Raw genomic sequence first — 72089 nt, 5'->3', positions numbered from 1 at the left:
TACAATGATATCCCTTGCGTTTGTCTTCATCTTGACCTAGGTAATTTCACTTTCATTTTACAGCTTGTTTAAATTGAGGGTGTGTATTGCTGGATATCTGATCTTTGAGTACAAATTACTATTGTGAAATTGTTGATGTAGTCAATTACTTTCACTTTATCTACAATACATGCATCCAAAGTGTTCTCAATCTCATGAACTAAGCGTTTCCTTTCATGAATAAAAACCAAAAACTTAAGTAAGTCAAGGTTGATAGCATGTCTTAGGGAGCATGATATGGCATACATAAGTTCCTTTGTAAGGTCACATACCTGGGGTAGCTAGGTAAGGTCATCAAGCAAGATGATGCATTTGTCATTGAAAGGATTTAGCAACATGTTGCCTTGACAATTTGCCTTACAACAAGATCAAAAGTCATTTATGTGAGCATGGATAACTTATCAATGATTATCAATTTTTCTCTCTTTTATATCCATACATCTATTATCAATCTCGTGAATGGACAAGAGATATTATTAATTTATGGTTGGTGGCTTGAATCGGTGATGAATTGTGGATGCTATGGTACTAAGTCTTATTGTTGCCACTATAGTCAATGCAAGAAGTATGACACTCTTCTCTTGGTTAATGTATTTTTATACCAAATATCTAATCAAATGTGTTTTTCCACTTCATGAAATTCCTGTTAGAATGTGCAAACCATTCCTAGTACTTAGCAATTGGTCATATATATCCATATGTTCATTTGTGAGTTCTAAATTGATAACATTTGCAAATTCTTTTAGTATAGCCAACAACTTTAGGCGTGGTGCTCTGTTGCGATCGAGTCATTGTTGTCAAAGTTTTCATTGTTTCATTTGCTCTACATAATGCAACCTCATGAATGATTAGATTAACAAGTCAATAAGTCTAGTAAGAGACTATCATATTCCATTGTGTGCACTCTATAATGTACATCTGCAAGTTCTTGCTGCTTTGAATCACATTCCTTGCTTGGCATTCCAGGAAGTAGTGGCCTGATGTATTTCCATGGGATAGCAGTTCGGCTTCTCTATGAAAGTATGTGTAGCAAAGCAAGATGTAGGCCTCTCTGAGGTGTCTTGGGTGGTATTATTTAAATATGATGAGCCTTTTTTAATGCTTAACAATAGCCCTTAGGTGTAGGGTGGATCTTTTTTGTTTGATGATGATCATTTTTTAATAATGCGGGTTTTGTGGTACTCAAAGAACGTCAAAATTTCAAGGGTGATAGTCTAGCATAATACAAGCCAACAAGGTGCATGATAACACTATTTATTATGGAAAAGATGGGCTGTCATAGTGTAGGAGATGAGGAATATGTAGTAAATAGCCTCACTATTTGATATAACAAGACTTTGTGCAAGCAATTTAGTGTAGCCTTCATTGCTGAAATTGGCTTCAATAGGAGTGTGCCTCGCTATTTGATATAACGAGACTTTGTGCAAGAAATTCAATGTAGCTTTCATCACTGAAATTGGCTTCAGTGTAGCAAACATTACTTATAGTTTAATCTTGTCAAGTCCTTCCAAGTTCAATTTCTTGTGGCCCTTTTGTAGATATGTTGAATGCTTCAATTGTTTCACTCTTCATTGTGTATCTAAGTAAATGATATGATATTGATGATTGTGTGATGTCTTGGATATTCATATGAGCTCCCCAAAGGAGAATAAATTTTGTTTGGTATGGCACAACATTTCAAAACTCATAACTTGTCTAGTAGTACATCCACTTAGTAATGCAATGAGGATATGGATGAGGGTCTTGTTGGGTATCATACAAAATCGATAGCTACACTTTTTATTGCGTGTGCAACGTGCATCGTGCTAGACGTGCATTTGCATCTTGAGGACAAGTTTGCAAAGTGTCTCTGCATGTTTATCCCCGACAATTGCTATAGGGATACAAGCAATAATCTATGATGTTGTTTTCTTGTGGTTGGCTTCCTCCAACAACAAGGTAACATAGGCATGGATATATCCCCTATTTTGAATCTCATACCGCACAAGGTGGGGCTGAGCGCGACTTGGAATTGGACTTCCATTGTCAAATAATTAGGCTTATAGTAATGGAATAACTTGATTACTTATGAGTAATACTATGATATACTTGCATGGATGTAGGTTCATTTCCAACACATGCATCACCTAGATCTACACACAAATACAGATGCATTGATCAAAGAACAAGAGAGATAATTGACACTAGTTGAGGGCCGGGATTTTGGAGCCGATTCCCCCATCGAAATAATTGTATTAGTTACCTTTGCAAGGAGAGTCGTTTGATCAATACAACTTATTTATACACACCATAGACATAAAGAGAGAGTAAACTCTATGATCCGTTAGTGTAATGTGTGTTTCATAACACATCATAATATATTTGAGACCTCAATTCAAGCTCTTCAAATGCTCAATGAGCCAAGAGAACTGTGGGGACAGAGGGAGATCAAGAGGAAGAAGAAATATGTATGAGAATAAGACATAGCACTCTTCTTGATTATGCAAGTTATTTTAGCATGATAAAGCATAATAGCTTTGGTAATTTGAGAGAGAGAGAGAGAGAGAGAGAGAAGAGAGTAATCCTTTTGAGAGTAGGTAGCCTTGCTCTGCCCTTGCACACCAGTTTTCTTTATTGCAAAAATCTACGTTTTTGAGCCCCTTTCGGTCCTCTAATGAAAAAACTCTCAACAAAAAAATTATAGATAAGGTACAAGGGTTGACTCTAGGTATCACATCATTTTTTGAGTTAATAGGTCTCTCTTAGGTAGTTCAACCCATTCTAAACCTTTTGTTAGTTCTTTACTCCTTCTTCTTGCATGTTGAAGCTCCATCTCTCCTTTCAAAGAGTTGTGTGTGTGGATAAGAGAGGGTTCTCAAGCCACATTGTTCTAAGAAATTTTTATCCCGTAAAAACACATTTTATTTCCATAGGAATTCCCTTGGCACTTCTAAAGGTTGCATCTTCTCTCTCTTTATAATGAACAATTCTAAAGAGTGAAAATCATTTAGGTAGACCAAAATTCATTTTCATGACATTACCTTGCCCTTGAAATCATAGTCTTGCCCGACACTACTTATTACAAGGAGAGATTAGCTAAGTCCATTGGGATTTAGCATAGGATCCAGTGTAGCATATCAAGACCATTTGTAGTAGATGACCAATCTACTTGGTGCTTGAGAGACCAAAAATCCACATTCCCCTTCACATTAGAATATTCCATGAATGGACATAAGGCACAAGGTGTAACAATATCTAGCAAAGTTTTGCTAATCTTTAGGGATGCCTTTGCACCATGCCTTGCCTATGTGATGTTGTCATAAATCATAGATGGACAAAACCTCACAATTCTTGTCAAGCCAACACTTGAGACATTCCATCCTATCTAGTGGAAATTGTCCGAGAGTGGTGCACACTTAAGAAGATGTACATATTATTGTTAATAATTCATTAGTAGGATTCCAACAATATGTCTACAAAACTATTTTATTTCTTCCATGACTTTGTCTTGTAGTAATACCCATAACTTTTAAAACAAATGCAAAGCAATGTTTGTGGGACTAATTAATTTTATTCAAGGTATACATATGTTCTACTCTTTCCACTCCCTTTCGGTATCGATTTCTAAACAATATAATCTCGTCACCATTGTAGAGCGACGTGCATTCTCAACAAAATGAACAACCACAAGGTATACTAGTTTATTAAACAAACTACCTGATGTGCCTTCCATGCATGGCACCATACATACTAAGGATCATATAATATGTTTGAAGAGACTTTTTGTTACCATATACATGTGGTAGTGATGTGTGTGAACACACTTAGGACCGCCGAGGCATTTTTTCCCTCTTTAGGAGGCTTTTTCCCCCGTGCATTGTATATACGCCCATTCATTCCAGGGCTATCTATCTTTCCATTGCACGCTAAGTAATATACTCTTTGTTGTGTGCCTTGAGCTTCCTTCGTCTTCTCCAAGCTGTGTGTGTTTTTCCCTGCAACCCTAATTCCAATAATTGGTATTAGAGCAGGTTGCGTCCTCTCGGGCTTAGCCGCCAGCAACTCCAACACACTCCTACTCACTTTCTCCAATTTCAGTGAGCCTTGGCGAGCGTTCACAGGTTGACAAAAATATTGGGAGTGCTCGTAGAGCTTAGTCTGCTTAGATTTCGGGCTCATTTCAGCCTCCATTTCCACTACAAGTAGTGTTGCACAGGCTAGTTTGTCATTTTGTGCAAAATTTTTGTTAGTGTCGTTTTCTGCATAACAGGTCCCTTACATTGTTCTATGGTTTGTGCTATATATCATGTGTTGTTCCCTCTTCATTTCTCCTCTTTCCGGGCAGTTTTCACATCAAGTGCAGACATTTGGAATGGCCGACAACAACACAAATGAGTTCAAGATGTTTGCTCCTGAGGACAGATTGTATGGGGACAATTACCCTATGTGGGCTTACATAATGCAACATGTTCTCGTGTCAAAGGGCGTCTGGAATATTGTGCAGGGCATTGATGTACGTCCTGGTTCTGAGGATGTAGGCGATGTTGAGGATGTTGCAGGTCTTGCTGCAAGGATTGCTGATGTTAGAGTTGTTTTGCCTACGACAGAACAAGGTCATTGGGATGTAAAGGATGTGCAGCTCATGCATTGATTGCATTTTTTGTGAAGCGCACCATTCCTCCTCACATTCATTCAACAAAATCTGCAAAACAGGCTTGGGATATTCTGCCTGGTCTTTATGCAAACCGCAATGAGGCAAAATATGCATTGCTGTGTAAAGAGCTGGAGTCGAAGATTATGCATGAGGAAGATGATATGGGCACTTTACTTGCTGGTGTCAAGGATATCAATGAGCAACTTATTTCTATAGGTGAAGTCATTTCAGACAGTTCCTTTGTGCAGACTGTTCTTAATGCCTTACAGGATTCTTCCCAGACTTTTGCTAGTACTTGGAGACTTATGACCCAACGAAATCCTGCAGTTGTCAAGTTTGATGCATTATGCACATTGTTGTTGCAAGAGTCACTTTCCAGAAAGAATAGGACTAGACAACGTGTAGTTGAGTAGGCTTTTAATGCTGCTCAAAGAAAGGGTGGTAACAACAATGCAACCACTTCTTATGGTTCTTCTGCGAGTGGAAAATCACTTGCTCTTAAAGCTTCTACGGGCAACAATTCGTTTGGAAATTTTGGTGATAAGGGCAAAAAGAAGATGCGTTGCCATTATTGCAAAGCTAATGATCACTTGATCAAGCAGTGTTCTAAGTTGAAGGCCAAAGAGTCTAAGAAGAAAGAGGGTGGTTCCACTGCAAATGCTGGTTTCACTACAAATGCAACCATTTTTTAGTCTTATGTGAAAGGAGACTGTGATGCTGATGTTGATGCAAAATGGGTTTTTAGTGCAGAGTGCACTTACAATTTTGTTGTCCATGATGCATGCATGTCAGTTGCTGTAGATTCATATGTGTGGTATTTCAATAGTGGTGCTACAAAGCACATTACCTCACATCGTGAATTGTTTACCTCTCTCAAGTTAGTCCCTCATGGCAATTCAGTCACTTGTGCCAACAATGCCTCTTATCCTGTTTAGGGAGTTGGAAAGATTGTGCTTACTACTGCAAATGGCAGTTCTTTCACACTTGTTGATGCACTTTATGTACCTGGGATCAAAAAGAATCATTAGGTCAATGCAGTTGTCCACTACTTTGCAAAACTGGGTGGCTCGTGCCCCTTGCCCAGCTTCACTCATCTGTAGACTTGCCAAAGCCTCTCACGCGAGAGTCTTTGATAGGTCTTGAGCCCGTGAGAGCCCGTAAGAAATGAAACCATCGAGCATCTGGCTCGATCTAGTTTGCTTAAGATTTCTTCAAAATTAAAGCCCATATCATCGTGGGATGCCACACCAATGATGTTTTTGTTGTTGCTCAAGTTGAAAAGGAACTTATAGAGCCAAGAATGAGCTCATTTGGGCATATAAGCAAGGAGATACATCCATTACAATCCAGGGTGCTAGTGTAGTCCCATGCTGCTTGCACTACATGTTCGAGGTTGTGAGGCCTCTAGTTAGGGTTTCCCCTCCTCAAATAACTACTTAGGCTTCTCCAATGAGGCTTTGAATTTTCCATGAAATGGTCACAATGAAGAATCAAAGCGTCAATTTAGGGTTTTTAACAGGTCGAAAGAGCACTACATTTGTGCAATTGGGAGCGAGCTACACCTAATCTTCAGAGATCCATCACGCGAGGGGGGAGGTGAGGGAGCCATTGGAATCAAAAGACCACTCTTAATGGTAAAAAAAAGTAACCTTCAAAACTCCTCATTATTTGGCCATGCTAGGCTTTCAAAGTCGATGTCCTCTTGCATTGTACCAAAAATAGTAGATTCTTTAGATCCATCCATAGTAACGATTTCAGAGAATTTTCTAGACCACCAACCTAATTTTTCCCACAAACTTTATTGAATTCTTCCCACAAATTTATGGTTGTTGAAGCCTCATAATCTTTATTCTAGACATAGAATTTGGTACAAAAATACCGCATTTCTCTCATATTGCTGACATAACATCGATGTTTCTATGGCTACACTCATTTTTTCCCCACTGGGTATATACTTTTGTAGTATGCTTTTGTCTTTTGCATTCATGAATACCCATATAAAGTGTGAAATCCTATGATAATCTTGGATAGAAGTAGTACAACTACATGTATGACAAAATTGGCTTCCTTAATGTGGCCTTTATAAACCCTCGGATGCATAAGAGGCATGGCGAGAACTTGAATGGGTACAACTAGACAAAGGTGCATCCAATTTACTATCATGCAATGTATGCACCAGCTGTTTTGGCATACCTCTAGCCTGCTAATTTTCAGCCCTTTCCTCATCATGTAAATCTACATCAGTAATAGGCTGATCTGTAACATTTTCAGAAACCCCCATAGGTTGTACATTTGCCTCATTGGAATTTACATTCGTACTTCCACCATTGAAAAGAGTCAACAAAGTGTCATAAATGTCTTGTGAGGTTACATTACTGTCTCTAGTACATGACAGCAAGGGCTGAACAAAATCTTCCACAAACACCACATCCCGTGAAACCAGAATACACTTTGTTTGTGGATGATACAACCTGTAACCTTTGCTTTCAGCACTATAACCAACAAAAATACATTTGACAACCTTATCATCCAATTTTTTGCGTTGTGTTTGTGGCACCAAAGCATATGCCAAACAACCAAAAACACGCATGTGCTCTATAGAAGGCTTTCTATCATGCCATGCTTCATATGGAGTAATAGACTGCAAAGCTTTTGTAGGACGCCTGTTTAGTACATAAGTGGCACACATGATGGCCTCAAGCCAAAAAGAATGCGGCAAAGCTTGACTTTTGACCATGGCTGCCACCTAGGCTGCACACACTTTCGGGACACATGTGTGACAGGGGCGTAAAGTGGAAAACAACCTTAGGCAGGGTTCATATCAATGGCCCATGGAGCTGAATTTTAGCATACATCCTATTTAGGCTTGTCAGTGGCTACAAATAGGGGAGCTGGTGTGGTGAGCCAATAATTCAGACCAATGTCGGAGTTGTGGGCTAGACCATCAAAAGCAGGGACGTGAGGCAAGAGAGAGAGAGAGAGAGAGAGAGAGAGAGAGAGAGAGAGAGAGAGAGAGAGAGAGAGAGGCCATTGCTTTAAGAAAGACACTATCATGCCCTACACAGATGAGCGGGGTCTACAAGCATCTGACAGTGGGATAAAATGCAAGCAGATTCACGCAGAAGCATTGGCCAACAATGGCACTACAAGCCCTTTATACTCTCTTTTTCTCTTTAACTAACGTAAGAGTGGGATAAAATGAAAGCAGATTTAGGTAGAAGCATTGGCCAACAATGGCGCTACAAGCCCTTTATACTCTCTTGTTCTCTTTAACTAACGTTAAGATTTAATCTCTTAAGTCAGTTAAAGAGTTTAATTGAGATTAACTCTTATTTGACGTTAAGAGTTAATCATCTCTACTTCTTGCAACACCCATCATTTAAGTGGCTCAAGTCTTGTCCTCTCTCTCTCTCTCTCTCTCTCTCTCTCTCTCTCTCTCTCTCTCTCTCTCTCTCTCTCTCTCTCTCTCTCTCTCTCTCTCTCTCTCTCTCTCTCTCTCTCTCTCTCTCTCTCTCTCTCTCTCTCTCTCTCTCCCCTCAATCCATCTATATTTGACCTTTACAAAGCTAGTATTAGAGCTTGGATGGAGAGCGACAATTGTGGAACCACACAACCCGGCTATTCCCTATTCTTAAGCTCACTGCAAACCTATTTTCTTGGGAACACCAGAAGCAACATGTAAATTTACAAAAATGTCTCTTTTGTGTGCATCTTTGTTAAATGGACGTAGTTGTGAGGGCAAGAGGAACTTGAGAAGCTCAAGCAAGCTACAAGAGCCCCATGTGTCTTGCCAAAGGTGAATTGATGAAAAAGAAGGGCACAAAAATGTAACAATTGACAAGGTTGTGAAGGCATTGCGAAGTGAGAGTCGTCATCCACCATTTGAGTGCACACTGTGAAGATGTCTCTTTGCTATGTTAGCTGAAAGAGCTTCAACAATTATGCACCACAAAGAGACTACCTTGGCCCAAGTTAAGAATGGCAAAGCTTGGAATCTGTAGGGCCATTGCTCCAACCAAAGGAAAATCTCAGAATGAGGTCAACGCAACGATAGGAATCAGAGAGGCCGATGTCATAGGTGAGATCGTGACAGAGTGGAAAGAGGAGGCGGGTTGTTCCGATAGAAGCCACACTAGGAGCTCTCATAGGGTTGATAAAGGGAGTTGCTTTCACAACAAGTCTTCAATAAAGATGGAGAATGGTTATAGTGAAGCCATTGTCATGGTTTTAGGTAGAAATGTTACTTCAAGCAACATAATTCCTTAGAGAGCAAGTTGTTGCCATGGCCACTAATATCATCATAAATCAGCATCCTTCTAGCTAAACTTTAGCCTTCTTCTTATTTGATGAATATGACTTGGAATGAGAGCAATCGCAATATAAAAGTTTTTATAACAACTTGGATGAATAGGACTTGGAATGAGAGCAATCACAATAGTGCGCCAGATAAATTTTTTTATAACAACTTGGAAAACCTGCACATGGAAAAATTTCCAGGTAAATTTGCTGTATTTGAAGGTTTTTACATTGAATTTCTTTCAATTTTGTATGCCTTTTTACCTTCAAATTTAAAATTTACAGGTAAATTACACTCAACCCAAGATTTCCCTAAGCATTTTGTTGCCCTCAATCAGGGCATAACTATATTGTACCTAATTCACTACTTGTCATTACCTAGAGAGAGGTGACATAAAAATGACACAAGTTATATACATATGCATAAGAGATGAGAAGTTGAAGAGCCGCCGTATCTGACGAGGTTTTTTTTTGGGGGGGCGGGGGGATGGGGCACGCAAAGAGGTAGTCAACGGGCTGTGTTTGGAGGTGAAGAGGCACTCCTAGAGAGAGAGAGAGAGAGAGAGAGAGAGAGAGAGAGAGAGAGAGAGAGAGAGAGAGAGAGAGAGAGAGAGAGAGAGAGAGAGAGAGAGAGAGAGAGAGAGAGAGAGAGGAGTCCTTGCCTGACTAGAGCAAGGGACTAACTGCAGAAGCCTCTTGTGGCTTTGAGCTGCTGCAAGAATTAGTTGGCAGCCTACACCGAGGTTTTTTCCTTTCTCTCTCTCTCTATGCACAGTTGGGTGTGGGTTTTCTCACTACAATTAATGAGATGCCTGGCTTGCTCTGCCTCCCCCATGCACACAAGCCTTTGCCTACTATTGTGATTCTCTATACCCTTAACCCTACCATTGCTACCAAATTTTTTATGCTGCTTTGTATTATCTAATAGAACTTGCCCACCAACCCTTGCTCAACTTTTGTTGCCATCTGCCCCTTCTGTGTTGCTGATAATTGCTTGTAGCATTGCATTTGACATTGTGTGCCCTTGGCAACACTAGCACACTTGTCACCATGTGCATCTCCCCCCCCCCCCCGTCGATCATGAGTGCCCTTCACGGCCTCGACTGCCTCCACTTCATGGCTCGCTACCCACAAGCCCCGATATTGGTCGGAGAGCACCTCTAAAATAGCTTGGTTGATGCTTGCTACCTTCACCACACAATTGATCCATGCCGTCGTGAATTACACCTCTCTATCTAAAGCTATAATTGAGTGCATGCCCTATTGATGATAGTTCTCTTTCCCTTGAGTCATATTCCAATCTTGAGCTAGATTGTAGCAACTGCTGCTTTTAATGTATAAGAATGCCACATACAATGACAACAACGATTGTGGTGAGCTTTTTGGTTGCACCTTCTACATGGCAGTCGTTTGCTGCTCTTCTTGGTCGATAAGCAAACAGCCATGGGGCCCTCTAGGAATGATCGTCATGATAAGCAGCCATTGTCTGAACAGTTCTTGATGTGGAGTATATATCCTTATAAGCAGAAGCTGTTGTGCCAAATGAGAGGGGTGAAGTTTCTTAGGCCCTACACCACCATGCAAATGAGCTATCATGAGAAATATGTAGTCTTTTCAATGGATGCAACAAAACTAGGGCCTTAGTCTAGATGCTATCGTTTTTAACTAACCTCATCCATGCGTTTAGTCACTCACATCTACTCAATGAAGACCAAAAGTTTGTTGATGGCATGAGGGGGAACTATACAATTGCACCAAATTTAATAACAACACACTTGCATGGTTGTTCTTTTTATGGTTGGAAATGTTGTCTCCTATAATGTGCTCATTGTTGCAAGGCACGTATCAGCACGGGGTAGGGCATAAAAACTCTAGGGTTTCTACATGGGATACAAAGCAAAGGCTTCTCTCCAAATGCAATCACCTATGCTTGCATCTTGAAGGCATATGGCGTATGTAAGAAGTTGATGTGGGAAAACTAATTGATAATGTGATTGCAATCTAGGGTTCTTGGAAAACAGTTTTTGCTTAGCAATGCTTTGGTTGACATGTCTACCTATGGTGCATTCACAAAAGCATATTGATGATCTTTATGTTTAGGATGTTATCTGTTGGAATGCGTTTATTGCAGGATATGCCCGACATGGACGAGGTTGTGTTAAGAGGAGGCAAAGTGAGTGCTCCAATGTAATTGCCATGTGCTTGCATCTCAAAGACATTTGCAAGAAAATTCATGTTGCAATGGTGTGTCCAAGGCTAATTTCCTATTGCAAAGATGCTCACTATCTTGCAAGTTGATGTAAATCTCTCTCTCTCTCTCTCTCTCTCTCTCTCTCTCTCTCTCTCTCTCTCTCTCTCTCTCTCTCTCTCCCCACCTGAAAGTTAACATATAGATTATGACTACATAGCCAATACTCTCTCCATGGTTGACATGTCCTTCTATTTGAAGTGTTGATATTTTAATGAGAAGAGTTATCATTAAGCATCCTAAATAAAGAGTATGGGGGTCGTTAATGAGAGATAGAGTCAACATCCCTCCCCCCCCCCCCCCCCCCCCTCTCTCTCTCTCAATGTGGGTAGAACATTCCACGTCCACGGCTTACCCCTCTACACTTAAACCATTTGCCTTTGACGTCGTACCCAAAATAGACACACACACCTATTATGAGATTGGTAATCATCATTAGAGATCTTTAGAGAAAACCGTTGTGCTTGGCAATGCTTTGGTGGACATGTACCATATATTTGTATTTACATAATCTTTTAAGTATTTGCTATGATGTGCCTACTATTTACAAAGTAGATTCTTGAAATGGGCTTATCATGATATGCCCTGCAAGTGAAGAGTGAGGTTTCAAGCTATTCCTAGATGGGATTTTTCTACGAAGGGGAAGCAAAGGAGGTGGGAAAGTGAGGGATTCCCCCTGCATGTAGTCACTCAAGTCGACTAGATGAGGGCCAAATGTACTTTGATTTAACATGAGCAAAAAGTGTGCCATCACATCAAATGAAGAGTATGGTTGATTTTTTGTGGTCCTTAATGTAGTCTCCAAATACACTTATTGTAGGGTGTATAACCATCATGAGCATTGCGAAGAAGTTTTTTCTACTTTTAGAGAATGTAAAGCGAGGGTTTCTCTCCAAAGACAATAACCTATGCCTGCATTTTGCGGGCATATTGCATTATGTAAGAAGTTTTCTATGGGTGAACATGGATCTTGGAAACAAAGGTTGTGCTTGGCAATGCTTGGTTGACATGTAGATCAAGTGTGGTGTATTAAAGAAAGCACAACAAGCACGTTGATGATCTTCATGTTTGGAATTTTGTTTCCTGAAATGAGCTTATTATTGGGGGAATATGTCCAAAAGGGGAAGGACTGGGCTATTTTTAGAGGGGATGAAGCATATTCATGATGAGGTGCTTAGTTCAAGGATCTTAAAACAAAACATGACCCTTGGTAATATTCTGGGTGGTATGTTCAATGTGATACATTTTTTAAACTAGAAGAATTCGTCCCTGAGCTTCCTGTTCAGAATGTTGTCTCTTGGATTGCATTGTTTGTAGAATATGGTCAAGAAGGGCATGTCTCACAGCTTCAAAGAGTATGGAGCGAGAGTGTTGAGCTAGAGTTTGTTGGCATGCACTTACAAGTTGATATGTCCATGAAGCTTAAGTTAAGGAAGCTATAGAATAATTTCAATAGATGCAATTGAAGGGCATTGTGCGAGGTGCGATGAATGTTTTTAACGTACTCCTTGCATGTAGTCACTCATATCTACTAGACGCGGGCCAAATAGACTTCAATAAGATGATATAAAGAAATGTCATTGCACTGGAAAAAAAACTATACACTTGCATGGCTGATTTTTGTGAACTTCATTAGTGAGCTTCAGAAAGTCTATAGGATTGGCCATTTGAAACCATTTGTAAGAGCGAGCTAGACATGCTTGTTTGTTGTAAAAGATAGGCCCAAATTCCAATGGCCTCATACTAGCTGCCACACACATAAATGGTCCGCATTTTCAACGCCGGAAAGAGTATGAGCCCCAATTCTATTGGATATTGCGTTGGACTCGGAACCAGGTCCCGTCGAGGGTCTCTTGGGATAGTTTCCTATGACGTTAAAACAAGGGAAAGTACCCCTCTAATTTGTGGAAATACCCTTCAAATTTCAAAAATTCCCAAAATACCCCTGGTTGTGAGAGTAAATTTATCCAAAAATTAAAAAAATTGTAGCTTTTCATAAGAAGACTGATTGTCTATGAATACAAGATACTAAAACTAGAATTTGAGATGGTTATGTAGGCTTTGGAGATGAATTGCTTCATTATTTTTAGACATAATTGTCTTCTTTTGGGAGGTAATTTGTGACAAATTACATGCTAAAAACTAAAAAATGGATATACATTGTCAAAAAAGAATAAAGATTAGGAAATCGTGAACAATCCAGTTAAAATAGATACAAGGGTATTTTGAGAATTTTTGAAATTTGAGGGGTATTTTGGTAATTTTCCCTTAAAAGAATCTTCTTCTTCTTCTTTTCTCTCTCTCTCTCTCTCACACACACACACTGTAAATCACACGCGCGCTCACACCCCCCCTCGTAAGCCGATGCAGACGGAGGAGAAGGATATCAGAGAGCTGAAGCTAGAGAGCAACAAAGGAAGAACTGCTGAGGTTGATGTTGTGCTGCAGCAGATTCTGAAGCTGGAACGTCGTATCTTCCCCAAGCACGAATCTCTTGCCAGCACCATGCAGCTGGACCTCAAAAAGAAGAATTTGGGCGTCCTCTTTGCTGTTGATCATCATCCTTGCAATGTTGATGAGCAGCATACAGACACAGTTTGCGTGGCGGGCTACGTTATCTATTCCTTCACTTCATCTCTTGCAGCATCCATCGTGAAACTTGCAGGTTAGCTCCTTTCCACAAGTGTAACCCCCCCTCACCCCAAAACCCAAAACAATAACAACAAAACAGACACACACATGCTAGGAGCGACATGGCTTGTCACGAGTTTGAGTATGATAAATGATCTATAGGCACATGCCAGCCACTAGGTAACCGGTCACAAGGTTGGTTGTTCCGGAACGCGAGCACCCTTTTGGGGGGGGGGGGGGGGGCGTGTGACTACTATCTATCCTTTTTGTTGATTTTTTTCTTATTATCTATTTACTTTCACTTTTTGGAAACACCCCTCGGGAAATCTAACTGCCTTGCATTGCATAGCTAGTGTGGAACTGTCCAGAGGGAGTCCAGGCCTGAGGGCAAGAGAGCACTAAGGTTGGACAAGGACTATGGTTAGCCAAAGTGGGGTCATTGACTAGCCAAAGTGGAATCCTTTGCTACAAAGGCTACATTTCAATTCTGGGTGTGGCTGCAGTGTACAAAGGGGGTCGGATGACCTAGAAAGATACAATGGCAGTATCTCCTAAAATTTAGGGAACTGCTATTTTGGGACCCGAAAATGTGTTTGCGTCATTAGCTCCGGAATGACAAGAGGAACATTTTATTGCTCTGCTGTCAAGTCAACTGACGCACCAATTGAGATATTTTTAGCCCAGTTGGCCAAAATCAGAAATTGGGCGAGGTGTCACTCTGTGAGCCTTCTGCTACTTCTGGCTAGAGGAGGGGGCACCTAAAATGAGTGAGGAGACTGATTTTCGGTTTTGTCACAGGTTAAGAGCTATGGAGTGCTTGCTTTTCCTCTTATGCACAGTGCGGTGCCAGGAGTGATGCCCTGCAAGCTACGCACTGCCCTCTCTCTCCTCTATGGCAGTATGTTATGCCCCACTAGTGGGCTTTTCATTTGACCAATGTACAATTGTGTGGGTTCATGCGCAATTGCCGAGGCAAGAGCCTCTTGCACAGGTACTGGATTAGCTAGCGGCTAAACCCCCGCAGGTACAGGTGATTCGGAGAGGTTTCACGCTCGAAATCTCGTCCGATTCAAAGGGCAAGTAGCCCTACAGGTGCGGGAGCTCGAGGACTTGCTACGGATGCGACCGGCATGCGAAACGGAGCCCGAAACAGTAAATTACAGCATGCTGTGTATTTTTGCAAGTTTAGGGTTTTGGCCCTAAACGGACCCTAATACCCCCAGGAGATTCGGGGATGCAAGGGGACCACTGTACAAGCAATCTGGCGCATTTTCAGGGCTGAAAACAGAGAATTCAGCGCGCTGCAGATTCTCGCCAGGTTTTGCAAAGTGCCCGTATGCGTCGGGAAAGTCATTTAATGCGTGGGAATACTGACCGTGAAGGGTTCTAGCATAGTTATGTTGCCGAAATCAAGCCAGAACAGTCAAAATTCAGCCAAGGTTGTGCAGGGCAGCTTGGAAAGAACTAGAGCGTTTATTCCCTCTTTTAAACAATAAAGAAATACCGAAAGGGGCGCCTAAGTTAGGGGCCAATCTGGTGTCGGACTTCTCATACAGGTGCATTCTAGCATCTGTATCCCATTCCCCTCTCTTGTGTCATTATAGCACAGGTAGAATAGACGACTAATAATGGGTGAAAGCTAAATCAAGGTTTAAAGTAAAGTCTACCGCCCTTTTTGGATTGAACAGGCCTGTTCCAGGGAGCAACATGCCGGTTCCAGTGACCCTTTTTTGGGGTCCTTTAGGGCCCTTTTAGACCTTGTTTAGAGGCTCATTTAGGAGGTGTTTCGGAGGCCTTTGCAAGGAGGCCTCCTCAATGTTTTTCTCAAAGCCTCAAGTCTCAAGCTCAAAGCCTCAAGCTCTTGAGTCTTACTTACCATTATGCTTTAGCTTAAGTCTCACTTGCAAGCTCGCTTGGCAAAAAGCTCTCAAGCTCCCTCTACTCTCTCAAGCATCAAGCTCTCAAGGTTCAAGGCTCAAGCCCCTCTACTCTTCCTCAAGCTCCTCTAGAGTCTAGAGTCCATCTATTCTAGTCTCTCGAGTCTCGACTCTCTAGTGATAATCAAGGCTCTCTCTCTCTCTCAAGCTCCCTCTATCTACACTCTATCAAGCGGCAAGCCTCTATCTCCTCTCATGAGGCAAGCACTTCCGGGGTTTGATGTGCCATTGTGGGCTCTCCCCCTCTATAGTTGAGCCCTTGAGGTATGTACTTATCTACTTGTATTCACCGTCACGCCAGTGATGTTTTATTGACGTGTTTAACTATTATGAGTCATGCTTCTTGTCTTTTTTTGGTGGAATCTAAAGCTCAAAGTGTCCTAGCACTATGGTAAATACGTATAGCTCAATTTTTTTTTGAGAAAAAATGATTTCTTTGTTGCTGTTATCCTGTTTCCTACCTTTTGGCGACACCGACCTCAACCTTGACCCCATTGTTACAGGCTTGGGATACTTTAAGCCAAAGATCAATAGCAACACACGAATAGAAATTGCAAATAACTGAACTTGGAGAGAGAGAGAGAGAGAGAGAGAGAGAGAGAGAGAGAGAGAGAGAGAGAGAGAGAGCGGAGTTCCGTCTCCAGATGCATTGGCCCCAAAGTCCGGTGCCCCTTTCGGTATTTCTTTATTATTGCTTCACAAAGATACAACTCTCTAAAGGTCAATCTCTTTGAGACCCTGCATCCAGATGCTCTCTAGAGTGTGGCCCTCAGGACACTTATAAACAATACAAAGGGATGCCCAAAAGGAGAGCCCCAAAAGCTCTAGTCTAAAAGCACTTGGCACCAAGCTTCTGCTCCCAAAAGCATGTGCCAAATCAACCAAAATCAGTCAGCGCAAAACGTGGTTATCCGTATAGCCATGCCACATCACACAGAAACAGACGACAAACAGATACACGAACTCGACTAACAGAAAAACAAAAAGATACACGATCTTGACTGACAGAAGACCAGACATATGTCAACGACATATCGTTGCACGGTGCCCCAACAAGGCACAATAATAAGGATGATTGACAGAATAGGAATACAGCGGGACGAGGAGATACTCGTTCGAGAACATATTTTATTATGGATGAATTAGCATTATTTTGCTGTATAAATTTATGAAATAAGACTTTTTAAAGAAGATTTTGAATGAAACCAATGTTGTATGGAAGAACTTGTTATTTCTAAGCATATAACACCGTACATGATTAGGAATGAAATGATGATGATGGCTTTGGAGCAGTGATAGCTCTCGGATGAACCTGAAATGAAAGACAGCGAGAAGATACTTGTTCTGGAACAGATACTGGCTTTCCAAGACAGGAAAGAGAAAGGTAAAGTGAACGGTGGCTCTTAGTTAGGACCTAGCAGATACTCCTCATATTTGGAACTTTACCTCGACGCGGTTGGTCTAGCTGTGGCTATTCCAAGAGTTCCCACAAATCAGGCGGTTGAATCTAGTGCAAGCGGGACTGCATAAGAGGGGAGTTACTCAACTCCTTTGTCACAGATTACCTGGATGGAATAGAGTCACTGATTTCCCTTTGGGTTTCAGGGATACTGATGTGCTGATAGTGTCACGTGATATATCCAACCCTACGTGTCCGTGGACAAGCTACAGCACGACAAGGGTTCAGTCAGTCCAGTCAGTTTAGATTTAGAAGTGATCTGACACTTTTATGAGTCTGTTCGCAGACCGTGCATGTCGAGACACTTAATTTAGATGCATATCCTTTGGTTGCACAACATAATCATAAGCATTCCCATTAGAATCCATTAGAATCCTTCATGGGAATTTTCTAGTGCATTTAGCCTATTTTCCCTATTTTTGACATTTTTCACTTATTATTTTTAAGTGACTTTTGTTGGAAAGTAGGTAGGGCAAATTGAGTAAGTTTGTATATAAGGAAACCTAGGCTAGCACTAATTGGCAGAAGAGGCAGCACGAGCACTCGCTCAAGAGGCAACTTCTCAGCAGAACCTCAAGCCCTAGCGTTTTTGGACCAGATCAGCCAGCGTTTTTGCACTTGTAGATCCCTGGCGACAGAAGACTCAACAAGAAGCCTAGTGTTTTGCATTTGCAGGACATCCGGCGACAACAGAACCATTTTCAGCCCTAGCGTTTTTTATTTGCAGATCAGCCCCAGCGTTTTGCAGAGTTACCGCGACGGAACATCAGCGTTTTCAGTTTTCAGCAGTTAGACATCGCAGATCAAGTTCCGAACCTTGCAGATCTCACCTTCCCGCAGCAGTTCCTCGCCGCACGGTCAGTTTCCGCAAGGTTTACAGTTTCAGCCCGGAAAACGCAGATTTCAGCATCTGCGTTTTCAACGCGTCGTCGTCGCATCGTCGTCATCGACATAGTCACTGACATAGAGTCAGAATTCAGCAGATAGAAGATTTGCAGATTTCAGCCCTTAGCAGTTTCAGATTTCAGCCCGTCTCGTCGTCGTTCTCATCGTCGGCAAGTCCAAGCATTGTAGAGATTTGTGCAATCATAAGTAGACCGCTCTCGCCATAGAGAGTGGGGCCTTTGGAGGAGGGTTTTACAACGTCTCTGGTGTCGTATTCTCTTCTCTATCTCTCAATCTCATACACTTTCACGCACAGTGTCCATTCACTTGTTTGTGATCATTGCACTCTCTCATTAAGAACGGAAGGCTCTCTCTTCCATAAGAACAAAAGGAACCTTGAGCACAGTTCGGAGCACTCATCTTGAGCAAAGTTCAAACATTCATTCCACTGCACCTAACATTGGTATCCAAGCTTTGGTAGTGTTTTGTATCACTCAAGGAAAGAACCACAAGAATCACATAATTTTTTTTGCTTGTTGAGGTCGCACGTAACCCAAGACCTCCTGGGCGTGTCGGTTCCTAATTGTGTTTTTGAAGAGTGACAGGAAACCAAAGAAAGAAGGGCTTGTCCAGCCTCCCTTTGTGCCTCTTTTCACTCATTGAGAGCGGCCCGTGCACTTAGCGGCCGGCCAATCAACGTGAGGTGGGAAAAAGCAACCTTGGTGTGAGTGCAAGGCCGCCAAGGGGTGCGCCCGCGGAAAAGAGTAGAACTCTGGTGAAGAGAAGATCCTTCTCGAACACAAGAAGAACCTCAAGACCCTCAAGAAGAACCTCAAGAACTCAAGAACCCAAGAACCAAGACCCCCAAGAACCCAAGTTCCTCGTGAACTTAAGAACCCAAGACCACAAGAACCCACAAGAACCCAAGACTTCAGTGGATGGTCATCACTCGAAGCGGAATGGATACTTCGCTCGAAGGTGATGAGCATGAGAGAGGCGAAGAAGAATTTTCCCCACCAGGAGGTTTTTCCGACCCTCCCCCTTCCCCATCTACGCCAAGGATTGCACTAACTCCTATGAAGGAGTTGACGTAGTTATTTATGGAACGACAGCTAGACCGCGAAGCACGAAAAGCAGAAAGAGAAGCAGACAGAAAGGCCTACGAAGAAGAGATGGCAGACATAGATCGTGAATACGAAGAAAGCATGGCAGTCATAGAGCGTAAGTATGACTTGGAAGACAAAGAACGACAAGCCAAATTGGATCGCGAAAACAAAGAAAGTCAAGTAGAATTTGATCGCGAGTACAAAGCCATAAAAGAAAAGAGCGACCAACACATGAAAGAGTTCTTGCGACTTTTTTTCTCAAGTGCAGGCACAGATGCAAGAGATTCAAAAGACTGAGACTCTCTCACTCTCTACTTCTCCAAACCATGACACACATGATTTGCATGATGATGCTTTCAATGATAATGATGAGCATGATGATTTGGATGACACTAACAAGCATGATGATTTGCATAATCAAGATGTGATTTCTCACAAGCATGATGAGTTGCATGAAGAAGATGTGATTGTTCACAAGAAAGATGATGTGTTAGTTGATACTTTCTCTCGTGAAGCTAACCTCATTGCAGAGACGATTAATCACGAAGACCCGATCTTGGCTATGGAGCTTAGGTCCAAAGAACCCTCACAGGAAGTATTATGTGTTCGCATGATTCATACGCACGCATTGTTCGAGTGTTCCATTCGTGATCGTTTCGTGTATTTTAGTTAGAGTCTTTATGTGATCCCTTTTCCTAGGCATGACATATTGTACGTTGAGCACGTTCCACTCTTGAATGAGCACGAATGTATGCGGATTGTTCATGACAAGCTGGAAAGCATGCATTCAAGGATGTCACATTCCATCTCTCTTCCTTGGAATGACACATTTGTAGAAAGCGCACATGAAAGTATGAGCACCAAGCATGGGCATTTCCATTGTGAATTGCCACAGTTGATTGCTCTAGATCATAAGAGAAAGATTTGATCTCATTGTTTGCGTGTATGTGGTGAACGGTTTAGCACTCCGTCTATTTGTTCATCTACATTGCATGCACAGTCTATTAGGACGACATGATTTTTTTCACTCACTTTACATGGAATAGGTATGTTCATGGTTTTGTGTTGGAAATGGTTTCAGGAATTTTTAGCCATGGAGATTCTTGAAGAAGAAAGAAGCGTGACACTCGACGAAGTTGAAGCATTGAAGAATAGGTATGTTCATGGTTTTGTGTTGGAAATGGTTTCATGAATTTTTAGCCATGGAGATTCTTGAAGAAGAAAGAAGCGTGACACTCGACGAAGTTGAAGCATTGAAGGAGCCACACAAGACTTTGTGTCGTTTTCGGCGCGGCCCAAAGAAGCAAGCGTTGCAGACCTTTATGAAGTTCAAGTACCGCATGACCCACACATCAGAGTGGGCCGGCGAAGAGTCCCTTCCAAGATTCCGGATGCTATTGGCGATCTCTCTCGACGCCATACAGTTTGGTACCAGTACCTCACTTTGAAAAGGAGGGGATGCAACGTGACACATCCAACCCTACGTGTCCGTGGACAAGCTACAGCACGACAAGGGTTCAGTCAGTCTAGATTTAGAAGTGATCTGGTACTTTTGTGAGTCTGTTCGTAGACTGTGCATGTCCAGACACTTAGATTAGATGCATATCCTCTTCTTGCACACAACATAATCATAAGCATTCCCATTAGAATCCATCAGAATCCTTCAGGGGAATTTTCCAATGCATTTAGCATATTTTCCTTATTTTTGACATTTTTCACTTATTATTTTTAAGTGACTTTTGTTGGAAAGTAGGTAGGGCAAATTGAGTAAGTTTGTCTATAAGCAAACCTAGGCTAGCACTAATTGGCAGAAGAGGCAGCAGGAGCACTTGCTCAACAGGCAACTTGCTCAGTAGAACCCAAAGCCCTAGCGTTTTTGCTCCACAGCAACCACCTAGCGTTTTTGGACCAGATCAGCCATCGTTTTTGAACTTGCAGATCCTTGGCGACAGAAGACTCAACAAGAAGCCTAACGTTTTGCATTTGCAGGACATCCGGCGACAACAGAACCATTTTCAGACCTAGCGTTTTTGACTTGCAGATCAGCCCCAGCGTTTTGCAGAGTTACTGCGACGGAACATCAGTATTTTCAGTTTTCAGCAGTTAGACATCGCAGATCAAGTCGCGAACCTCGCAGACCTCAACCTTCCTGCAGCAGTTCCTCGCCGCACGGTCAGTTTCCGCAAGGTTTATAGTTTCAGTCCGGAAAACGCAAATTTCAGCATCTGCGTTTTCAGCGCGTCGTCATCGCATCGTCGTCATCGACGTCGTCACCGACATAGAATCAGAATTCAACAGGTAGAAGATTTGCAGATTTCAGCCCTTAGCAGTTTCAGATTTCAGCCGTCTCGTCGTTGTCCTCATCGTCGGCAAGTCTAAGCATTGTAGAGATTTGTGCAATCATAAGTAGACCGCTCTCGCCATAGAGAGTGGGGCCTTTGGAGGAGGGTTTTACGTCTCTGGTGTCGTATTCTCTTCTCTATCTCTCAGTCTCATACACTTTCACGCACAGTGTCCATTCACTTGTTTGTGATCGTTGCACTCTCTCATTAAGAACGGAAGGCTCTCCCTTCCATAAGAACAAAAGAAACCTTGAGCACAGTTCGGAGCACTCATCTTGAGCAAAGTTCAAACATTCATTCCGTTGTACCTAACAGATAGTATTCTGCTGAATGACTTTTTGAGAGAAGTACTTCGACATGGGATCACTAAAAATGATTAAATCGCACACGACAGTGCTTGAGTGGATGATTGACCAAATGACTGCAGCATTTCGGTCTCAGAATCTATGGATGTGATCGCGATATGGGATTAGTTAAATTGACATTAGTGAGGTCCAGTGCGGATCTAGATGCGATTGCTAAATACGTCGCAAGGAATAACGGTCGTAGATTTTGTCATGTGAATGTGATCTAAATGTGATATGATGTGATGTGATTGTCGTCTTTGTACAAGTACTGGATGTGCGTTGTCTAGTGTGTTGGTACTTAGAGTCAGTGTCTACTGAATTGGTTTATGGCCTTTGTCTGTTTTGCATTCGTAATCAAGGGCGATTACATTTCTTGCAAGAGGGGGGTATGTCACAAACTGATGGCGTGGCGGTACATACACAACAGATTATGTGGCAGGCTGTATGGAAGCTTGCTGACGTGGCAGAACAGTACGAACATCCTTGATTTTGCGTTGGTTGTTGACGCGGCAGGGCTGTACGGATTTATGCAATTTGCATTGATGCTTTTTGAGCCAGCTTTTGAGGACCAACTGCTTTTGGGGAAGTTTGCTTTTGAGTTTATGGTTTTTGGGGCTCTGCTTTTGGCATCCCTTGTAAGAATAAAAAGGGCCCAAGGGCCTCACTCTTCAGAGCATCTGGACGCAGAGTGTGAGAGCAGAGCCTTGCGGGCAGTTGTAATTCTGATCAAGCATTAATATAAAAATAAATACTGAAAGGGGCGCCAGTCTTTGGGGCCAATACCTTTGGGCACGGAACTATGCCGGGCTGTGTCGTCTTCAATTGAATTGTGATTTAAAGTTGAGATATTTTAAGTGAATCTCTCTCTCGTGTCGCGACAGATTCTAGACTTGGGATACCCAAGTTTGTGATAGGCCACCTCCAGCTAAGAGAGCTAGACCCGCTATTGAACTAGTCCCTGATATCTATGGCATACGCCTTGAAAGTACAAATGAATTATATGGCGCCTATGGCAAAGTCAACGACTTGAAAGCCCTTATTTTCTTTAACCATGGAGCTACAGAGAACGTGATCCATCCAAAATTCTTGAAGCATATGCTCTTTGATTATGACCTGTTGATATTGTGCTAATTCTTTCTATCTTTCGTGGTGCATATGCCCTATCAACTACCTCATTTTTGTGCTAATTTTTATGATTTAATGATTCTTTTAGTGCTAGGCTTCATTATGGCTGAGTTTGTCCTCGATCTGCGAAGTCATGACAGAAACTCAGTACGCTGATCTCTGTGTGGATGTATGCTCATGTGTGTGTGCCTGTGGTGTGTGTTATGTTTGGGAGCATATGTTAGTACCTAGTTCTACACTCGCTATTGGGCATTGACGACGTTAGTGGAGATGTCATGGTATTTAGTCAGTGACTACCATGGGTCTATACCTTGCACTTTCCTTTAAGGGTGAATCTGTGCTTATCATGATTCATCTAGGAGTCTATCGTTCCTGGTGCGTATGCCCTATCAACTATCTCATTTTTGTGCTATTTTTTTCGATTTAATGATTCTTTTAGTGCTAGGCTTCATTATGGCTGAGTTTGTCCTTGATTTGCGGAGTCATGACAGAAACTCAGTACGCTGATCTATGTGTTGATGTATGCTCATGTGTGTGTGCCTGTGGTGTGTGTTATGTATGGGAGCATATGTTAGTACCTAGTTCTACACCCGTTGTCAGGCATTTGTTAGGCATTTTTTGGATGAGTATAAAGTCACTAAGTCATGTCAAAAACTTGCCCACTAGCCTCATGTATATATGTGTACATAGCCCTGCAAGTTTTGGAAGTGGCCCTGTAAAAATTCAGGTACAAAGGTGTGATTTTTCTAGGCTTGGGTGTTGATGTTTTGAGTTGTTCGAGTCTCCAAAACATTGTTTTTAATAAGTATTTTCAGCCGTGCTTTATAGCTCGTGAATCGGACTTATACATCATGAGTTATGGGCATTCGAAGAGGGCGGTCTCAACTTAGAAGGTGATTGTGGGTGCATGCGACAAGGGCAACTAGGCCAACTTGACAATTGGAATTATAAATGCTGAGGTTTAAGAATTCTAGATGTAGTCGAGATGATGGGCTTCGAGCCTTGTGTTACGGTGTGTCGTTCGGCGACCGGAGCCTCAAGTTATTCGTTGGGAAAGTTGCTCGAGAAGTGCTCCTACTTTGGGGAAAACCTGGAAATTTTTGGGCATGAGAGAGTTGGGAGGCTTGAGGAGGAAGTGCCATGTGGCAGGGGGATTATCCCACATGGAATGGGAAAAGTGGAGAATGGGGGTATATAGCCTAAAGGGGGAGCCCATTATGGGTGTATCAAGTGAAAGGAGCTCACAAGGCTTGGCTATGGAGGGGCTCGTGGGCTCATGGGGAGGGAGGTAGCGCATTTTTGAGTTCCCGTTAGCCTGGCCAGGCGCCTGGCCAGGCGCCTGGCTCCATTCTTTTGGTCCCCGGCCACTTGCCACCACCCCATAAAGAGTCACCGACACCTCATTTTTTGCCTAAAAAAGGCCTAAAATGAGCCAATTGAAAGATGCCTTGATAGAGAGCCTTGTCGGCTAAGAAGAGAGAGAGAATATTTAGGAGATAAAAGATAAGAAAGCCCCCATTTTAATAGCTGCAACACCTGCACAACTTCCAGAGAGCTCATTTTTTAGCAAGAGAAAGGACACCTCCATATTCGAGTGGTCATAACTTCTTCATTTCTCATCGGTTTTTTGCCTATGGATACTCTACGGACATCTCCACGAGACGAGCTATGTCTTGATGTCCTCTATTTCTCCTGATTTTGAGTGTGTTTTATGCTTGGAGGGTTTTTAATAAATCTCTACAGGTGTTTACCAGAGGTGTTTTCGGCGGTGTGATAGTTCTTTCTTCCGACAGTGTGATTCGTGCAAGGCTATAGAGGCACTCGTTTTTCTTGCCGTTTGCACGCTAACATCGTTTTGGTGCCCCCACTGAGGAGCAAGTGCTCCTATGCTCCAATTCTTGTGAAATATGTCTATTCTGCAGACAGAGAATGTAAAAGGGATGTGGGTCCTTATGGACAACCGCGTATGTATGTGCAAATTGTGGACAACACTTGAGGCGGGGGTTGTATAATTGGATTGCAGCCTTTGGAGGGTCGTTCAGTTTTGTGAAGCCAAGCACTGGGGGCCAAGTTACCCAGTGTGAGGTGGATTAGGTACTGGAGCGATCCATTGACATCCGAGCTTTCGACGTCACATGTAAGTGTTTTTGTGGCAATCAAACATGGCGGACGAATTCCCATAGTTTCATGGATTGCTTAATGAGAATGCACATACTTTTATTGAAAAATTGGAAGTCAATTGCTTACTGCGAAATATACTAGACCAAGCTATATTGTTGCAGCTGCTGCACTACAATTTACAGGATGAGGCAAAAGTTTGGTCACACAATCATGAAGAGTTGGTGCATGCACAAACTCCAGGGGTAGTTTTGGACTACAATCTTGTAAAGCAAGCTTTTCAGGCACATTATAGATCCATTGAAGTGCATGATGAAGTTTGGCATGAAATTTTGGGGTACACTCAGAAGGCTAATCAAAGTGTTGATGATTTTGTCATGCAGTTCACTCGTTAATGGGATAAATGGAGCTTGGGCTCGAGCTTTGGGAAATGAAATCCCTCCATCCATGTTAAAGAAGGACTGTTTTGTGGCCAACTTAAAAGAAAGCTTGAAGTTCAAAGTTGGGCTGAAAAGGCCTGCCACCTTCGAGGAGGCATCCACTATTGCCAGGGAGAAAGAATGGAAGGCTCAAAGACTTAATGAGTATGGGAAAGCGGTCCCTGTGCAAAGTAATGGTGGCCAAAAGGAGGAAAATCAGGTAGAGGTTGGAGCCCAACCTGCTCAAAGGGTTGCTAATACTGAACAGTTACAGAGAAATATGCAAGACATGATGACCATGATGCACGAATTGCGACTCAGTGTTCTTGGAGGTGGAGGTGGTCGTGGTCGTGGACATGGTAGAGGAATGACTCAGGCATGTGAAGCTCAGCCTAATGGTAATGCGAGTCGTGGACAAGGCGTCTTTGAGCCGCAGAGGAGGTTCATCCCTACCTGTTATAATTGTGGTGAACTTGGTCATATCAACACTTATTGTTCAAAGCCAACAAGGATCGGAGGTGATATGTTTCCACTTTCCCAGCAGATTCCTAACAGGGCTAATGATAATGCATTGGATATACGGGGAGATCAAGGTACTAAACAAGAAAATCAGGCCTCAACCTCTGGTGGTTGTGGGTATTATACGGGTTGAGAAGAGAGAAGCAGATATGCTCTCTCCATAGGCAAAAGAGAGAGGAAGGCTATGCCGCTCTAGGTCCCAACAAAAAGAAAGGGAAAGAGAAAGAGGGTGAAGATGCAAAAACCAAGAGGAAGAGAAGACCTCGTAGACGGTTTGAGTAGTAGATTTACCTTTGGGAGAAGGCCAAACAACTTATAGTTTAAAGGAAGACCTGATTGGGAGGAAAGTAGATTGTACTTTTGGACAGTTGATGAATATGGTGCCCAAACTTAAGAGGCAGTGGAAGTCATTAGTGAATCTAGAGAAAGAGCCGAAGCATGGACAAGTTAGAGTATTGGTTGTGGGAGAGCTACCCGACATTTGTCCTGTGGTGAACGCTTGGTAAAAGGTGTGGGCATGGGAGAGGCCTACATTGATGGAGATGCTCAAGTTTGTGTGACCACACAGTCATGTGTCGAGAGACTGTGTCTCATTACATGCGGGAGCTTTGGGTCTCAGATTCGACTAGCAAACCATGTCAAAGTGAAGTGTTGGGAGATGATTAAGAATTTGGAAGTTGAAGTCTTTAATGTGAAGGTTATAGTGAACTTTCATGTTATGTCAGCTGGCCTGGGAGCTTTTTCTCTCATTTTGGGACGACCTTGGTTGAGAGCTATTGGTGCTGTGCAAGATTGGGGCAAGGGCACAATTTGTGTGTATGGCAAGAAGGGTGAAAAGAGGGTGTTTGATATGACTACCAAGCAAGCTATGGCACTAGAAGTTGTGAGTGAGAATAATGAATCCGAAGTTACTATTGAAGATAGTTCTGAACATTCAGAAAGTAGCTCTGCTTCCAATTCTAGTGACGAGGGTGAAGTGTCATTCCTATTGTTGGACGAGGAGAAGGGAGAAGTGGGTGAAATATTGCAAGTGTCAGGGAATATAAATGCGTCGAGCCGTTTAGAGCAACTTGAAGAGTTGATGTAGCCTAAGCAGGAATTGCGAGTGAAGAAAGAGTTGATTCAAAATATGTTGATTACTGATTTGACGTGAGAGTATGTAACAAACTTGGATACTCTAAGTCCAGATTCTATCACGACACAGCAAAGATTCATTTCAAAACAGTTCACAATTGATTCGACACGGCCTGACGGAGTTCCGTGCCTAGAGATATTTGCCCTAAAGATTAGCGTCCCTTTTGGTATTTCTTTTTGTATTAATCTGAGTTCAAAGTACAAGAGAGTGGGAGGGTTCTCACTCTCAGACTCTACGTCCAGATTCTCTGAGTTGTGAGACCTTGCCAACTAATTTAAAGGTTACAAGGGATGCCCAAAAGCAGAGCCCCAAAAGCTTTCAATAGGGTCCGTATGACATGCCACGTCAGCAGCCCGCCGCGCTTCACAGAATCTGCCACGTTAGCCAGTCTCCGTATTTCATGGACGTGTTCCGTGTGTGTGTGTGTGTGTGTGTGTGTGTGGATGCTCTGCTGCCTCCATGTCCAGGCCATACAACATCACCAGTTTGTGACATACCCCCCTCTTGAAAGCATTGTAATCGCCCTCGATTACGCATGCAAAACAAACAGAATCCAGTCTTGTGGGTGACTACCATGGGTCTATACCTTGCACTTTCCTTCAAGGGTGAATCCGGGCTTATTGTGGATTCATTTAGGTATATATATATATATATATATATATGTCTTAGCAGACACTGACTGTTAGTATCGACGCACTAGGAACACACATCTAGCACATGTACCAATCGACAGTCACATCAGAGGACATCACTTGACATCACATGACAAATCACATTCAACAATTATTTTAATCTCAAACCATGATCAATCGGCAATGTATTTAGCAATCGCATCTAGATCCAGTGGGGACCTCTCAGAAACCCGATTGACTAATCCTTATTGCAATCATGTCTAAAGAGATTTATGAGACAGAAATGCTGCAGTCATTTCGTCTATCAGTTCCTGCAATTAAACAAGTCAAGTACAAATCAGTATCGTATTATCGAGAACTCCAGTTCATAAAGTCATACATCATAATATTGTCAGCTCAGCAGTATTCTTAAAACCCAAAGGGACATCAGTGACTCTATATCAAATCAAGGTATCGGGGCAATGTGTCGACAAAGGAGTGGACCCACTGCACTAGATTCTTCCATGCTGAAATCGGGGTTCTATCGGAGTAGTCTATGCTAAACAGAATGCTTCAAGGTAAAGGTTCACAATCTGAGGAGTATCTGCCAGGTCCTCCTCCTCCATCCACTTCGCATCCAATGCGGGATAGTTCTTGAATTTAACCAAGAACCGCCTTATCACTTTACCTTTATCTTTATATCTTTATGTGCCAATATCTGTTCTAGAACGAGTATCTCCTCGTTTTCCTCCACTTCTGGTTGCTCATTAGGCTCCCCATCATCGGGCACATCGCCTTTAAAAGGCTTCAGGAGACTCACATGAAAAGCATTCTGAATCCTCCAAATATCGGGCAGCTTCAGTCTAAAGGAGACATCGTTTATCTTTTCTTTTATCTGGAAAGGTCCATTGTATCTCATACTAAGCTTTGGAAAAAGCCGCTCCTTTCCCTTTTTCTTTCTCAGGTGTGCCTCCTCAAAATATAAGAGCACCCAATCGTTCTCCTTTAATTTCAAGTCGCGACGATGTCGATCTGCTGCCTTTTTGTGTCTTTCTTGAGATTTTTGCAAAGCCTCCCGGACCTTGGCAAAAGCTGTGTCCAAGTCTTGTGTGTACTGGTCGGCTTCAAAAATCTTACCTTTCGTGCTTAAGAAGGGTGGAACCTTCGTAGCACCTTCAATAATCTCAAATGGCACCTTCCTCGTCGAAGAGTGAATGGTGTTATTGTAGGCGAATTCCACCAAAGGCAAATACTTTCCCCATCGAGTCTTCTAATCTGAAATGTAAGACTTCAATAAATCCAGTATGACTGAATTTGCAATCTCCGATTGCCTATCTGTTTGTGGGTGGAAAGATTATGAGAACTGCAACCGCGTGCCAATGTTCTCCCAAATAGCCTTCTAAAACAAACTTGTGAATCCGGGATCTCTGTCAGAGACAATTGTCTCAGACATGCAATGTAATCTGAATATCTGGGCAATGAACAATCTCGCTAAATGATTCGGCTTGACTGTCTTCTTCATTGGAATGAAATGAGATTGCTTGCTAAATCTGTCAATAACAGTCCAGATACCATCGTGCCCACTCTGTGTTTTTGGGAGATCAAAAATGAAATCCATTGCAATACTTTCTTAGAGGCGGTTGGGTATGGGTAAAGGCTGTAGCAATCCCTGTGCTTTATGCCTGTCAAACTTGACCTTTTGGCATACCAAGCATCTGCGTACAAAATCGTCCACCTCCTTCTTGAGTCTCAGCCAAAAGAAGTCTCTCTCCACACCTTTCAAGGTGGTAGCAATGCCGCGGTGACCCGTAAATGATGGACGATGGCATTCGGTTAAAACCTTTTCCCTCAACGATTGTGTAACGCACAACATCGTTTTCTTCATCAAGTAGCCAACCCGAATGGAATATCCCGCTACTACCTCCCCATTCTATATTCAACTGAATACATCTGCAAAATCTGGATCTATGGCATACTGATCGACCATATTCTCGAAGCTTCTAGGGTGTATCGCCGAAATAGCCATAACCAACGGCTTTCGGGACAAAGCATCTGCCACCAAATTCTTCTGTCCCTGCACATGGACAATCTGGAAGTGAAACTGTGACAAGATGTTCGCCCACTACATCTGCTTTTCCGATAGCTGTTTCTGTGACACGAAGTAGCGTAAACTCTAGTGATCGGTGTGAAGACCGTAAAATCGGCTCCAAGTAGGTAATGTCGCCACTGAGTAAGAGCATGGATAATTGCCAAAAGATCTTTCTCATAGCTGTCTTGAATGGACAGGGAACTAGATACCAGGCTATGCATCCAGTTTTTCCACCACCCACGGTACATCCTGGGTATTTCGGGGGTGGATCAGTGTTCCAAAGTCTGGCTGGTTATGCGCTTGGAAGTCAGCCGTACATGCCAGGAACAGTGTTTGGGGGTATGCAAGGCATCTGCCAAACCCCATGTATGGTAGTATCGGCATGCAGCACGATTTTCAGTGCAACTAGGGCCAGTTTGGGGTGCCACAGGGTCATTTTGGCATGGCTGGTTTTTCTGGACAGCAGCTAGATATCGCACCTCTAACGCAAAATGTGAATGGCCAATATGTGCCGATCATGCCTACTACAGTGCCCATGTTGCAGACCATTCCTTATGACAACTGGGGGGCACTGGAGAAGCCGAAAGCTTATAAAGAAGGTGGTGCAGCTGTAAAGTTCAGTACTTTCAGTGGCTTTGAGGATAAAGCAAAGGCTCTCACTTTCCTCCAGGAGTTTGATACAGCTTATGCAGGAGGGAATTTTACAGAGGCCTCTAAAGTAAGGAAAGCTACCACTTTCTTAAAGGACAATGCGCTTACATGGTGGACGACATTGTTAATGCACGGACAGGCACCCGCCACTTGGGTTTACTTCAAGCAAATGTTTGCATCTGCTTGGCTGTCAAATGAATTTGAAGTCGACGTCATGACATATTGGCACCAGCTTACTTCGGCTACATGCAAGAGCTTGCTGGAGTACAATCGGAGGTTTTGTAAAGCGTTACTCTCAGTGACCTATAGATTTGTGCCATTGACATAGCAGATAGAGAAGTACTTTTGTGGGATGCCTAAAGGGCTTCGTGATTACTGTACCAAGAACAGAGTGGCTACCCTCACTCTGCTAGTGGAAGTTGCTAACACTGGTCTTGCCCTGTTGAAAGGAGAGGACAGTGGGTTTCCGAGCAACGAGAAAGGAGGGCAGCAAAAGAAAAATTCAGCGAAGAAGCCCTTTGTGAAAACGGCTCCTGAAGCGTCACAGGGGTCGGCAAAGGCCACCAAAGACAAGGATTCAGTTGGGACTTCTGGATCGCAGGCAAAGAAACAAAAAAGGAAGCCTTTTGTGCGCAAGTCGCTCGAGGAAAAGAAGGTCCTAATGGCTGAAAATAAATGCTTTATTTGCGAGCAACCTGGTCACTTTGCTACCAATTGTCCACAAAGGAAAAGACTAGCTGACTGAGATGATAAAGAAGACCAGAAAGGCAAGAAGCCTAAACACACGGTAGGTTTGGTGCCAGACATGGTGGGTGATAGGCCCAGTACAGATGCCAGTGAGTTATGCAAGACATGGGGTAAAGTTAGTGATCAAACGGCACTCATCTTTTTTGATCCAGGTGCCAAAGCCAACTTTATCTCATCAGAGTTAGCTATGAAGTTGGGCATCAAAGCTGAAGAGATGGGGTACACAGCAGAGGCAGGGTTGGCATGTCCTGGCCACTCAGAGTGTGTTACTCCCATTATTGGAAAGTTGCGTCTGCAGATTCAGTCGTCTGTGGCACTTAAGAGTTCTACATCATGCCACTGGAAGGATGTGACGCCTTGTTGGGGATCCCGTGGACGTTCCGACTGCATGGAGTCTTGGATGCCTACAACAAAAAGATCACTGTACAGCAAAGGGGCAAAACTCACATCTTGGATGTAAAGCTAAAAGGAGAGTCAGTCCCTCTTGTATCTGCTTCTGCTATCACTTCTGTAATAAAGAATCATTTTTTTGTGCACTTGATTTTTGCACGTGATGTCTCAGATAGTGATCAGTCAAATTTATCTCTGTTAGATAAAGAAAGGTCAGCATTTTTGCAAAAGTTTAGTGACTGTTTTTTTGATTCATTACCGTCGCAATTGCCGCCAGATAGACCTGAGGACCATCGGATAGATTTGGTGCCAGGGTGTAGCCCACCAAATAGACCTCACTATAGGGTTAGTGCGGCGCAACAATCAGTGATCGTGATCCTCGTATGGCTAGTTTGTTCTGGAGTGGATTGTTTGAGAACATGGGCACTACGCTCAAGTTCTCGTCTTCGTTTCATCCACAAACTGATGGATAGTCAGAAGAGGCTAATTCTCCTGTCTTAGATCTGCTGAAATGTTATGTGTCAGATAATAAGGGCAAGTGGGAGCAATATTTGCCTATGCTTGAGTATGCGTACAACAATACGGTGCATTCATCCACAGGCAAGGCACCATTTGAGATTGTTGAAGGTGGCAAAAAAGTTCCTCCCATTTTGCATACAAAGGACAAGATCTTTGAGGCAGATCGATATGTTGAGAACATGAATTAGATGTATAAGAAAATTAAAGTTGCCTTGGAGAAGACTCATGCAAAACAGAAAAAAGGCTGTTGATCGTTACTGTCGTGAATTGCTGTTATCACTGGGTGATTGGGTTCTGTTAAGGTTCGAAAAGGCAAGGTTAAAGAAAATGAAGGGCAAGGAACGACTGTTTCCTAAGCTCAGCATGCGTTACTATGGGCCTTTTCAAGTGCTTGATAAGATCAGCGATGTGGCTTACAGGTTGAAATTGCCTAATGCGTGGAAGATTCATAATGTGTTTCATGTGAGTCTTCTAAGACCCTTCGTGGGTGATGTGCGAGAAGATATGCCAGATAAGGATTAGCCAGAAGTTAAGGAACTTGATGAGATCCTGGTACCTGAGCAAGTTTTGGCACATAAGGACAGAAAAGTTAATTTCACGTGACACATCCAACCCTATGTGTCTGTGGACAAGCTACAGCACGATCAGGGTTCAGTTCAGTCCAGCCAATCTAGATTAGAAGTGATCTGACACTTTTGTGAGTCTATTCGTAGACCGTGCATGCCCAATCACTTATTGTAGATACATATCCTCTAGTTGCACACAACATGATCATAAGCATTCCCATCAGAATCCATCAGAATCCTTCAGGGGAATTTTCCAGTGCATTTGTCACGAGGACGTGGCAATTGCTAACCTTAGTTGTTGGTTTCTTTCCAATGATTTTTGTTTTATTTTTGAGACCCTCTTTTTGAAGTTGCAAATGGTCTGACATTGTATGGCCAATGTGAACGGTAGTTTCACCCGCAGACGGGAAGTTGGTCGGCACTGGAATTCGTACAGTAAGAGGATGTCTAGGCTCAGAGCAAGATCATACAGGTCCCCCCGGTCGCACTTAGCAAGTTGGTGGATACTAGGAAGTGAACTCAATAAAGGCATAAAGTCAAGGTGGGATCACCAACAGAAAGTATCCGACAGTTGGGCCACATTGCACTTTTGGATGCGGTCCCAATGAGGATAGATGGTCAGAAGACCAGCGGGAGCCCGACGGAAGCATCTCCTAAAAATTAGGGAACTGCTATTCTGGGCCGTGAAATGTGTTCGCGTCATTACCTTTGGTATGACCAAGGGAACATTTTAGTACTCTGCTGCAAAGTCAACTGATGCACAAGTTAAGAGATTTTTAAGCAGGAAGCCCAATGCGGGGAAATTGTATGTATGAGTGCCAAGTGGCACTTTGTGGTCAATTTACCAAGTTTGGGAGAAGAGAACTCGTAACTTACTTTTGAGAGCAGTTTTGGAGGCTGTTAACTTGGATTTTCAGCCATTTCTCTCCATTTTTGAGCTTCCCATGACTTTGCCTAAGTCCAAGGAGCTCATTTTCAGCATTGGAAGGCATCAGATGCGTGTTTACAGGGCTGTTTTGCTGCGTTTTCAGCGATACGCAGGTTTTGGCAGCCATGGAAATCTTCTCCTTTTTGCATCTATTTGTTCACAGATGCATTACAGGTCAAGGGCAAAAGAGGGGGCGCTCGATTTATGCTGGGAGGATGCTTCATTGAGAACCTGTCACAGGTTAAGAGCTATGGAGTGCTTTCTTTCCCTCTATGTACAGTATGGTGACGGGAGTGATGCCCCGCACGCTACATACTGCTCTCTTTCTCCCCTACGTGCAGTTATGTGATGCCCCACAAGAGGGCTACTCATTTGACTGATGTACAGTTGTGTGGGTTCATGCTTTTGTGCTGAGGCAAGAGCCTCCTTGAGCAGGAACAGGGGTAGCTAAATGCTGCTCCAAAGCAGGCACTGGTGAGGGTCATAACCTCACCGTACAGGTGCAAAATCAGCGCTGTGTATGCGCTGTAAATTCACTGTTTTTCAGCCATACGGACGCCAGGATCATTGGGAATCGTGCCCCACTGGCAAAGGACAGTTAGGGGACTGTTTGGGGCTGAAAACAGGGCAAAAACCAGTAAATACAGCGTGCTGAATTTACTGTTTTTGGACAGGAATCAGAGGGTATACGACAGTGCAAGCGAGTTCCAGCAGGGGAATTGGTTTCGCACAAGTTTTGGGGTTGTTATGCTGCCGAAATTTGGCCAAATCAAATGGTATCTAGGTGGATACACGTGAAGGATTCCCAGGACCTTACCTTGTAATTTACCCTCCTAAAGAATAAAGAAATACCGAAAGGGGCGCCAATTTTGGGGCCTACAGGTTGTCGGCGTCTGCTCGGAGCATTCTAGCTTCCGAGCCGTGTGTGTGTTCAAGTGTTAACTCCCGTCGCAGGTTCTCTTTGCAAAGTGCTCTGTGTGTGTGTTTAAAGTAAAGAATTTCGGGTGAAAGCCAACGCCTACCGCCCTACGGGCCGGTTTCAGCATTTAGCCTATTTTACCTATTTTTGACATTTTTCACTTATTATTTTTAAGTGACTTTTGTTGGAAAGTAGGTAGGGAAATTTTGCTAAGTTTGTATATAAGCAAACCTAGACTAGCACTAAATGGCATTGGCAAGGACCTTCCCTCAGCTAGCGTTTTTGCAACAGGTATTCACCGCAAGCAATCCCTATGCATGGCGTTTTTACTCATGCATAGCGTTTTCAGTTTCAGCATCGCCGGCAAAGCTGCAACACATCAGCGTTTTCAGCCATTGTCATCGCCACAGAACCCCCCATGCCTAGCGTTTTTGGTCATAGAAGATTCAGCCCAAAAGAGTAGCAGATTCAACCCAAAGATCATCAGTTTTCAGCCCAATAGTGGATGCAGTTTTTCAGCCCTAAAGACCAGCAAAATCAGTGTTTTCATTAGCGTTTTCGGCAACAACAGATTTCAGCCCATAGCGTTTTTAGACAGCAGATAAAAAATTGCAGATTTCAGCCCTTAGGTCAGTGTCGTCATCCCCGTCGTCGTCGTCGACATAGCCTAGACTTGCATCAGTCTCATGCATACAGTTTGTACCAGTTTGTGCAATCATAAGTAGACCACTCTCGCCAACGAGAGTGGTGCCTTCGGAGGAGGGTTTTACAACAGTCTCGGGTGTATTATTCTCTTCTCTCTCTATCTCTCAGTCTCATACACTTGCACGCACAGTGTCCATTCACTTTGTTTGTGATCATAGCATTCTCTCATTAAGAACGGAAGGCTCTCCCTGCCATAAGAACAAAAGGAACCTTGATCACACTTCGGAGCACTCATCTTGAGCAAAGCGCAAACATTTATTCCGCTGCACCTTACGTTGGTATCAGAGCTTTGGTAGTGTTGTGTATCTGTGACAAATTGCTGACGTGTCGACCTACTAAAGAACGGAGGTACCGGCCGAGGGGCCTAAACCCTAAGAAGAACAAGCAACAGAGGAAGTGTCACAGAGTGATGACGTGGTTGCCCGAGTGCAGAAAACCCTAACCCTAATTTCTGCCAGAAACCCTAATTGCTGAAACCCTAATTCTGGAAACCCTAACCCTAAAACCTGCAAACCCTAATTTTTGCCAAAAACCCTGATTCTGAAAACCCTAATTTCTACCTAAACCCTAATTGCAGAAACCCTAATTCTGTAAACCCTAACTGTTGAAACCCTAATTCTGGAAATCCTAACCCTAAAACCTGCAAACCCTAATTTATGCCAGAAGCCCTAACCCTAAGGCAGCAGACAAATTCCAAAAATTGCGTTGACATGATGACGTGGCAAGCTGTACGGATTTCCGTGATTTACGCTGGCAGGTTTTGGCATTGCTTCTTGGACCATAAGCTTTTGAGTTTGAAAGTTTTTCATGTAAAGTGCTTTTTAGGCCAAGGGCCTTTAGAGATGAGGCTAGGGCTCATTCTCTGGCATGCTTCAGTACGAAGGTGCAGAGTCTGGAGTACCGGCTTGTACTGTGTTGATGCAATATAAAGAAATACAGAAAGGGGCGCCAAGGTTTGGGGCCAATACTCTCTGGGGTGGAATTCCGCCACTCCGTGTCGCGTGTCGTCTCTCTCTCTCTCTCTCTTTCAGTTCAGTTGTTATTGAAGTGCTAAAAGTCTGTTCAGTCTGTTCTTTTCTATTGGCACGCGGTGCCCGCCTTGTGACGGCTGTATCAAAGCATCAGGCTTGTGCTTTTCTGAAAGCATACCGGTCCTACAAAAGAGCAGACAGAGCTTTATTCGAGGATATCTTCGCCCTCCAACCCGGACTTATTAAAGAGCAGACAGAGCTTTATTCGAGGATATCTGCGCCCTCCAACCCGGACTTATTAGCCACTCCCACCCTTACTTCATCGCGCATCGGGCGCGCTCCCGTCTTCACCGCAGTGTCTTACAGGGCATAAGCCAATTAAGATCACTTGCAAGAGAAGGATCCAGATTTGTTTCAAGTCACTGTTTTTTTTCTCAGAAGCAGTGTCATGCAGATGTTGATGTCTACAGCTACCAAGCAGCATACTCCAAGGACTTGGCAAGCTTTCAAGAAAATATTTGCCCGAAGTTATATGGTTTCTGACATCTTCCTTCGGAGTGCAACTTCTAGCAGAGTGGGGTATCCTGAAATGCTTGCCATGGAAACCCTAGCAGATTATAAGTTGAAGTTTCTCGACATCTCCCAGTAGATGTCTCTTCATGAGCAAATGAACTTGGAGACCGAGTGCGATTGCTATCTTGGGACTACCATCACCGCCAAAGAAACACTGTTTGTTCAAGAGCTGATGGACCATGCTGTGCTCGGCTACGACCTTATGGAAGAAACCTAACCCTAATTTTTGGTGCAGGTTTCAGGATGGAAAGTCAGTCGACTCTTCGAGCTTGACTGATGTCGAGATTGCTTTTTAAGTTTGAGTTCTATTTGAGCTTGTTTGGTGATCTTGTTTGGAATTTGTTTGAAATGGATGGTATCTGTTTTGAACCTGTTTTGGTGCCGATTTGAATTGTTTGACTCTGGTTTGATACTGGTTTCAATGATTGGTGATTTTACTCCCGGGTGGAGAAGTGGTAAATATTGTTTTGGTATTGTTTAAACCTCCGTACGACGCAGGCCGATGCCTGGGGAGCGTTTGGTTGTATGCTTGTAAAATAATTGTTGGTGTGACTCCCGGCCCGGACCTGGATGGTTATGCGGGAGGAGTATTAAGAAGTCTGAGCAGTGGTTACTCTCAGCACCTCCAAACGACGCAGGCTGCGGTCTGGGGGGCGTTTGGTTGTAAAAGGCCTCTATATCTCCCGGCCCGGACCTTCCTAGGTTATGCGGGAGGAGTGATGAGGGAGTCGTTGAATATCTCCCGGCTCGGACCTTGTTAGGTTATGCGGGAGGAGTGATGAGGGAGTCGTTGAATATCTCCCGGCCCGGACCTTGTTAGGTTATGCGGGAGGAGTGTTCATCGGCGGCTTTATGTTTCTATGTCCTGTAACATGCATATGTGAGCATTTGTGTTGCATTGTGATGTGCCAACCACTGAATATTCCTAATTGGATGAGATTGCCTGGGTATGTAATTTTAGTGCATCAAGACACCCGAGGAAGATCAGTACGGTCTGGGTGTGATGGCTAATTTTACTACGCCGGAATATCAAGAGTTCCGATCTGGACGAAAGGAGAAGCTAACTCCTTGATCAAAACAGCCGATAGGAGCAGCTAACTCCTTGATCAAAAGAGCAGAAAGGAGAAGCTAACTCCTTAATAAAAAGAGCAAATTGATTGTCCCTCGGAATGACCCTCGGAAATTTTTGAACTAACTTGAGTTGTTTTGCAGATATGTTGTAATCGCGGATGATTACTCTCTTTCAAGAAGGGGAGATGTGACAAATTGCTGACGTGTCGACCTACTAAAGAACGGAGCTACCGGCCGAGGGGCCTAAACCCTAAGAAGAACAAGCAACAGAGGAAGTGTCACAGAGTGATGACGTGGTTGCCCGAGTGCAGAAAACCCTAACCCTAATTTCTGCCAGAAACCCTAATTCTGGAAACCCTAACCCTAAAACTTGCAAACCCTAATTTCTGCCAGAAACCCTAATTCTGAAAACCCTAATTGCAGAAACCCTAATTTCTGCCTAAACCCTAATTGCAGAAACCCTAATTCTGTAGACCCTAACTGCTGAAACCCTAATTCTGGAAACCCTAACCCTAAAACCTGCAAACCCTAATTTCTGCCAGAAGCCCTAACCCTAAGGCAACAGACAAATTCCGAAAATTGCGCTGACATGATGACGTGGCAGGCTGTACGGATTTCCGTGATCTACGCTGGCAGCTTTTGGCATTGCTTTTTGGACCATAAGCTTTTGAGTTTGAAAGTTTTTCATGTAAACTGCTTTTTAGGCCAAGGGTCTTTAAATATGAGGCTAGGGCTCACTCTCTGGCATGCTTCAGTACGAAGGTGCAGAGTTTGGAGTACCGGCTTGTACTGTGTTGATGCAATATAAAGAAATACCGAAAGGGGCGCCAAGGTTTGGGGCCAATACTCTCTGGGGTGGAATTCCGCCACTCCGTGTCGCGTCGTCTCTCTCTCTCTCTCTCTTTCAGTTCAGTTGTTATTGAAGTGCTAAAAGTCTGTTCAGTCTGTTCTTTTCTATTGGCACGTGGTGCCCGCCTTGTGACAGTATCACTCAAGGAAAGAACCACAAGAACCACATAATTTTTTTCTTGCTCGTTGAGGTCGCATGAACCCAAGTTCGCTTGGGCGTGTCGATTATTAATCGTGTTTTTGAAGAGTGACAGGAAACCCAAGAAAGAAGGGCTTGTCCAGCCTCCCCTTGTGCCTCTTTTCACTCATTGAGAGCGGACCGTGCACTTAGCGGCCGGCCAATCGATGTGAGGTGGGAAAAAGCAACTTTGGTGTGAGCGCAAGGCTGCCAAGGGGTGCGCCCACGGAAAAGAGCAGAACTCGGGTGAAGAGAAGATCTTTCTCTAACACGGATTGCAAGCAAAAGAAGACCCTTAAGAACCCAAGTTCCTCGTGAACTTAAGCACCAAAGATCATAGTGCATGGTCATCACTCGAAGCGGAATGGATACTTCGCTTAAAGGTGATGAGCATGAGAGAGGCGAAGAAGAATTTTCCCCACCAGGAGGTTTTTCCGACTCTCCCTCTTCCCCATCTATGCCAAGGATTTCACTAACTCCTATGGAGGAGTTGGAGCAGATGTTTATGGAAAGGAAGTTAGAACGCGAAGCAAGACACGCAGAAAGAAAAGCAGAAATAGAGCGTGAACACGAAGAAAGAGTGGCAGCCATACATCGCGAAGCCAAAGCAAAACAAGAACAGAGCGACCGACACATGAAGAGATGTTGTGACTCTTTTCTCAAGTTCAGACACAAATGCAAGAGATTTGGGAAAAGGAGACTCTCTCAGTCTCTTCTTCTCCAAAGCATGACACACAGGATTTGCATGATTATGAGAAGCATGATGAATTGAATGATAATGTTGAGCATGATGATTTGAGTGATAATGATGAGCATGATGATTTGGATGACAATGACAAGCATGCTGATTTGCATGATCAAGATGTGATTTCTCACAAGCATGATGATTTGCATGAAGGTGATGTGATTGTTCACAAGGATGATGTGTTAGTTGATACTTTTTCTAGCAAAGCTAACCTAGTTGTAGATTTGATCAATCACGAAGGATCGATCTTGGCTCTCGAGTCGAGGTCCAAAGAACCCCCTCAAGAAGAAGCGATCTTGGCTCCCGAGCCTAGGTCCAAAGAACCCTTACAGAAGCATTTTGTGTTCGCATGTTTCATACGCACGCATTGTACGAGTGTTTCTTTCGTGATCGTTTCCTGTATTTTAGTCAACGTCTTTATGTGATTCCTTTTCCTAGGCATGACATATTGTACGTTGAGCACGTTTCACTCATGAATGAGCATGGATGCATGCGGATTGTTCAAGAAAACCTGAAAAGTATGCATTCACGGAAGTCACATTCCGTGTCTCTTCCTTGGCACGATACATTTGTAGAAAGAGCACATGAAAGTATAAGCACCAAGCATGGGCATTTCCGTTGTGAATTGCCACAATTGATTGCTTTAGATCAGAAAGACAAGATTTGATCTCATTGTTTGCGTGTATGTGGTGAACGGTTTGGCACTCCGTTTATTTGTTCATCTACATTGCATGCACAGTCTTTGAGGAAGACCAGATTTTTTCCACTCACTTTACATGGAATGGATATGTTCATGGTTTTGTGTTGGAAGTGGTTTCAGGAATTTTCAGCCATAGAGATTCTTGAAGAAGAAAGAAGCATGACTCTAGACAAAGTTGAAGCATTGAAGGAGCCACAGAAGACTTTGTGTCGCTTTCGGCGCGGCCCAAAGAAGCAAGCGTTGCAGACCTTTATGAAGTTCAAGTACCGCACAACCCACACATCAGAGTGGTCCGGCGAAGAGTCCTTTCCAGGATTCCGTATGCTATTGGCGATCTCCCTCGACGCCATACAGTTCGGTACCAGTATCTCACTTTGAAAAGGAGGGGATGTCACGTGACACATCTAACCCTATGTGTCCGTGGACAAGCTACAGCACGATCAGGGTTCAGTTCAGTCCAGTCGGTCTAGATTAGAAGTGATCTTGCACTTTTGTGAGTCTATTCGTAGACCATGCATGTCCAATCAGTTAGTGTAGATGCATATCCTTTGGTTGCACACAGCATGATCATAAGCATTCCCATCAGAATCCATCAGAATCCTTCAGGGGAATTTTCCAATGCATTTAGCCTATTTTCCTTATTTTTGACATTTTTCACTTATTATTTTTAAGTGACTTTTGTTGGAAAGTAGGTAGGGGAATTTTGCTAAGTTTGTATATAAGCAAACCTAGACTAGCACTAAATGGCAGAAGAGGCAACAAGAGCCAAGCTCAGCAGGCAACTTCTCAAGCAAGACACTTGGTGGATTTTCCTCCAAGCAAGGACCTTCCCTCAGCTAGCGTTTTTGCAACAGGTATTCACCGCAAGCAATCTCCATGCCTGGGCGTTTTTCCTCATGCATAGCGTTTTCAGTTTCAGCATCGCCGGCAAAGCTGCAACACATCAGCGTTTTTAGCCATCGCCATCGCCATAGAACCCCCCATGCCTAGCGTTTTTGGTCATAGAAGATTCAGCCCAAAAGAGTAGCAGATTCAGCCCAAAGATCATCAGTTTTCAGCCCAATAGTGGATGCAGTTTTTCAGCCCTAAAGACCAGCAAAATCAGCGTTTTCATTAGCGTTTTCGGCAACAACAGATTTCAGCCCATAGCGTTTTTGGACAGCAGATAAAAGATAGCAGATTTCAGCCCTTAGCTCGGTGTCGTCATCCCCGTCGTCGTCGTCGACATAGCCTAGACTTGCATCAATCTCATGCATACAGTTTGTACCAGTTTGTGCAATCATAAGTAGACCAATCTTGCCGACGAGAGTGGGGCCTTCGGAGGAGGGTTTTATAACAGTCTCTGGTGTTGTATTCTCTTCTCTCTCTATCTCTCAGTCTTATACACTTGCACGCACAGTGTCCATTCACTTTGTTTGTGATCATAGCATTCTCTCATTAAGAACGGAAGGCTCTCCCTACCATAAGAACAAAAGGAACCTTTAGCATAGTTCGGAGCACTCATCTTGAACAAAGTGCAAACATTTATTACACTGCACCTTACAGTTAAAGGACAGGTTGCAAGACCCTATTTGGTGAAGTTCAAGAACTATCCGCCTATGGATGCAAAGTGGATAGAAGAGCAAATGTATTGCAACTTTACCTTGAAGCCTTTGGGTGGTTGAAGCCTTTGGGTTACAACCTACCTATGCCCCAACCCAACGTGTGCAAAGGAGGGGTAATGATAGAGCTAGCACATCAAATGTACATATGAATTCAGTGTAATAGATGGAAATGACAAAAGTATGAAGGTCTCATTAAGTCATTTGTATCTATGTGTTACGACCTTTCTTGCGGATACATGCAATGACTGTTGGCTACCACGTCAGCCTGTCGGCGCATTTCACAGGTGTCCTGCCACATCATCAGTTTGTGATATACCCCCTCTTAAATGAATTGTAATCGCCTTCGATTTTGCTTGCAAAACAGACGAGGACGTGACAACTGCTAACTTTAGTTGTTGGTTTCCATTCAATGATTTTTGTTTTATTTTTGAGACCCTCTTTTTGAAGTAGCAAATGGTCGGACATTGTATGGCCAATGTGAATGGTAGTTTCACCCGCAGACGGAAAGTGGTCGGTGTAACAAATTGCTGATATGTCAAAGCCTAAAGAATGGAGCCAACTTACAGATGACGTGGCTGTCCGAGAGCAGAAACCTTAACCCTAATTTTTGCTAGAAACCCTAATTCTAGAAACCCTAACCCTAAAACTTGCAAACCCTAATTTTGGAAACCCTAACCCTACAACTGTAGAAACCCTAACCCTAACCCTAACCCAAGGGCAACAAGCAGATTTTCAAAATTTACGCTGGCTGATGACGTGGCAGGCTATACGGATTCCCGTGATTTACGCTAGCAACGTTTTGGCTTTGCTTTTGGACCAGATGCTTTTAAGTTTAAAGGCTTTTCACTGTAATTGCTTTTTATGCCAAGGGCCTTTAAATATGAGGCTAGGGCTCATTCTCTGGCATGCTTCCTGGAGAAGGTGTAGAGTCTAGAGTACCGGCTTGTTCTATGTTGATGCAATATAAAGAAATACAGTAAGGGGCGCCAAGGTTTGGGGCCAATACTCTCTGGGGTGGAATTCTGCCACTCCATGTCGCGTGTCGTCTCTCCCTCTTTCAGTTAAGTTGTTATTGAAGTGCTAAAAGTGTGTTCAGTCTATACTTTTCTATTGGCACGTGGTGCCCGTCTTGTGACAGTGGTATGAGAGCATCAGGCGTGTGCTTTTCTGAAAGCATACCGGTCCGACAAAAGAGCAGACGGAGCTTTTTGGAATTTTATTTGAGGTATCTTCGCTCTCCAACCCAGCCTCATTAGCCACCCCCACCCTTACTTCATCGCGCATCGGGCGCGCTCCCGTCTTCACCAGGGCATAAGCCAATTAAGAACCCAATACTTGGAATTCATGGATTCAACAGAATATTTGCAGTTTTTGCTCAACGAGCTTCACGACATTCTTTCCCGGCATTCTCAGCAGAATCTTCAAATGCTGCTAAGTTTTCAACAATTTTTGAACTACATGTTACCCTCTTTGACGCCCCAGGTGGTACCTCCTCCGGCACTAGAAAGTACGAGAGCTTCCAACCGGCAACCTTCTCAGCCATCTATTCCGATCGGGGGAGTCTTCAGGAATATGGTGCAACCATCTGACCCTGATCCAATGCAACCGCCATTGCCCCCATCTCCACCACCACCGCCACCAGGCTACAATGTTTGGAGCCCATATGGATACTCTTATTATCCATACCCAGGACATGCGCCTAACCAACCCAAAGATTTCAAAGATGGTGGCACGATAGTCGAATTTTTCACTTTTTTCGGGGTGAAAGATCGCAAGAAAGCATTGCAGTTCCTACAGCAATTCGACAACATCTATGCTTTTGGGAACTATACAGAAGAATCCAAGATTTCTCGAGTAGCGGGATTTCTTAAAGATAATGCTATGCAATGGTGGAGTTCAATCGCGACACAACCGCATGCTCCAAGGACCTGGCAAGCTTTCAAGACTGTTTTTGCACGTAGTTACATGACTTTGATGTTTGAAGTCCCAATTTTGGCAGTGGGGCAACTTGAAAATGCTTGCCACCGAAACCATGGACGACTATAACCAAAGGTTTCTCGACGTGTACCTTTCGGTGTCCTTCTTTAAGTTCATTCCCTTGGAGGACTAGTGCGAGCGCTACACCATTGGACTACAATCACCATTGCAGGAATATTGTCTCTCCAAGCAAGTCTCTACCATGCAAGAGCCTATGGACCATGCTGTGGTCGGCTACAAGCTCATAAAGGAAAGTTGGAATTTACCACAGAAGAACCTCTGGCCACTAACTAGAGCTCCCGGCAACAACAAACAAATTCTCGAGAATCCCGTGAAAACCAACCTTAACAGTTTCGTTTGATACAACGTCAACGAGATGCCGATGCTTCGAATGTTTCCAAATAGGACATACGTTCAATATATGTCTTGAGCGAGCCTCAACGTCCTCAGTGCAACCTTTTGCTCCCATGATAGACAGATCCTCGCGGCCACCTTCGGCCAAGAAGGCTAGACTTGCTATTGGACTAGTACCTGATATTTATGGTATACACCTCGAGAGTTTTAATGAATCATGCAGAGCTTATGGAAAAGTCAACGGCTTGAAAGCCCTTATTTTCTTTGACCCCGGAGCTATGGAGAACTTCATCCATCCAGAATTCTTGAAGCAGATGCAATTTGATTATGATGCAAAGGGTTGAGAAATTGAAGCTGAGCTAGCCACGGGACAAACTCAGAAAGTGGTACCACTCATTGGTGCACTTCCAGTGACTATACAAGATTATCATGGAAAAGCCGATTTCCACATTATGAAGTTGGGCAATTGCGACGTTCTCTTGGGCATGCCCTGGCACGACAAGAATGATGAAACTCTTCAGGTCCGGAACCGAACCATCACTGTGATGCAGAAGGGCAAGCCCGTTGTCCTCAAAGTTCGATTGTCCGAACAAAACCCTGAATGACCTCTCTAGTTGTTTTCTAGTTAGATACTTTTGAACATTGTTTGAGAAAGTATTGTTTGAACTTTGTTTGAAATGGATGCTATCTGTTTTAAACATGTCTTGGTGCCGATTTGAAATGTTTGACTCTGGTTTCAATACTGGTTTCATTGATTGGTGATTTTTACTCCCGGTTGGAGAAGTGAGAAATACTGTTTTGGTATCGTTTGAACCTCGGAACGACGTAGGCCGATGCCTGGGGAGCGTTTGGTTGTATGCTTGAACCTCCGAGCGACGCAAACTGCGGTCTAGGGAACGTTTGGTTGTACAGTCCTCTGAGCTCATGGCCCGGACCTTTTTAGGTTATTTGCGAGGGGAGTGACGATGTAGTCGTTGAGTAGCTTTATACCGCAGACCGTTTGTCTCGGAGGAGTGCTCAGCGGCGCTGTTTGTTGTGTCTTGTAACATGCATATGTGAGCATTTGTGTTGCATTGTGATGTATCAATTACTGAATATTCCTAATTGGATGAGATTGCCTGGGTATGTAATTTTAGTGCATCAAGACACCCGTGGAAGATCAATACGGTCTGGGTATGATGGCTAATTTTACTACGCCGGAATATCAAGAGCTCCGATTTGGACGAAAGGAGAAGCTAACTCCTTGATCAAAACAGCCGAAGAAGAAGCTAACTCCTTGATCAAAAGAGCAGAAAGGAGAAGCTAACTTCTTAATAAAAAGAGCAACTGATTGTCCCTCGGAAATTTTTGAGCTAACTTGAGTTGTCTTGTAGATATGCTGTAATCGCGGACGATTACTCTCTTTCAAGAAGGGGAGATGTAACAACGTATCAAAGCCTAAAGAATGGAGCCAACTTACAGATAACGTGGCTGCTCGAGAGCAAAAACCCTAACCCTAATTTTTGTCAGAAACCCTAACTGCTGAAACCCTAATTTTGGAAACCCTAACCTAAAACCTGCAAACCCTAATTTTGAAAAACCTAATCCTAAAACTGCAGAAACCCTAACCCTAATCCTAAGGGCAGCAAGCAGATTTCCGAAATTTGCGTTGATTGATGACGTGGCAGGCTGTATGGATTTCCGTGATTTACGCTGGCAACGTTTTGGCCTTGCTTTTGGACCAGATGCTTTTAAGTTTGAAGGCTTTTCACTGTAATTGCTTCTTAGGCCAAGGGCCTTTAAATATGAGGCTAGGGCTCATTCTCTGGCATGCTTCTTGGAGAAGGTGCAAAGTTTGGAGTACCGGCTTGTACTATGTTGATGCAATATAAAGAAAAACCGAAAGGGGCGCCAAGGTTTGGGGCCAATACTCTTTGGGGTGAAATTCCGCCACTCCATGTCGCGTGTCGTCTCTCTCTTTCAGTTCAGTTGTTATTGAAGTGCTAAAAGCGTGTTCAGTCTGTTCTTTTCTATTGGCACGTAGTGCCCGTCTTGTGACAGTCGGCATTGGAATTCGTATAGTAAGAGGATGTCTAGACTCAGAGCAAGATCATGTAGGTCCCCCCGTCGCATTTAGCAAGCTAGTGGATACTAGGAAGTGAACTAAATAAAGGCATAAAGTCAAGGTGGGACTACCAACAGAAAGTATCCGACAGTTGGGCCACATTGCACTTTTGGATGCGGTCTCAATGAGGATAGATCGTCAGATGACCAGTGGGAGCCCAACGGAATCATTTCCTAAAATTTAGGGAACTGCTATCTTTGGCCGTGAAATGTGTTCGCGTCATTACCTTCGGTATGACTAGGGGAACATTTTACAACTTTGTCGCGAAGTCAACTGAGCAACCAATCGGGAGATTTTTAGGCGGCAAACCCGAAACGGAAAAATGCTTGTAAATACGCGAAGTGGCACATTTTTGTGCACTTGCCTCATGCATCAAGAAGTGGCGCTGAATTTATAGCTTGGAGGCTCATTTTTGAGTTTCCCGTCACAGGTTAAGAGCTATGGAGTGCTTTCTTTCCCTCTCATGTACAGTGTGGTGCTAGGAGTGATGCCCTGCACGCTACACACTGCTCTCTCTCTCCCTTACGTGCAGTTATGTGATGCCCCACAAGAGGGCTTTTCATTTGACTAATGTACAGCTGTGTGGGTTCATGCTTTTGTGCTGAGGCAAGAGCCTCCTTGAGTTGGAACAGGGGTAGCTAGCTGCTACTCCAAAGCAGGCACCGGTGAGGGTCATAACCTCACCATACAGGTGCAAATTCAGCGCTGTGTATGCGCAGAAAATTGACTGTTTTTCAGCCATACTGACGCTAGAACCCTTGGGAATCGTGCCCCACTAGCAAAGGATAGCTAGGGGACTGTTTGGGGCTGAAAATAGAGCAAAAACCAGTAAATATAGCGTGCTGAATTTATTGTTTTTGGGCAGGAATTAGAGGGTATACGTCAATCGAAGTGAGTTCTAGCAGGGGAATTGGTTTCGCGCAAGTTTTGGGGTTGTTATGCTGCCAAAATTTGGCCAAATTTGGTAGTATCTAGCGGGATATAGGTAAAGGATTGCCAGGACTCTCAGGGTATTCTAGCTTCCAAGCCGTGTGTACTTAAGTGTTAATTCCCGTCACAAGTTTCCTTCACATGTTCTCTCTGTGTGTGTCTAAAGTAAAGAATTTCGGATGAAAGCCAAAGCCTACCGCCCCACGGGCCGGTTTCACGTATCTAGATTCATTACGGACCTCATGGATGCCCGATTAACTAATCCTTATTGCAATTGTTGGGTTAAAGGTCTAAATAACCCCTTTTTGTATATTTTTATACTTTGTCCAGGTTCATATTGAACCTCGACACATTTTTTAAAGGTCACTTATAATAAAAGTGGGAAAACCCAAAACTCACTTATTGAGTTTTCCCCAAAAACGTGAGCTCTCTCTCTTCTGCTAGCGCTTCCTCTCCTGCTGGCCTTCGCCTCTCCTCTCTGCACACACACTGCACTTTCTCGTGTGCTCTTTCAGTTGCACACACCGTCGCGCGCTCATCAACTCGTATCAGAGCCCAATTAGGGTTTGCTCCCAAACCTGCAAACACTGAATTTCAGCCAAGAAGGTCAACTTTATCGCGAGATTTTGCAATTTCGTCGCCAAAGGACTCGTCCCCGGACACCAGAGAGCTCTCGGCAACCCAAATTGACCTAAAACAGGCTGAAATTAGGTCAAAAACAGGAAATTACAGGTTATGACAGCGAAAATACAGGTTTTGCAAATGATGTATTAAGGTGTGGGAATACTTTTGTTAAGTCCCCGCTACCCGTAAACACTGAAATTGCCGCAAAACAAGCCCTAAAACAGGTGTTTTAAGCAAATTTCATATTTGCGCAGGTTTTTGCAAGTGTTTTTATGGTGCGATTACATTGGGGAAAGTGCAAATTGATGCAATCTACGCACATTTGACAAATTTTGTCCATGTATGACCATTTGTGGCTCAATTTCATGCAATTTTGATGCTACAAATTGGAGCTTTTGCGCTTACATGCTTTTAAAGGCTGTGTATTAGCCTCATGTATGTCTTCTGAGGCTAAAAACAACTAAATTCGTTGTTTTCGAGCACAAATTCGCTCGCTAAAATTTCCTGCGCATAAATTTCAGAAATTGAATTTTGTGCCCAAATCGTCCTATTTTGCCCCAAATTGCTCCTGTGACCATTTGGAGCTGTAGTGCACATCTCTGTGAGGCTATACTCCGATTGTAACAGACTTGGACACTCCAAGTCAAGAATCAACCGCGACAGCACCAAATAACCACTTCAAAACAATTCACAGATCACAATAGATTTGCACTGGCCCGACGGAGTTCCGTGCCTAGAGATATTGGCCCCAAAGACTGGCTCCCCTTTCGGTATTTCTTTTTGTATTAATCAATCATCAAAGTACAAGAGAGCGGTAGGGTTTCACTCTCAGACTCTGCGTCCAGATGCTCTGAGAAGTGAGGCCCTCACCACTAATTTAAAGGTTACAAGGGATGCCCAAAAGCAGAGCCCCAAAAGCTTCAAATCAATTAGGGTTTGCAAGAATTTAAGGGTTTCTGGCAGAAATTAGGGTTTCTGCTGTCCGCCACGTCATCACTTTGTGACATACCCCCCTCTTGAAAGCATTGTAATCGATCGTGATTACACCTGCAAAACCGACAAAAGCCATAAACCGTCTTAGCAGACATTGACTGTTAGTACCTACGTACTAGGAACACACAGCTAGCACATGTACAAAATCGACAGTCACATCACACGACATCACAGGACATCACATGACATTCAACATTCATTCGGATCTTAGACCATGATTTATCGGCAATGTAGCTAGTAATCACATCTAGGTCCAATCGGGACCTCATCGATGTCTGATTGACTAACCCCTATTGCAACCATGTCTATTCGAGATCAATCAGACCAAAATGCTGCAGTCATTGCGGCTATCAGTTCCTGCACTCACAAGAAGTCAAGAACAAATCAATATCATAATCAGGAATTCCATTTCATAAAGTCATCTAGCAGAATACTGTCAGCTCTCAGTATCCCTGAAGCTCAAAGAGACATCAGTGACTTTAGCATCAAAATCGAGGCATCTGTTGACAAGGGAGCGTAGTGACTCCCCTCTTGTGCATCCCACTGCACCAGATCTCCGACCAAGCTGAATTCTGGGTTCCGTTTGGAGTAGACTATGCTAAACCAAAACATCGAGGTAAAGTTTCACAATCCGAGGAGTATCTGCTAGGTCCTCCTCCTCCATCCACTTCGCATCAAATGCAGGAAAGTTCTTGACCTTAACCAAGAACCGCCTTCGGACTTTACCTTTCTTCGTATCATTATGTGCCAAAATCTGTTCAGGAACAAGGATCTCCTCGTTTTCTTCCACTTTGGGTTGCTCATCAGGCTCCCCATCATCAGACACATCACCCTAAACAGGTTTCAAGAGACTCACATGCAATGCATTGTGAATCCTCCAAGTATCTGGCAGTTTCAATCGGAAGGAGACATCATTTATCTTGTCAGTAATCTGGAAAGGTCCGTAGTATCACATACTAAGCTTTGGAAAAAGCCTCTCCTTTCCCTTTTTCTTTCTTAGGCGTGCCTTCTCAAAAGTACGAGCACCCAATCATCCTCCTTCAGTTTCCAGTCGCGACGATGGCGATCCGCTGCCTTTTTCTGTCGTTCTTGAGACTTCTGCAAAGTCTCGCGAACCTTGGCAAAAGCCGTATCCAAGTCTCGCGAATATTCATCCGCTTCAAATTTCTAATCTTTCGTGCTCAGGAAGGATGGAACCTTCGCAACAGTTTCAACAATCTCACATGGCGTCTTCCCCGTCGAAGAGTGTATCGTGTTATTGTAGGCAAATTCCACCAAAGGTAAGTTCTTTTCCCATTGAGTCTTCTTATCCGAGATACAAGACTTCAATAAATCTAAAATCACTGAATTGGCAATCTCAAATTGCCCGTCAGTCTGCATGTGGAACGATGACGAGAACTGCAACCGCGTGCCAATGTTCTCCCAAATTGCCTTCCAAAACAAACTCATAAATCTGGGGTCTCTGTCGGAGACAATCGTCTCAGGCGTGCCATGTAATCGGAAAATCATCGTGATCATTCTGTATTCTCGGGAGATAAAAAAAAATAAAATCCATTTCAATATTTTCCCAGGGGCGGGTGGGTATGGGTAAAGGCTGTAACAATCCCTGTGCCTTATGCCTGTCAAACTTGACCTTCTGGCATACCAAGCAGCTGCGCACAAACTCTTCCACATCCTTCTTCAGTCTCCGCCAAAAGAAATCTCTCTCTACCCCTTTCATGGTGGTAGCAATGCCGCGGTGACCCGTAAAAGGTGGACAGTGGCAATCAGTCATAACCTTTTCTCTCAACGGCTGTGTAACGTACAACATAGTCTTTTTCATCAAGTAGCCTTCCCAAAGGGAGTATCCAGCTATTGTCTCCCCATCCCGTATCCGTGTGAAAATATCTGCAAAATCTGTATCTGTGGCACACTGATCGACCATATCCTCGAAGCTCCTATGATGTATCGCGGAAATAGCCAGAACCAACGGTTTTCGAGACAAAGCATCTGCCACCACATTCTTCAGTCCCTGCACATGGACAATCTGGAAGTGGAACTGTGACAAGATGTTCACCCACCGCATCTGCTTTTCCGAAAGCTGCTTCTGTGACAAGAAGTAGCGCAAACTCTGATGGTCTGTAAAGACAGTAAAATCCGCTCCGAGTAGGTAATGCCGCCACTGAGTAAGAGCGTGGATAACCGCCAAAAGCTCTTTCCCATAGATCTGTGCTGTCATCTCCGGCCTAGAGAACAAACGGCTCTCGTAAGCTATGACATGGCCTTCTTGCATCAAGACCGTACCCAAACTACGACCACAAGCATCACAAAATACTTCAAATGACTTCTGCAAGTCCGGCAAAGTCAAATCTGGTCTTGTAGTGAATTTCTCTTTCAATGTCTGAAAGGCAGTCACCTTTGTGGGTCCCCACGAAAAAGGTGCTCCTTTCTGTGTCAAGGTATGCAAAGGGGAAGCAACCTCTGCAAACTTTCGTATGAACCACCTGTAGTACGAACACAGTCCCAAGAAGCTTCTAACTTCATGGACATTCCTCAAATCGGGCCAATCACGGATAGTCTCTATCTTGGCCGGGTTCATTTGCACTCCTGCTGTTGACACAATGTGTCCCAAAAAATGTATCTTTGGTAGGAAAAATTCACTTTTCGTAGCATTAATCACTAATGTGTGATCTCGTAATGCCTGAAAGACTTGAAGCAGATGATCTCTGTGTTCTGCCTCATTCTTGGAGAAAACAATGATGTCGTCAAAGAAAGTGCCAACAAATAGCTTGTACTCTCGAAAAATCCTATCCATCATCCGGTTAAATGTCGCAGGAGCATTGGTTAAGCCAAAAGGCATCACCAAAAACTCAAATAACCCAAAAGTCGTCCGAAAAGCTGTCTTGTAGACATCTCCTGGCGCTATCCTGATCTGATGATATCTACTCTTCAAGTCAATCCTGCTAAAGCACGAGGATTCCTGTAACCTGTCGAGTATATCATCGATCCTAGGAATCGGAAATCTGTTCTTGATGGTGATTTCGTTGAGAGTGCTATAATTGATGCACATTCTCCAAGATCCGTCTTTCTTCAAAACCAACAACACTGGAGAGCAATACGGTGAAGTACTAGGCTGGACAAGACCCTTTTCCAAGAGGTCTTTCACTGGGTTCATAATCTTTTCATTCTGTACTCGGCTCACACGATAAGGTGGCCGATTCGGTGGCGTGCTTTCAGATATCAGATCAATGGTATGATCTTCAGGCCCTCTCAAAAGCAATCGGCATGAGCGTGGAGAAAAAAAATCTTGGCGTTCTTTTCTTCAGGTCAAAACATATTCAACTTTTATCCATCGTTCAGTTCTCACAAAAGAATGAGTAAGAAAACTGAAGTTCATCAAGTACAATCTCTAAGCCCTTCATTTATCAAAGTCGCTTTCTCGGCCCGGTAGTCAACCACGGCGTAGTTCTTGTGGTACCAAGGGATCCCAAGTAGAACGTCACTCGCGTGCCCTGAAGACCCCTGTCATTGCAAACGAAGTTTGCCAATGCTCGGTGTAATGGCAACATCCCATCCGGGTGCCAGTCGAACTACCTCCGCCTGTGGCGTCAGTCTGTCGGGCGTAGTTCCAAATCGAGCCGCCAATTCCAAGTGAAAAGAAGTTGGCCTTGGCTCCTTCAAAAGAGCTTCCTGATCCTTCACTTTGCCCCGAAAGCGGCAAAGTTTGTACTTTCATTCATTAGATTCGGTGCAGGTCCCACGCCATGTGGTACCAGTTCTGCTTTTCTATCTGCCTTTTCTGCCACATTCCTCAGCTGCTCTCGAACTCTCAGATTTGTGGTCGTCTTTATCATTCTGTTCTTTCTGTGCCTTATCAGGGCACTTTGCGGAAATATGTCCATGTTCCCCGCATCCAAAGCACTTCCCCTCTCTAATGAAGCGAGCTCTCTCCTCAGGAGTAAGCTTGGGTCGTGCATCCTTTTTTTTCTCTGGGTTGCTCTTTTTCATTCTACTTTCATTCCCAGAAGTCTGTTCGGCTCGTTGTGTCATGGCCTCATCTGTGGGGTAGGTCAGACTGCCAGAGTGAATAGCAAAGCCCCGCTTCTCATGACTCATCAACTCCTGAATAGAATCTGACTTCTGTTCCAAGCAGTGATTTCGGATCTCTGTAGGTAGACCCAAGGTAAACCGCTCAATTTGTTCTTTGAACGAGATCTTCTTGAATGAAGAGGCGGTTAGAAAAGAGTTCCAGAATCTTTCACAATAAGCATTGATTGTATCTTTCTTGGTCATCCGAAGATGGTTCCAAGCAGCTCGTACATCTCGTTCATATTCTTGCGTCAACCAAGAAGAAATAAAAAGCTTCTTAAATTTCAGCCATTTAACTGGCGCAGTCTTGTTTAAAAGAAGCGTGGACCACCAAGTACGAGCATTCCTCTTAAAGTAAGAGGCAGCTCTCTGAATCTTGGAGTGCTCTGAATAGCGTCCTCCTGCAAAAGCGATGTCAAACTGCTGAAAAAAGACAGCCTTCGAAGCATCCGAGTATCCTGAAAAAGTATCAAACTTGATCGAGTGGCCACCTTCCTTAAACTCTCGGACTTTCTTGCTTTTATCTTCGAGAAAGTCATACTGGTTGGCTTTGTAAAAATTCTTCTTGTTTGCATAAAACTTTCCGTCATCGGAATCTGAGCTGTCTGTAGACGAATCCTCAGTAGAACTGTCAGTCTCTGGGCGAGATGTAGCCTTCTTTGCCTTTTTCTTGCCCTTTCCGAAGCTTTGTGTCTTGCTTCTCTTTTTGCTTTTTCTGTCTTCTTCGCTCTAATCCGAGGAGCTAGAAGAACTGTTAGAAGAAGAAGAAGAAGAACTGGGTACTCCTTCAAATCGAACACGCTTCTTCCGTTTCTTTGCCTTGTCAAATGTCAACCGACGACCCAAATATCCCGGGAAGTCAGTGCCTTTATTCTGCTTTTTGCCGTGCTTTTTGTCTTTCTTTTGCACGTCGAAAAGCTGAGCAATCCGTGCATCAACCACGTTCTCCAGTTCCTGCTCCGTATATTTTCTTGGAGGCAGAAGGTTTCTTGAGAGCGGGTTTCGGGAGTGGTGTTGTGGTTCTCTGCCACTCCATCTGTACCTCTTCCAAAGAGGTCTGGTTCATATATTTTGCCATCATCGGATCCTTGGCAAAATTGAGCATCATCTTTGTTGCATCGCCAATCAATTGACGACGCTCCATCTCTCTTTGCTCCGCCGAGGCGGGCCATACTCTCTGTCTGAATCTTTGTTGTGATCCCAGCCCGCATCTATAGATGCAAAAGGAGTCGACTGATCATTGTCTGAAGCCATAGGTGCCGCGGAAAAAAAATTCGGGGATCGGATTTCCCGTAAAAGAGAAATCGGCCATGCTCTGATACCACTGTAACAGACTTGGACACTCCAAGTCAAGAATCAACCGCGACAGCACCAAATAACCACTTCAAAACAATTCACAGATCACAATAGATTTGCACTGGCCCGGCAGAGTTCTGTGCCTAGAGATATTGGCCCCAAAGACTGGCGCCCCTTTCGGTATTTCTTTTTGTATTAATCAATCATCAAAGTACAAGAGAGCGGTAGGGTTTCACTCTCAGACTCTGCGTCCAGATGCTGTGAGAAGTGAGGCCCTCACCACTAATTTAAAGGTTACAAGGGATGCCCAAAAGCAGAGCCCCAAAAGCTTCGAATCAAAAGCAATTGCTCTCTCTCTCTCTCACAGAGAGTCAAAACATGAAAGCAAAAGCATTCTCTCTCTCTTTCTCATTTAAGTAGAGAAAAAGCGAAATTTGCGTCGCTCATCATTTTCCAAAATTTTTTTATTTTTTTTAAAAAAAAATCAGCCTCCGCGATTTTCGGAAATTAGGGTTTCTGGCAAAAATTAGGGTTTGCAAGAATTTTAGGGTTTTTGGTAGAAATTAGGGTTTCTGTTGTTCGCCACGTCATCACTTTGTGACACCGATTTTTGCGCATTTTGCCCAAAAATTCAGCGTATTATCCCTCTTATTTCGTGCAACTATGGCCTCATCTTCTTCGGATGTGAAGAACCTCTTCGAGATTAGGAGGTTTGATGGTACAGGTTTTGATAGGATGCAGGGAATCCTATTTCTTAAGGATTGCGAAGGGGCACTTGAACAGGTGAAGCCACAAAATATGACAGATGAAGCATGGGTTAGCATGAACAGGAAAGCCGTTACATACATTAAAATGGCCATGACAGATGAGACCGTCATTGATGTGAAAGGTCTCACGACTGCTTTTGATGTGTGGGAGAAGTTAAAGGGAATGTATGAAAATACAACGCCTGTCAACCAGGTGTACTTGATGCGAAAACTTGTTGGCATGCAACTAGATGAGTCCAAGAGCGTGGCAGAGCACTTGTCATTGTTCACAGGGACTTTGTCGCAGTTACAGGATTCTCGCTTGCCTCTTTTTGATGATAAGCTGAAAGCTATCTTCTTGCTTATGACCTTTACTTGAGTCATGGGAAACTTTGGTGGTTTCGTTGTCCAATAATCCCAATTTGACCTTTGATGGTGTTAGGGATTCTATCTTGAATGAAAAAATTAGGAGGAAAGCAAGTGGAGAGGGAGGCAGCTCTGCCAACATGGTTAGAGGCAGGACAGAAAAGAAGAATGTTTATGCACAAAGGAGTAAGAGTAAGAGTAAAGAAAGGGGAAATGCAAGCAAAGGCAAGGGTGATGCGACTTGCTATCAATGTGGCAGGAAAGGTCACAAGAAACCCGATTGCAGGTACTATAAAGCTGAGTTAGAAAGAAAAAAGAATGGCGGAGACAAAAAGAAAGAGAAGAAGGAAGTCAAGGCAGATGCACAGGATAGCTCAAAGGACAAAGAGAAGGCCAATGTGGCTTCTAGTGTCGTGATTGAGGAGCTGTCAGATGTAGAGGACATCTTGTGTGCCATTTTGTCAGATGATGATGCTTATGACTTTGATGCCTCTCTAAATGTTCATTCACAAGACATGCAGATCACCAAGAGTGATCTTATTGATGCTTTGTTGACTGTCAATGATGCATTGTCCCAGACTTGGATTGTTGATTCCGGTGCTTCATTTCATGTGACTCCTATCAAGGAGTGTTTCTCTACTTTTGATATAGGCAAGCGTGGCCATGTATACCTTGGAAATAATCATGCATGTTCCATTGAGGGTATTGGCACTGTGTATCTCTCCATAGATGGCACAAATGAGCTTGTCTTGCATGATGTTCGATATGTGCCGGGAATCAAGAAGAGTCTGCTTTCTGTTGGTCAGATAGATATGCATGGTTACAGCATCTTGTTTGAGAGAGGGTCATGGAAAACAACTAAAGGCTCAAGGCTGATTGTAAAGGGCACAAAGAAAGGGACACTTTACTGCATGCATGGAAAGGCCGTGTTGGGCAAGTTTATTGCATTGGCTGAAATTAACTCTCACATGGAGTTGTGGCACAAGAGGCTTGGCCATATGAGCCAAAAGGGCCTCTCTAAGCTTTGTACTTCAAACAAGCTTGATGCTAAATCATTCTAGGAAAATTTGGGTTTATTTGCTAAGTCTAAGGATGAAGCTTTTGTTGCGTTTAAGAGATTTCATGCATTTGTGACCACCCAAACAGGTAGAAAGCTAAAATGCTTGCGTACAGAGAAGCTTTGAAAACTGCAGTGCATATATGCAATCGATCCCCTCACATGTCTTTGAAAGGTGACATCCGTGAAGAGGTTTGGTCTGGCAAGCTTGCTTCATATGATCACTTACGCATTTTTAGTTGCGAAGCTTTTGTGCATGTTAGACCTGAGTTGAGGAGTAAACTAGATGCGAAGTTCATTAAAGGCCTCTTCCTGGGATATGGTGAAGAAGGCGAAATGGGTTACAGGATTTGGTTACCTCAGCTCAAAAGGGTTGTACGCAGCCGAGATGTTGTTTTTAATGTGGCAAGGCTGCTTCAAAACAATTGTGCCTCAAAGCATGACCATAAAAGGGTGAAATTTCAGCATGACCAGCCACTTGTTAGGCCTATTTTTGACCATCAGGATGCACCACAAATGGCTGAAAATGTAGATGATCCAGTGGTGTTTGAGCCAAATGATGTTGGACAGCAAATTGAGGCTCCTGAAGGGCATTTGCAGCCAAGAAACAATGTTGAAAATGGTGCTGAAAATGATGTACAGCAGCCCGTTGTTGATGATTTTGTAGTGCCACCTGATGTAAACCCATTGCCGGATAATGCGGATCATTGGGTTAGGCGGTCTACTCGTCAAAGACGGTCTGTGAGTCGATATGACCCCTCTTTGCATTACATTATGTTGACAGATGAGGGAGAGCCTCTTACGTATAACGAGGCAAAGACATGTGAGCACAGCGACAAGTGGGAGCTTGCTATGCAGGAAGAGATTAAAGCTTTGCATGCTAATCGTACTAGGGATTTGGTTGAATTGCCCAAAGGAAGGAAGGCTATTCCTAACAAATGGGTGTATAAAATCAAGACTGTTGATGCAAAACCCAAGTATAAGGCAAGGCTTGTTGCAAAGGGATATGTTCAAACCAAGGGCATAGACTTTCAGGAAGTGTTCTCTCCTGTTGTGAAGATGACCACTTTGCGTGTCTTGTTTGCCATTGTGGCTGCTCTTGATTTATAAATGGACCAAATAGATGTACATACCGCTTTCTTGCATGGTGATGTGGAAGAAGAGCTTTACATGAAGCAACCCGAGGGTTTTGTTATCCCTGACAAGGAACATTTGGTACGTATGCTCAATAGAAGCTTGTATGGGCTGAAACAATCATGTAGACAGTGGTACAAGAAGTTTGATAGCTTCATGCTTAACATGGTTACAAAAGAAGCCATGCAGACCATTGTTTGTATACCAAACGTGGTGAGGATGGCAGCCCTATCATTCTTGTGCTCTATGTAGACGATATGTTGATAGTTGCAAAGAAAAGAAGCACTGTTGATGCTCTTAAAGGGCAGCTGAAATCTGTGTTTTCAATGAAAGACCTTGGGGCAGCTGAACATGTACTTAGAGTGCGTGTTACACGGCAAAGAGACAAGCGCCTATTGTATTTGTCGCAAGAAAAGTACATTGAAAATGTGCTGGACAGATTTAACATGGTTGAAGCAAAGCCTCTTGGTGTGCCATTGCAGCCATATGTCAAAATCTCCAAGGCTGATTGTCCCAAGTCAAAGGAAGAAGCCAATGACATGCAAAGTGTGCCTTATGCTTCAGCTTGTGGTTCACTTATGTATGCTATGGTTGCTACTAGGCCTGACATAGCCCATGCCGTGGGAGTTGTGAGCCGGTTTATAGCTAATCCAGGCAGGTTGCTTTGGGATGCAATAAAGTCCATTATGAGGTACTTGAAAGGGACTAAAAACAAACGCCTCTGCTATGGTAAAGGACCAACGGAGTTGAAGGGATTTTGTGACTCTGACATGGTTGGTGATGTGGATACACGAAAATCCACAAGTGGCTATGTATTTACTCTTGCGGGAGGTGCTGTTTCATGGTGTTCTAGATTGCAAAAGATTGTTGCATTGTCTACGGCAGAGACTGAATATATTTCAGCCACTGAGGCTTCCAAAGAAGCTATTTGGTTAGCACGCCTATGCATTGAGTTTGGCTTGCCTGCCAAGGCACCTATGCTTGGTTGTGATAGCCAGAGTGCTATATGTCTGGCAAAGAACGCCATGTTTCATGCACGCACAAAGCATATTGATGTGCAGTATCACTTCATACGAGAATTGCTTGAGGATGGCTTTATTACATTGGTTAAGGTCCATACATCACAAAATCCAGCCGATGCTCTCACTAAGTGCTTACCCAAAGCACAACATCATCTATACATAGAGATGGTGGGAGTCACGTAGCTTAAAGGCGCCATTTATGCCTTTAAGTGGGAGGTTGTTGGGTTAAAGGCCTAAATAACCCCTTTTTGTACATTTTTATACTTTGTCCAGGTTCATATTGAACCTCGACACATTTTTTAAAAGTCACTTATAATAAAAGTGGGAAAACCCAAAACTCACTTATTGAGTTTTCCCCAAAAACGTGAGCTCTCTCTCTTCTGCTAGCGCTTCCTCTCCTGCTGACCGTCGCCTCGTCTCTCTGCACACACTGCACTTCCTCGCGTGCTCTTTCACTTGCACACACCGCCGCGTGCTCATCAGCAATCATGTCTATAAAGATCTATGAGACCGAAATGTTGCAATCATTTCGTCTTTCAATTCTTGCATAAATCAATCATTTTCATATTCGGGAATTCCAGTTCGTAAAGTCAATCAGCATAATACTATTCAGCCCTTCAGTATCCCTGAAACCCATAGGGACATTAGTGACTCTATTCAAAATCGGGGTAATCCGTTGACAAAGGAGCGGAGTGACTCCCTCTTGTGCAAGCCCGCTGCACTAGATTCACCCATGCTGAAATCAAGGTTCTATCGGAGTAGACTATGCTAAACCGAATGAAGTTCCAAAATCTGAGGAGTATCTGCTAGGTTCTCCTCCTCTATCCACTAAACATCCAATGCATGATAGTTCTTGAATTTGACCAAGAACCACCTAATCGCTTTACCTTTAATCTTTCTATCCTTGTGTGCCAATATCTGTTCTAGGCACGAGTATCTCCTTGCTTTTTTCCACTTCGGGTTGCTCATCTGGCTCCCCATCATCGACTACATCGCCTTTGAAAGGCTTCAAGAGACTCACATGAAAAGCATTGTGAATCTTCCAAGTATCGGGCAGCTTCAGTCTAAAGGAGACATCATTTATCTTTTCTTTTATTTGGAAAGGTCCATAGTATCTCATGCTAAGCTTTGGAAAAAGCCGCTCCTTTCGCTTTTTCTTTCTTAGGCGTGCCTTCTCAAAACGTAAGAGCACCCAATTGTCTTCCTTCAATTTCAAATCACGACAGTGTCGATCTGTTGCCTTCTTGTGTCTTTCCCGAGATTTCGTTAAAGCCTCCCGGACCTTGGCTAAAGTAGTGTCCAAGTCCCTCGTATACTGGTCGGCTTCAAAAATCTTATCTTTCGTTCTTAGGAAGAGTGTAACCTTCGGAGCACCTTCAATGATCTCAAATGGCACCTTCCCCGTCGAAGAGTGGATCGTGTTATTGTAGGTAAATTCCACCAAGGGCAAAAAAAATTCCCATTGAGTCTTCTGATTAGAAATGCAAGACTTAATAAATTCAGTACGACTGAATTTACAATCTCAGATTACCCATATGTTTGCGGGTGGAATGATGACGAGAACTGCAACCATGGGCCAAAGCTTTCCATAACAAACTCGTGAATCGGGAATCTCTATCAGAGACTATTGTGTCAGGCATGCCATGTAATCTAAAAATCTGTGAAATGAAGAGTCTCACTAAATGATCATCTTGACTGTTTTCTTCACTGGAACGAAGTGAGCTTGCTTGCTAAATCTGACCGCTGACAGTCCAAATGCCATCATGCCCACTCTGTGTCTTTGGGAGATCAAAAATAAAATCCATAGCAATACTTTCCCAGAGGCGGGTGGGAATGGTGTCACAAACTGCAGACGTGTCAAGTCAGTAAAGAGCAGAGCCAACCTTCAAATTACGGCCAAGGGGCCTAAACCCTAAGAAGAACAAGCAACAGAAGAAGTCCTACCAACTTATGGGACCCCGTCTGATGGCGCCCCAAGTGACATAAAGGATTAAAATAAAGCAGGACCCGCACACATGCGTAGCAGCTAATGACGTGGTAGTTTTTGAATTTTTCGTTGAGAGTTTCTGGATTTTTCACTGACAGTGTTGACGTGGCAGACTGTACAGATTTTCGCGTTTTGCGCTGACTGCTGACATGACAGTTGTACGGAATTCCGTGATTTACGCTGACAACTTTTTGGCATTGCTCTTAGTGTTGCTAATTGGACTATTTTCTTATTTTTAATGATTAATTTCTTTATTAGGATATTTTATTATGTGCACTAAGAACTGTTAAAAAGATTGTAGCTACAGGAACTGCCATCAGGAACGGACAACTCTGATGTGTCACTTGATGGGTGACGGTAAACATCGCGAAGGAGTTTCCGTAAGTTCGGTGGAAAGGGCCGGGTTACGAGTGCCCCTGATGCGTCACATGATGGGTGACGGGTGCATTAGTAAGGGGGCATTCCGTAGGCTAAGGAGGAAATCCGAACTAAGTAAGAAAATTCGCGTAAGAACGCAAGCACAAGAATAAAGATGGATTCAATGAAGCTTTTTACGAAAAGCAGGAACAATCGCGGGAAGGCAGACGCTTTCTTGCGAGGAATCTATGTTTGCATTGCATTCGTGCATGTGGTTGCATCCAGGGACGCCTGGGAAGTGTTGTGAAATGCATTGGTTTTAACTTATAAGGTTTTATTGAGTTTTTGGGTAGGTTCAGACCAATTTTAAAATATGCCGGCTGCCCACTTAATAAGTGGGCAGCCGCTTAGAAGATAAAGCAACAAAACCAGCCAGCGAATTCTCTCTCCCTATTTCGGGTAGAACAACGCAAAAAAAAAAAAAAAACGGCCGCGATCTCTACGCGAGCAGCTATTCGTGCCGTGGCCAGGGAGCTATAAAAGCACCACATGCCCTCACTCAAAGGGAGTACCAACGTCAGCAAGAGAAGACTCTGCCGCAAGAGATAGCGAGACTACGAAGCACGGAAGTCGCTTTTTCCCGCGCAAGAGTGACAGGTATCTATTGTGGATTCGCCATACGAATTGTTGTCGCGTGTTTGTGTGGTTTGTTTTGCAGGAATCTCCCGTCTTACGGGAAGGCCCTTCACGGGAAGTACAACTTCACGCCTAAGTCACTTACGGGAAAGTACAGCTTCGCGCCTAAGTCCCTTACGGGAAGGAACGGCCTTGTGTCCAAGCCCTTTACGGGAAAGCACGACCTTCGGGTCTAAGATTACAGAACGGAGGGGTTTCCTCGGGTTCTCGTGCTTGTATACGAATTCTCCCTGAATAAAAGAATACTCTTAACGGGGGGGGACCAGCCCATCTTCTGGTCCCCAATACTGTGTCGATCTTCTCCCTTCTCTCAAATTTGCAAAGTATTTTAATTTTCAGATTTTCAAGTGCTCGTGTACGCTCCCGTTTTATGACACTTAGACCAGAAGCTTTTGAGTTTGAAGGCTTTTCATGTAAACTACTTTTCATAGGCCAAGGGCCTTTAAAAATGTGCTAAGGACTCATTCACTGGCATGCTTCCTAGAAAAGGTGCAGAGTTTGGAGTACCGGCTTGTATTGTGTTGATGCAAATATAAAGAACTACCGAAAGGGGCGCCAAGGTTTGGGACCAATACTCTCTGGGGTGGAATTCCGCCACTCTGCATCGCGTGTCGTCTCTCTCTCTTTCTCAGTTCAGTTGTTATTGAAGTGCTAAAAGTCTGTTCAGTCTGTTCTTTTCTATTGGCAGGTGGTGCCCGTCTCGTGACAAATGGTTAAAGGCTGTAACAATCCCTGTGCTTTATGCCTGTCAAACACTACCTTTTGGCATACCAAGCAACGGCGTACGAAGTCGTCTACATCCTTTTGAGTCTCGGCCAAAAGAAGTAACACTCCACACCTTTCAAGGTGGTGTCAATGCCGTGGTGACCGTAAAAGGTGGACAATGGCATTCAGTTAGAACATTTTCCCTCAACGACTGTGTAATACACAACATCATTTTCTTCATCAAGTAGCCATCCCGTATGGAATATCCCACTACTACCTTCCCATTTTGTATTTGAGTGAATACATCAAAAAAATATGGATCCGTGGCGTACTGATCGACCGTGTCCTCGAAGCTCCTACGATAAATCGCCGAAATAGCCAGGACTAACGGCTTCCAATTACGGGCCCACTTGAGTGCATTGGAAAGCGTGCCAATTGGGAGTTTTTGGGCCGCGACCAGGTTCGAGAATGTCATCTGCACTATGTGGGCTTAGCCTAAATTGACGGCTCATCAAACCGATTCCTGAAGGCCAAGTTCCTGGAGTTGGCGCCAGAAAGCGGTCGTGCAATGCCGAAATTTTTTTTCGATTTTTTGCGGGCCCATGGAAGTCAAATGGTGTCAGGATTCATATGGATTACAGCTAGGGACCGGGTCTACCGGCAATGCTTGACGGCTTGATTATTGAGCGGTAAATGCCAAGGCTGTGAAGGAGGGCCCAAAAAAAGTTGTTCCTTTTGGAAAAATTGTAAAGTTAGGGAGCCTTTCCAAGGGGTTGGGGGCCTAGGGCGCTATGGTGCCGCCACGTGGCCGCCCATTAACCCATATGCACAATGGGGCCTTGGGATCTTGAGGTATACGGCCTGGGATGCGCACTCTCTACTACCAGTGAAGCGAGGAGAGGGGAGCTCTCCTTGGCGTGGTCGTGAGCTATGGCGGTGCTGCTGTCTTGCTCGTGGTTGGCTCTACGTGGGCGGCGGATGTTGGTGGCGTTCGGTGGTGACCGAGGGGCGCTCGATAGTGCTGATGTGGCAAGGTCGTTCCCACCGGGGGCCCAATGGCCCGTCTCTTTTTATTGAAGGGAAGAGCACCCAAGTGGGTTGTCACGACGCCGTGACAACCCAAATGGGCTCAAACAAGTAGGTTCCCAAGTGGTGAAGAGAAAGAGAGAGTGTACTGAGGTGTCGATGTCACGAGGACGTGGCAGTTATTAACCATGTCACAAAGATGTGGCAACTGTTAACCTTGGTTGTTGGTTTCTTTCCAATGGGGTTTATTTCATTTGTTCCGAGACCCTCTTTTTGAAGTAGCAAACGATCGGACATTGTATGGCCAATGTGAATGGTAGTTTCACCCGCAGACGGGAAGTGGTCGGCACTGGAATTCGTATGGTAAGAGGATGTCTAGGCTCAGAGCAAGATCATATAGGTCCCCCCGTCGCACTTAGCAAGTTCGTGGATACTAGGAAGTGAACTCAATTAAGGCGTAAAGTCAAGGTGGGACTACCAACAAAAAGTATCCGACAGTTGGGCCACATTGCACTTTTGGATGCGGTCCCAATGAGGATAGATGGTCAGAAGACCAGTGGGAGCCCAACGGAAGCATCTCCTAAAATTTAGGGAACTGCTATTTTGGGCCGTGAAATGTGTTCGCGTCATTACCTCCGGAAGCATTTTCATGAACATTTTACAACTCTGCCGCGAAGTCAACTGGGCAACCGGTCATGATATTTTTAAGCGGCGAACCCGAAACGGGAAAATGCTTGTAAATGCGCCAAGTGTCACATTTTCATGAACTTTCCTCCTACAAAAAAATGGGCGCTGATTTTTAAGCTGGGAGAGGCCTTCATTTGCTTTTTGTCACAGGTTAAGAGCTATGGAGTGCTTCCTTTCCCTCTCATGTACAGTGTGGTGCTAGGAGTGATGCCTTGCACACTACACACTGCTCTCTCTCTCCCCTACGTGCAGTTATGTGATGCCCCACAAGAGGGCTCCTCATTTGACTGATGTACAGCTGTGTGGGTTCATGCTTTTGTGCTGAGGCAAGAGCCTCCTTGAGCAGGAACAGGGGTAGCTAGTTGCTACTCCAAAGCAGGCACTGGTGAGGGTCATAACCTCCCCATACAGGTGCAAAATCAGCGCTGTGTATGCGCTGTAATTTTACTGTTTTTCAGCCATATGGATGCCAGAACCTTTGGGAATCGTGCCCCACTGGCAGAGGACAGTTAGGGGACTGTTTGGGACTGAAAACAGGGCAAAAACCAATAAATACAGCGTGCTGAATTTATTGTTTTTGGGCAGGAATCAAAGGGTATACGCCAGTAGAAGCGAGTTCCAGCAGGGGAATTGGTTTTGCGTAAGTTTAGGGGTTGTTATGCTACCGAAATTTGGCCAAAACAGGCAGTCTCTAGTGGGATACAGTCAAAGGATTCCCAGGACTCTTCTTTGTAGTTTACCCTCCTAAAGAATAAAGAAATTACCGAAAGGGGCGCCAATTTTGGGGCCTACAGGTTGTCGGTGTGTCTGCTCGGAGCATTCTAGCTTCCGAGCCATGTGTGTGATTAAGTGTTAATTCCCGTTACAGGTCTCCTTTGCAAAGTGCTCTGCGTGTGTGTCTATAGTAAAGAATTTCGGGTGAAAGCCAACGCCTACCGCCCTACGGGCTGGTTACATGGTTCCATTGCCGGGACATCAATCACTTTTTCCTTAAAGAGTGAGTCTGGATTGTTTAGGGTAAAGACACAGAGTACAGGAACGCGGGGATTACACTATGGCCGACAAGGGGAAGGGAATTATGGAAGAGGGTTCCTCTTCAAAGGACAAGCAGGAGATTCCTATGGTTTTTGAGATTGGCGAGAGCTCACGGCCACGTCAGTCTGTACCTCCTGTCAACGTGAATGTCCCTCCAGTAGTACAGGGCTTTATGACTGGGCAACTTGAGGATGATGCGTTCAAGACTCAGTTAGTTGCCGCGGTGAATGTCTTTTCGCAGTTGGTGCAGAATCCGAGGTTTATGGAATTCTTGCAAGCGCCACCAGTGCAACAACAAAATAGGCAACCTACGCCGCATACGGAGCTTGTTGATGCTCAAGCCCAGGTACTTCATGTGGCGCAGGAGGAAAGGGAACACTCGAATGTTGCGGAGTCGGGGGCTCCAAAGCAGGTTCCTCTCGTGCTTGAACAGGTGGCTAGAACGCCTATTCCACAGGTTATGCCAGTTCAGCCCGCCACCTTTCAGAGCCAGCATGCTGTCTTGAATGGACAGGGAGCTGGATACCAGGCAATGCACTCAGTTTTTCCACCACCCACGGTACATCCTGGGTATTTCGGGGGTGGATCAGTGTTCCAAAGTATGGCTGGTTATGCGCCTGGAAGTCAGCTGTACATGCCAGGAACAGTGTTCGGGGGTATGCAAGGCATCATGCCAAACCCCATGTATGGTAGTATCGGCATGTAGCAAGGTTTCTACTGCAACTAGGGCCAGTTTGGGGTGCCACAGGGTCATTTTGGCATGGCTGGTTTTTCTGGACAGCAGCCAGATATCGCACCTCTGACGCAAAATGTGAATGGCCAAGATGTGCCGATCATGCCTACTACAGTGCCCATGTTGCAGACCATTCCGTATGACAACTTGGGGGCACTAGAGAAGCCGAAGGCTTACAAAGAAGGTGATGCAGCGGTAAAGTTCAGTACCTTCAGTGGTTTCGAGGATAAGACAAAGGCCCTCACTTTCCTCTAGCAGTTTGATACAGCTTATGCGGGGGGGGAATTTTACAGAGGCCTCGAAGGTCAGGAAAGCTGCCACTTTCTTAAAGGACTATGCGCTTACATGGTGGACGACTTTGTTAATGCAAGGACAGGCACCCGCCACTTGGGTTTACTTCAAGCAAATGTTTGCATCTGCTTGGCTGTCAAATGAATTTGAAGCCGACGTCATGACAGATTGGCACCAACTTACTTCAGCTTCGTGTAAGAGCTTGCTGGAGTACAATAGGAGGTTTTGTAAAGCGTTACTCTTAGTGACCTCCTACAGATTTGTGCCACTGACAGAGCAGATAGAGAAGTACTGTTGTGGGTTGCCTAAAGGGCTTCGCGACTACTGTACAAAGAATAGAGTGGCTACCCTTACTCAGCTTATGGAAGTTGCGAACACTGGTCTTGCCTTGTTGAAAGGAGAGGACAGTGGATTTCCGAGCAGTGACAAAGGAGGGCAGCAAAAGAAAAATTCAGCGAAGAAGCCCTTTGTGAAAACGGCTCCTGATGCGTGACAGGGGTCAGAAAAGGCCACCAAAGACAAGGATTCAGCCGGGACTTCTGGAGCGTAGGCAAAGAACAGAAAAGGAAGCCTTTTGTGCACAAGTCGCTCGAGGAAAAGAAGGTCCTAATGGCTGAGAACAAATGCTTTATATGCGAGCAGCCTGGATTGCAATCGAGGACGTTTGCGATTTCAAGAGGGGGGTATGTCACGAGGACGTGGCAGTTATTAACCATGTCACAAAGATGTGGCAACTGCTAACCTTGGTTGTTGGTTTCTTTCCAATGGGGTTTATTTTATTTGTTTTGAGACCCTCTTTTTGAAGTAGCAAACGGTCAGACATTGTATGGCCAATGTGAACGGTAGTTTCACCCGCAGACGGGAAGTGGTCGGCACTGGAATTCGTATGGTAAGAGGATGTCTAGGCTCAGAGCAAGATCATATAGGTCCCCACGTCGCACTTAGCAAGTTCGTGGATACTAGGAAGTGAACTCAATTAAGGCGTAAAGTCAAGGTGGGACTACCAACAAAAAGTATCCGACAGTTGGGCCACATTGCACTTTTGGATGCGGTCCCAATGAGGATAGATGGTCAGAAGACCAGTGGGAGCCCAACGGAAGCATCTCCTAAAATTTAGGGAACTGCTATTTTGGGCCGTGAAATGTGTTCGCATCATTACCTTCGGATGACTAGGGGAACATTTTACAACTCTGCCGCGAAGTCAACTGGGCAACCGGTCATGATATTTTTAAGCGGCGAATCCGAAACGGGAAAATGCTTGTAAATGCCAAGTGTCACATTTACATGAACTTTCCTCCTACAGAAAAATGGGCGTTGATTTTTAAGCCGGGAGAGGCCTTCATTTGCTTTTTGTCACAGGTTAAGAGCTATGGAGTGCTTCTTTTCCCTCTCATGTACAGTGTGGTGCTAGGAGTGATGCCCTGCACGCTACACGCTCCTCTCTCTCTCCCCTACGTGCAGTTATGTGATGCCCCACAGGAGGGCTCCTCATTTGACTGATGTACAGCTGTGTGGGTTCATGCTTTTGTGCTGAGGCAAGAGCCTCCTTGAGCAGGAACAGGGGTAGCTAGTTGCTACTCCAAAGCAGGCACTGGTGAGGGTCATAACCTCACCATACAGGTGCAAAATCAGCGCTGTGTATGCGCTGTAATTTTACTGTTTTTCAGCCACGGACGCCAGAACCCTTGGAAATCGTGCCCCACTGGCAGAGGACAGTTAGGGGACTGTTTGGGGCTGAAAACAGGGCAAAAACCAGTAAATACAGCGTGCTGAATTTACTGTTTTTGGGCAGGAATCAGAGGGTATACGCCAGTAGAAGCGAGTTCCAGCAGGGGAATTGGTTTCTCGCAAGTTTAGGGACTGTTATGCTGCCGAAATTTGGCCAAAACAGGCGGTATCTAGTGGGATACAGTCAAAGGATTCCCAGGACTCTTCTTTGTGCTTTACCCTCCTAAAGAATAAAGAAATACCGAAAGGGGCGCCAATTTTGGGGCCTACAGGTTGTCGGCGTCTGCTCGGAGCATTCTAGCTTCCGAGCCGTGTGTGTGATTAAGTGTTAATTCCCGTTACTGGTCTCCTTTGCAAAGTGCTCTGTGTGTGTGTGTCTATAGTAAATAATTTCCGGTGAAAGCCAACGCCTACCGCCCTACGGGCCGGTTACAGTCGACCTCTTATCCAAAGTGCTAAATGGAGGCTAAATGAATCCCAATTTAAAAAAAAGAGCTCCTAGAGCTGTACAGGTGAAACAAACCCCTCCTCTTTTGTTTAAATTTTTAAGTGTACCTACCTATAAGAGGGTTTTCACAAAATTTGTAAAGGGCTTCTAGGCCTGTGAGTTTTTTTAAAGAGCAAGTGTGAGGAGGTTTTCCTCTATGTAAGCCATGAAACCAGGAGAAGCTCGCTTTCCCCCTTCTCGGTGTTGATTCCCCACTCCCCCTCCCTTATTCTACTCGTGTTTCTTTGCTCGTGTTGCCGGCTGCGGTGCGGTTGACTGCAACCCCGAACCGAAGTCTATGTATGCAAAGAGAGAGAGAGAGAGAGAGAGAGAGAGAGAGAGAGGTTTTGTGTGATAGAGGTGTGGAATAGAGGCATGGATGTGTGACACGTGGTTGAGCTTCCCGTAAAGTGTGTGTGTGTGTGTGCGTATTGGTGCAGCGAAACAAGTGTATACAGGTGAAATCTTGTGGATTTTGAAGGTGAATCCAATGGATTGGGGTGCTGTGTTTACTCTGAGCTATAGAGAGGCGCACATTGTGTGTTCCCGGTGTTACCCCCTCGCCCCTCTCCACCGTGGCAAAGCTGTATGGACGGCCGGAAAATTGCGGAGGACTGCTGACGTGGCAGACTGTACGGACACTCGCAAAACACGCTGGTTGCTTGCGTGGCACAGTGTACAGATTTTCGTGATTTACGTTGGCTGCCTAGCTTTTGGGCCTGAGATGCTTTTAGAACCTGACGCTTTTCCTGTACTGCTTTTAGAAGGCCATGAGCCTATAAATTGTAAGTAGGGCCTCTCTACCCGCTCAAATTTGCTTGGGAGCACTGAGTAGAGAGGACCTGCGGACTTTGTACTTTGCTCAAGCATTAATATAAGAAGAAATACCGAAAGGGGTGCCAAACTTTGGGGCCAATACCTTTGGGTACGGAACTATGCCGGGCTCTCTCTCTCTCTCTCTCTATTAAAGTTCAGTGATTTTGAAGTTTCTGTTCGTGTGTTGCTATTGATTCCAGGCTTGGAGTTCCAAGCCTATAACACTTGCAGTCTGAAAATTCCCCTCAAAAGGGTTGAAGGGCCCCTCTGCAACACAAGTCAGCCATCTTGTGACACACTTCGAAGCCTCATGAGATGAATGCACACTTGGGCTCTTGATATTATATTTGAGTCCAAAGGGAGGCAGGTGGCACGAAGAGAGCGAGTCTAGAGACAGGGAGAGGCAAAAACACAAGAGGAGAGAGCATGCAAAATAATGTACATTGTAAAAGCAAAACAATCAATGTACATGATGGGGAATATACAAGAGGAAGGGGACGTTGAAGTAGAAGAGGGCAAACAACTAAGTTCTCAACTTGTGTCTCTTATATTTGCCTGTTGTTTCTGCTTTTGTTGTCATGGACCCCTTGGCTTTATATGGAAAGAGAAGTTTTGTAGTGGTTGTGTTCGTCTTTCTGACCCCTCTCTTAGTTTGTAAGCTGACATAATGGGTTCCTTTGTCAAGACTCAAAACGAAGTCTGGGTTCAGACGGGGGCGGCAGCATCCTTGCTCTCTCTTGGGCTTCTAGCTTTTTATGAGTTCAGACGGAGTGGAGGAAGTGAACTGACGAGCTGAGAGGCAGCCAATCAGGGCTGAAGCGATTGTGTTGTCCGCATGATTGAATGGATGGCTGCCAATGCAGGCACACGCCCCTTCCTTCGCCTTTTTCTCTGCCTCGTCTGCATCCAGCCTAAGGATGCTACCAACCTGCAAAGATAGCTATTATGGACGGAGTTTTTGCATGTGGTTGTAGATGTGATGTATATGCGATTTATATAATAGGCATAGTATTGATACCAAAAATTATATGGTGTGCTTAATGTGACAATTGTGGGGGCTTTCAACTTTAATGGCTTTTGTTTACTGGCAGTTCGAGAATGTTATCGTAAGCAAGGATATGGACAGGCATTGCTGAAGGCAGCTATCGTAAAATGTCAAACAAGGCCTATTTGCCGAGTTACCCTCCATGTTGACCCTACACGAGAAGCAGCTATGGGTTTGTATAAAAAGATGGGCTTTAGGACAGACACAATTGTGCTTGATTATTATGCACCACGAAGGGATGCACACAGAATGTTTATAGATTTTGACAAACCCTAGTAAATTCCTAAAGTCCTGATTTTATGCAAGCAGTGCAGGCATGCAAAGATGTCTCACCTTGTGGATTCTCTCTCTCTTGAATAACAGGTCTTGAGTTCAACTCTCCTCGTCGGATAGATCTTTAAGGTCTCTTGGGATAGTTTCCTACGACGTTAAAATTCTCTTCTTCTTCTTCTTCTTCTCTCTCTCTCTCTCAAATCCTCATTTAGTGACTTTTTTTGGGTTTTGTTTTTTATTCGAGTCTCTTGTGCTAATTCAAGGGATTGATTTTGTGAAAAGCATGGCCAACACATTCATTGTGAATTTGAGCTTACAATATAACTACTCTTCGGCTTCATTCTCTAGGGGCTTAACCCCCCCTTTTAGTCCACACCGAGATTGTTGTAGGCCGATGCTATATAGTTCAAGTTTAGAAGATTTTGAGGGTTCTAGCCCCTACTAGCTTTTGACAACGATACCTAGGATGTGTAAAGGTGTGACTCGTCGTGGAGTTTCGGTGCATACAAAGTTAGGGTGAATTTTTCTGATAAGTAGATGGACACAAAGAGAGGTAGAACCTCATAAGAGCTCCCATGCAGGAGTTTAGGTGAAGAAAACGAACTTTGCATGTGAAAGCAGTTAAATAGTTTGAATTGAAAGTGCACATTTCTAGGAGCAAAAGATCAATGCATCCAAAGTGTGTCCATGCTTATTACATTTAATTTAGCCATGTTGTACAGGAGAAATGGCATCCTTGTGAAGTGCAATTCCCACACGATTTTGAGGATAGTTGCCTGCTCTAATGGCAATACATTTCCCTAAACAGCATAACTGTACATTGAGGGTCTATTTTTAATAACCCATAAAACTATTATAGAAAGCTTGAAGCTTGATAAAGTAAGAGACACCTCTAGTGCTTAATGCGATGAGTTTTTCCTCCAAAAGATATTCAGAATTGCATTGCACCATGGTAGAGTAAGTTCAGAGTCGGATATGCAAAATGGTTTGAGGTGTGTAAACTCCTTGGAATTCTATGGTCAGAGAGATATTTGGACACTACTAGTATGCGCCTTTTGGTGTAGCTACACTTTTTTTATACTAGCTGAATGAAGGAAATAATATTTTCAAGATTCATGAGCATGCCACAAACATATGCATTAAAAAAGGGGGACCTCCAAGGCGAGGTCTTAGTTCATTAGAATGATAATAGTCTCTTTCAAAACCAAGAAAAAGGAATTATTTCTTTGATTGTTTGTTATAAAAGAATTATTTAAGTTGACTCATAATTCAATTGTGGAGAGTTAACTCTAAGGAATGCACAATGCAAGTAATCTCCCAAGCTAACTATTTTTGCAAGCAGTATAACAAAATGTGCGGAATTTGTTCGGTGAGCTACTCCATGTCATAGCTCTTAGATTGAAATGCAACCCATTTAGAAACATAACCACCAAAGTATCTCTTTGACAATGCTCATTAGACTACATAGTTTTTATATGGACTACATTTAGAATAACA

The 72089-nt window shown here is 44.0% G+C and overlaps 1 protein-coding gene across 1 annotated transcript; it reads left to right on the top strand.

Annotated features, from left to right (window-relative positions):
* Positions 1–13510: 13510 nt before the first annotated feature.
* On the top strand, positions 13511–70735 carry LOC147461598 (Acyl-CoA N-acyltransferases (NAT) superfamily protein). Its single transcript, XM_086509099.1, has 2 exons — positions 13511–13881; positions 70366–70735. The coding sequence occupies exons 1-2, from the start codon at positions 13581–13583 to the stop codon at positions 70593–70595; spliced, it is 531 nt and encodes a 176-aa protein (XP_086365225.1). The 5' UTR covers positions 13511–13580; the 3' UTR covers positions 70596–70735.
* Positions 70736–72089: the final 1354 nt, after the last annotated feature.

The sequence above is a fragment of the Adiantum capillus-veneris genome, chromosome 3 (genome assembly GCF_014529385.1).
Source record: "Adiantum capillus-veneris isolate H3 chromosome 3, ASM1452938v2, whole genome shotgun sequence".
NCBI classification, from domain to species: Eukaryota; Viridiplantae; Streptophyta; class Polypodiopsida; order Polypodiales; family Pteridaceae; genus Adiantum; species Adiantum capillus-veneris.
This window is presented reverse-complemented; position numbering and strand designations above follow the sequence as displayed.

What these genes read in the sequence shown, in the direction of transcription:
- LOC147461598 (XM_086509099.1), top strand. Translation starts at nt 13,581, where the DNA reads ATGCAGACGGAGGAGAAGGATATCAGAGAGCTGAAGCTAGAGAGCAAC. An exon ending in ATCCATCGTGAAACTTGCAG is followed by an intron (nt 13,882 to 70,365) that starts GTTAGCTCCTTT and finishes GTTTACTGGCAG; the next exon opens with TTCGAGAATGTTATCGTAAG.